Here is a 71812-nt window from a genome sequence, read left to right as displayed (position 1 = left end):
AGGCGAGTTTTGTATGACTTTCCTTCTCCTGGGGAATGTTTATCTTAAATAGACCAGGATCCGCCACACGAATATGCTATCTTGGCCTACAATTTTTAACCAAGAGACACAGAAGAAGAGATCTCTGCACTCCATTTCTCTGCTTAAAAGCAAGGCAGATTTTCCTCTTGAGCAGTTTTCTCTCAAGGGAGGGCACTCATGGACCAGGAGAGGAGAGAGACACATGATCAGAAAGAGTCAGCTCACAATTCAGCCTGCATAAGCCAACCGCATCAAAATAAGCACATTTAAGGTCTGGGGACATCCCTCTAAGTCAGAGTCTTGAGCAAGGACTTGAGCAAGGTCCTTGGTTTAATTCCCAGAAAAAACAAAACAAACAACAGCAGCAGCAGCAGCAGAACCCTCTAAAACCTTCTTCTTTCGCAAGTACCCCATGGTTTCCTAAATCTTCCCATGATTCATCCTTCCTTGAGGTACAAGCCCCCCCCCTTCTTCATTAAAATGGTACACAGGACTGTTCTTACCACCCGAGTTTCACTTTTTTTTTTTTTTTTTTTTGGTAAATTTCTGCACATGCAGCACATTCAGAAAAAAAGTGTGCCTTTTCATATGGTACTCTATTGTTACTTTAATTGTCAAATCTCCCCAGAATAACTTAAAGAGAATGGAACACACCTTTGTCATTAGCCAGGCCTCCATGTTCTTTGGTATTTGTTTGTTTCCTCCATGTAATTGCTGTGTTATTACAGCAAGGGTGCTTTCAGGCCGCTCCTTATCCAAATTTTCTTTCTATCAATGCAAAACAAATGAACAAAAGTCACTGACAAAAAACAACTTGGGGAGGCTATGATTTATTTCACTGACTGCTTATAGTCTATCACGAAGGGCAGTTCCGGGCAGGAGCTAAAGGCAGGAATCTCCAGGCAGGAACTAGAGGAGACTCACAGAGGAGTGCGCTTGCTGGCTTATTCTCCGTGACTCACTCTGCTTGCTTTTTTATGCAATCCAAATCCACCTACTCAAGAGTGGTTTTCATGCTGATCATTAACTAATAAAATGCCCTCACAAAGTTGCCTATTAGTGTACCTGATGGAAACATTTGTCAATTGAGGTCCCTTTTCCCAGCTGTCTCTAGTTTGTGTCAAGGTGACAAATAACTATGCAGCAAAATTGATCCCTTATCGACTTGACATAGAACTACATCTCTATTAAACTATAATCTTTCTTTTCTTGTTTAGCCCCGTGATCTCATGTTAATATCACAGTATAAAATAAAGTATTACTTTTAAAGTCCACAGTCTTTCAAAATTTTAAAGCTGATTTAAAGCAATGGTTCAGTAGCCAAGAGCACTGCTGCTTTCTCAGAAAATCCAGGTTTGATTCCCAGCACCTACATGGCAACTCCCAACAGTCTATAACTCCAGTTCCAGGAGATCTGATGACCTCTTCTGGTCTCCATAGGTACCAGGCACATAAGTGGTACATAGACATACATGCAGACAAACATGCATATACATAATTTTTTAAAAAAATTAAATTCAAGGGTTGGAGAGATGCCTCAGCAGTTAAGAGCACTGGATGCTCTTCCAGAGGTCTCGAGTTCAATTCCCAGCAACCATATGGTACTCACAACCACCTGTAATGAGATTTGATGCCCTCTTCTGGCCTTCACGCACACATTCAGGCACACCACTGTATTCATAATAAATAAAGAAATCTTTTCTAAAAAATTAAACTCAAATACTTTAAAAGGTCAAAGTCTCATAAATAACTATGGGTTCATGTAAAATTCAAAATAGATCACATATTTTCTAATTTTAGAGCACAATCATAATCAGATCAAAGTAAAACCAAAAACCAACAAAAGGGCGGGAGAACACTACAGTGTCCAGTGTCTGGGCTCACTCCTGCTCTTCTGGACTCTAGAGGACTTCAGTGTCCAGTGTCTGGACTCACTCCTGCTCTTCTGGACTCTAGAGGACTTCAGTGTCCAGTGTCTGGGCTCACTCCTGCTCCTCTGGACTCTGGAGACTTCAGCAGCTCCTCCTCCCCAGCTCTGGCATCTACAGCTCATGCAGCTTGTCTCGCAGGCTCCGACCAGTTCCCCTCCACACCTGCCACTGTCTTTGGTCTTTATCCCACTGTCCTGGTATCTCCGATGTGCTGCCTGGGGTCTCCACTGCACCTGAGTCTGCACCTTCGCCAGTGGCCTCTCCCGGCCCCTCACAGTGCCAAGCCTCTATGACCCTTCAGTTCTGCAGCCTCCCTGCTGCAGAAACCAGTACTGCACAGGAGACTCTTAGACCTTGCCAAACTCAGCTGCCAACTTGGGATACAGCTCTGACCCTGTGGACCACAACTTCTGAGTGCTGTCTCTGAGGAAACAGTCCTCAGAAGATCTCACATCAGTGATGTCCGTCTCTTATTAAATCACAACTGAGTTCTCAGGCCAGGCCAACCAGTTAAACTGTCTCAGTAAAGCCAAGTTTCACTTCAGTGATTCTGGTCTCTTGTTCACCACATTTAACTCTTCAACTCCAAATGACCAGAACCCACAGAGTCTTCATTTAAATAAATCATACCAATGGTCCTGATAAGGTCGTTGCTTCCCTCTGAAGCCTCAAGTCAAGCTCCCGTCATTTGCACTACTCAGATTTTCATTTTCTGTGTTCCCACAGAACAGCCCATTGGGCTTTGCCTCATACATTTGCCAGCCCACAGTTCCAACACTTCCACAATCCTCCAGAACACAGCATGGTCAAGAACGTGAGTTGTTCCCTATGGCTGTAAAACAAGGCAACAGCTTGCAGGGGAAAGGGTTTATTTGGCTTAAGTGTTCCAGTCACATTCTATCATTGAGGGAGATCAGGACAGTAACTGAGTCGGGAACTGAACAGAACCACAGAAGGATGCTTCTTACGTGTCTGCTCGGATTCTTGTTTTAGATAACCCAGGACCACCTCTCCGGGGGTGACATCACCCACAGTGGGCAGGGTCTTTACATATCAAACACTAATCAAGAAAATGCCTCACAGACTTTTACCTACAGGCCAGTGACAGAAGAATTTTGTCTTTTGAGGTTCCCTCTTTTCAGATGTCCCTATCTTTTGACAAGATGACACACACCCCCCAATAAAAACAGACTGAACAGCACACGTCAGGTTCTATGGGATACTGGGAAAAAGGAGGCTGACTGACTATAGTACCAACTAAGTATTTTCTTTCTGTGGTTTCAAGGGTCTAATCTGGGCCCTCGTGCATGTAAAACACGAACTTTACCACTGTACTGCACCCCAGCCCCTAATTTCAGAAAGTCTGGTCAGGGTATATTTCTACCTTGCCACCGAGAGGTCTGCAAGCGTGTCCTGGTGGGCATCATGGCAGCTGTGTAGAAATAAGCACCACTGAGCTGAGCATGTAACCCGGACCCGCAGCACTGCAAGGGTGGACAGCTCTTCATTTTCTTAAAGCTTTTTTTCCCAGCAGTCACAGCGTGATTAATCAGCCCAGGATCATTGAAGACTTCATTAACAGCTCCTTGTTAGAACTCAGCTTCTTTTTAAAGACAAGCTAGAAAGAAGAGGAAGTGGGTCAATGGCATGGCTCAGTGGGTAAGGCGCTTGCTGCACAAGTGTGATGACCTGAGTTCAATCTCTGGAGCACCCTGTGGAGGAGAGAATGGAATCCCAAGACTTGTCCTCTGACCTCCACATGTGGAGTTCACTCACTCACACACATCACACACACACATACACACACTCATCACACACAAGCACACACTCATACACACAAGCACACACACATCACACACAAGCACACACACATAAGCACATACTCATACACATGCTTGTACACTAATACTAACAAAATGCAAAATATGAAGGAAGAGAGAGAAGGATGGAAGGATGTGGGGAATAAAGGATGTGAGGAAAGATACATGGGAGAGAGGGAGAAAGGAGGAGACAAGGGAAAGAGAAGGAAGATGAAAGGGAGGGAAGAAAGGAGGGAGGAAGGAAAGAAAGAGAGGGAGGGAGGGAGAAAAGGAAGGAAGAAGGAAGGGAGGTAGAAAGAAAAGGAGAGAGGGGGAGGAGGGAGGAAGGAAAGAAAGGATGAAAGAAAGACAGAAGGAGCCAGGCGGTGGTGGCGCACCCCTTTAATCGCAGCATTTGGGAGGCAGAGGCAGGCGGATCTCTGAATTCAAGGCCAGCCTGGTCTACAAGAGCTAGTTCCAAGACAGGCTCAAACCTGCAGAGAAACCCTGTCTCGAAAAACCAAAAAAAAAAAAAAAGGAAGGAAGAGAAGGAAGAAAGGAAAGATGGATGAAAAGGAGAGAAGGAGGGAGGGAGGAAGGGGAAGGAAGGAAGGAAGGAAGGAAGGAAGGAAGGAAGGAAGGAAGGAAGGAAGGAAGGAAGGAAAGAGAAAGATACTCAGAAATATCCATGGCTTAATTTAGTGATCCTAATTCCATGCAATTAAATACCACCACAGTATCCATTTTCCTTGTGTTTATTATTAGTACAAGCAGCATGCTAATAGATGATTCCTGCACCTGTCTCTTTACACAGTCATGCTAGGAATTCTCAGGTATACATACCAAAAAGTGTAATTCCTGCATTAGGGTGTGTGTGTGGGGGGTCTGCTTTATTACCACTTTGCTTTCCAATATGGTAAAAAAAAAAATTTATGGTTTTGGTTTTTTGTGTTTTGAGATAAGATCTCATTATTCATCCCAGACTAGCCTTGAACTCAATATCTTGTGTCAGCCTCCTGAGGGTTAAAATCACAAGAGTAGACCATGAAACCAGCTTCACAAAATCAACAGAAAGCCCCACCAGCAGGGAGGATTTTTAGTATTTGTCCTACTCTATCTACCCTCACAAGTACTGGGACGGACAGAATTGTGAGTCCTTTCCAGTCTAACAGAGTGCAGTGATGTGCTCGCACATGTATGTGCATGTGTGTGCTGCGTAATCTGAAGGATGCTATTTGGTATTGTTCTCAATCACTCTCCATGTTATTGTTGTTGTTGTTATTATTATTATTAGGTTTTTTGAGACAGGGTTTCTCTGTGTAACAGCCCTAGCTGTCCTGGAACTAGCCCTTGTAGACCAGGCTGACCTTGAACTCACAGAGATCTGCCTGCCTCTGCCTCTAAAGGGCATGTGCCACCATTGCCCGGCCCTCTCCATCTTATTTTTTGAGTCAGGGTGTCTCATTGAACCTGGAACTCACCAGCTTAGCTAGACTGGCTGGCCAATGTCTGCCCCAGCTTTATGTGGATGCTGTGAGACCCAGTTCAGGTCCTCATGTAGGACTTCATCCACTGAGCCGTCTCCTGAGTGCTAGAGGATGATGTTGACCTATTCTTTGGTAATTCCACACACACACATACTATGTGTTTAAATCTACCTCTTCCCAGACTGTCCCTTCCATTTCCCTCCTAATTTTATATTCTTTGTTTATAGCCCACTGAAACCAATTAATGTTGTTGTCCTTATGCGTGGAATCTATATCCACATGAGCTTAAATTTACTATGAGCCCAGCCCTTGATGAAAATGGACTTCGTCTCCCCCAATGCCCATTTATACCTGCATCTCCTTAGCTGGAGGTAGGGTCGCACAGGTCTCTCCTTTATTGAAGAATAGGTTTTATGATCCTAAAATGTAGGCATAATTTTATTTCCCACCAGTCAGCTACCAAATAACCACACAGAGATGTATTATTAATCATAAATGATTGGCTGATAGCTTAGGCTTCTTATTAATTAGCTCTTACAATTTAAATTTACCCATATTTCTTGTCTAAATCATACCACATGGCTCAGTACCTTTCTTCAACATGGCATGTTCATCTTGCTTCTCCTCTAGTCTCCTGGCGACTCCACCCTCCTTCATTCCAGAGTTCTCTCCCTGTTTGCAAGTCCCTCCTAACATCTTCCTGCCTCCTATTGGTCATTTAGCTCTTTATTAAACCAATGAGAGCAACCATCTTCACAGTATACAGAAAGACTATTCCATAACACAAAGTATCACTTTTGTTTGTTTGGTTTTTGTTTGTTTGGTTGGTTTTTTGTTTTGTTTTGTTTTTTAATGAGGAAGATCCAAGAAGATCCCAGGAGAGGAGAGGCACTTAGGAGAGCTGCTGTAGCTTGAATCTGAGATTTCCCTGAGGGCTCTCCCCTTCTTCTTCTCTCCCCTTCTTCTTCTCTCCCCTTCTCCCAGACTGGCCTCGAACTCACAAAGATCCACTTACCTCTGCCTCCCCAGTCCTGGGATTAAAGGCCTGCGCCACCACTGCCCGGCTCTCTGTAGCTTTCAGAGCCTCTCCTGGAACTAGCTCTTGTAGACCAGGCTGGCCTCGAACTCACAGAGATCTGCCTGCTTCTGCCTCCCGAGTGCTGGGATTAAAGGCGTGCATCACTACCACCTGGCTTCTAATAGTTCTTAAACAATAAGCTGAAGTCAGTTATCAGGAGTGAAAGCTGAAGAATCAGAAAAGCAGACTGGCCAACCACTAGAGAGACCTTTTACCTCTACCAATGCTCAGACCAAAAGGGCAATTTAGTCCTCAGACTGCTTCCTCAGACTGCATTTGTGCTCCTGTCTCATCACACCTTATAGTCCTCCCTCCACCCAGTCATACCCCCTTCTTTCTCCACCTCCCTAGTGCTGGGATTAAAGGTGTGAGTCACCACAACCTGGACTCTAGTGGTTTAGCTCTGCCAGCTGATCTTCAGGCAAGCTTTATTGGTTAAAACACAAACAAAATATCACTACACTGAAACTCCCTGTCCTGGTGAGGTGGAGGGAAGTTCCTCTATTCCCGTGGAACTGAGGCATTGGGTCCTTTGACATGGTGGTGCCTATGACTACAATACACATCCACTCAAGGCTTTATCTGTTCTTTACACAGGCAGGGCTCCCTTGGTTCCCCCTTTCCAAAACCAAAAACAAGAACAGAACACTATTAGAACTGGTAAATTATTTCAGTAAGGTTACAGAATACAAAATAAATATATAAAAACAGTAGTTTATATCACAATTTCTTGAACATTTTCCACTTGCGACTTCTTTTGGACCATGACATTTTTATGCAACTCTGGGCCATAGAGATAGAAAACACAAGAGCGGGCAAGATGGCTCAGCAGGTGCGAGCATTTCCTCTTCCAGGGGACCCATGCCAGAAGACTCACAACCGCCTGGGACAAGGGATCCAACGCCCTCTTCTGGCCTCTGAGGACACTGGCCCATGCGTAGTGCACACCCAGATACACATGTTCACTGTGTGACAATGATCCCCAGAGGCTCAGTCATCAGTTGATGTACTGGGAAAGATTAGGGGGTGTGGCCTCCTTGGAGAAGGTGTGTCACTCTGGTCTTGGAGGTTTTTGAAAGCCCACACTATGTCTGGTCTGTCCCTGTCTACTGCTTGTAGAGTAGGAAGGAGATCTCAGCTACTGCTCCAACACCCTCACTGCCTACACGCTGTCATGCTCACCACCATGTTAAAGACTTTCTTTTCTTCTTCCTCAGCACTACCTGTGAAATGGCTGCCATCTCTTTTGCATCATTATGGCTGCCCTCCATCCTCTGGTGAAGTCCAAGGTCCTCAAAAATAGGACCAAGAAGTTCACCTAGCACCATCCAAGCCACGGCTTTAATCATACCCATATTGCTTGGTAAATTAAAGACTCAAGTGGTCAGAAAAAGAGAAAGAGATACAGTAAAGAGAGATTCAAAAACAAAGAAAACCTCTAAATGATTTACAGTGTTAAGAATATATGCAGCTAAAAGATAAAGTTCTTAAAGTAAAAAAACAAAAAAAAAAGAAAGAAAGAAAGAAAGAAAGAAAGAAAGAAAGAAAGAAAGAAAGAAAGAGAGTAGTTGGGTGTGGTAGTACACACCTTTAATTCCAACACTTGGGAGGCAGAGGTAGATTGACCTCTGTGACTTCAAGAAGCAGAGATAGATTGACCTCTGTTACTTCAAGGTGTGGTAGCACACACTTTTAATCCCAATGCCTGGGAGGCAGAGACAGACAGATCTCTGTGAGTTCAAGGTGTTGTAGCACACACCTTTAATCCCAGCACTTGGGAGGCAGAGGCAAGTGAATCTCTGTGAGTTTAAGGACAGCCTGGTCTACAGAGTTATTCCAGGACAAAGATATACAAATAACCTGTCTCAAAAAATAAAAGTAAAAATAAATGAAATAGAGTTAAAATAAAGCCACACAAAGATGGAAAATACACAGAGAATCTTGATACTGTATGCTATTATGCTCTCTTTGAATTGTTTGAATGCTGAGGAAGGAGCAACAGCTGCTAGAAGATATTTATAAATGCTGCTGAACTAATACAAGATAGATATTTTGAAAATACCTTTACTTCAAAATTTGGGTGTAAGGTTATGATGCTTTGGAAAGGAGTTTCTTCTTTTGTTTTCACAGAGGATGAGAGTCTGTGGATTGCTTCTATCCCAATATGGTATGATAGACCATGCCCTCCTGAAAGGTTGCTGTGAACACCCTCAAAAAACTACTTCACTCAACTGCTGACTGAGATAAACCTGGCACACAGGGCTTTTCATGACAATGAGACACGTCTGCTCCTGACAGCACCAATCTACTTAAAAAAGAAGATGGGCATCAAAGAGGCTCTTTATGGAGTTGGTTAGCCATTTGGGCAAGAAACTGCTCTTGCCTGGACTGTTACATAAACTGAACACAAAGAACCTGCAGAGAGAGGACTGTTGAACTTGCCTAAAGGTGAGATGATCTTTCGGGGTTCCTGATTCATGAAAGAGTCTGTGAGACATTCTGCAGGACACAGCAGATAGTGACTGAACTGCCTTTGAAATTTCCTGCTTCATGGAAATGTCTGATGGATACTATGGGCCTGTAGGCTGAAAATGGATGCCCCAATGGTACAGAGGAACTTTGGGTGACTGTCCAGGCAGCAAAATTTCTCTATCATTTCTAGAGTTTGGAAGTTGCTTATTTCTTGTTTGCTTAGGTAATATTATATTTTTCGGGAGTCTTTGATGGAGTTGAAGAATAGATAGATAGTTATTGTTTTCCTTAGTTATGATAAAAGATAAAGTAGATATAAATATTGTAATTGTAATTCTTGCTTGATAACTGTTTTGTTATATGTAATTTTGCTATGTTAAAGTGAAAGCTTTTCCTTTTTGTTTAAACAGAAAAAGGGGAAATGATGTGAGAAGGTCATCAAGGCTGTCCTCAGTCTGTGGGCCATCTTCTTGCTTGACCTTCTACACACTGGAATTATAGCCTGAGATTAACTGTGGAAGGTTAGAGATGCACTAACTTGCTTATCTATAGTGATTACCTCACTGTGCACATAAATATCAAACATATTATATGTACAACCTGTACAGTGACTCACGCTTATAATCCTAGTACAGGGGAGACTAAAACAAGAGGACCTAAAGTTTGAGACCGGCTTGGAGTGCCGCGCACCGTGCCCCCGTGTCTGCCCTCTGGGCGCTGGCACCCAGTTTGCAAGCTTCGGGCAAGGGAGCTGGAGGTTAAAATACACAAACACACACAGACAGAGAGACAGTGACACGGGTCATCCTTGATTTCCCCAAGAATGCCCCCCTTTATTGTGTTCAGGGGCAGATTATATAGAGATAACCATGCTCCAGCCAAATCCACCAGAAACCACTCTCCTGCCACCAGGAACTCCTGAAGGTCTCCTGCTCAGAGCAGCTGTAGGCACTCAGATCAGGGGATTACAGGAAATTCAGGATCTGGGGTCTCATTGCTCCCAACACACCTGTACTCATAAAATAAATAAATCATTAAAAAAAAATTGAAGAAACTTACCTCAATAGATTTTTTTTGTTTGTTTTTGCTAAATAAGGAGAGGGTCAAAGGTGTTCTTCAACAAATAAATATCCCATCAGGGGTAGAGTCAGACTTGCTTTCTATTTTGTTTTGTTTTATTGGATTTTGAGCCCAGTGTTTAGATCCACGTATGTTAAAGGGGACACAATCCTTTGTGGCAGGGAAGGAAGCAGGGGCGGCAGCTCATGAATCTGCAGTCAGAGGCTGAGAGACTTGAGAGCTGTCCCATTTGGTGATGCCTGGGACCCCAGTTCAGGGAAGTGCTGTCTCTCACGATTGACGTGACTCTTCCAGCCTCAATTAACTTAACCCAGACGACCCCTCACAGGCAGGTCAGAGTTCTGTCTGCAGGTGATTTTAGATCCTGTGGAGTGGCCATAGAGGACCCCACACGTAGGATTTAGTATCCTTATCCTCAAAAACTTCTCCATTCCTATTACAATTATAAAAAATAGCAGCTATTTGTGAAACAAAACCAAACCAGACTAAGTAAACTGGGAAGTGACCATCTAAACAGAATGGAAGGAGTTGGCTGCCAAACACATCTCAGGTGTGTTTGACCTTCTATTTGCCTGACAGCTGCACAGCCTCTATCTCACATCTGGAGAAACAGAGGTTCTCAGAGGCTAAAATAACTTGCTCACAGAATTCAATTTGGAGCCCACACTTTTCTCTTCCTCCTAACTACTGAGGCCCACTCATGAGATACTTTCTTTCTGGGGCAAACTAGTTGGCGTCTAGCTGGGATGAGAGGTGAAGGAAAAAGGAGGAACCACAGGACAAAGGGAAAGTCCCCGGGTTAAATGCCTGCTGGCTGCTGTTCCTAACACTGCTGACTTTATCACTGGTTCCATCCGCATCCTTTATTTCTTTCATGATACATTAATCCCAAGTAGCAAAGTGGGACCAGCCTGATGTGGTGTCTCCTTGCTACATTACCTTGCTGATTTGAAAGGAGTTCCAAGACATTGGACAGGACAGATGCACGGCAAGTCTGAGACCTTTTCCTGTCCTCTAGCTCCATCTCGCTCCCATCCTGTGCCCCTCCCATAACTCACACTGAAAATGCAGTAGCGTCTAGTATGTTCGCTCCTGCAGCAACCTCCCCTTCATCTCATTCCAAATTAGACCTCCTTTCCCATCATTCCACTCATACAGGATGCAAGGGGTTCGAGCCGGAGTGTCCACCTGTCCCAACTCTGGAAATGACATCTCTGTCCAATAGCACCCCAGAACCCCAAGGATCCTACTACCACCTATAGCTGATCAACCCATCAAAGAAATAAATGACTCCCACCAAGTTACACACCTTTGAGTGACTTTAGACAGAGTCAACCAAGGGCTGAACTGAGGGACATCTCCCTTAGCAAAGACTGCGCTGGAGAGGAAAGTATAGGGCCCTGTGTTTGTTTTCACACTGGAATATGTCTGCCTATTAGCCAGCCTGGTGCGGTTGGGACTGGATGCAGGTCTCTGCCGCTTGACAGTCCTAGTGTGTGAGCACTCAGGACAACGATGCTCACCTTTTGCTGAGTCAGCGGAAACTTTCATGGTCCCAGGACTCTCTTGCCCTGTCCTTGGAGTAGCAAGGACAACTAAGAGAAACACACTTGTTTGTCTGGTTGTCGCTCATAACAGAAGCCTAATTCTCTGTTCAAGGACCTCTCCAACTAGAGGCAGCTGGAGCAGGGCTTAATCAAAGTTCTCGGCCAGAGTCCATCCTCACCTCCACAGTTAGGCTGCTAGTGAGTAAAGATTTTGCACCATGGCATGTGCCCTGCTGAGTGTCCCTGAGCTGAGATTAGGGTGAGGCGGAGAGGATCAAGTGCTCAGAACCAAAGGAAGTGATTGCGAGGTCCTGGGATGGACTTCTGTCTTCCAGTTTGCTCCTCGCTGCCTCTCTCCAGTTCCACCCTTTCCTCCGTCCTGTGGGCTCAGGAGTCCGCAGCTGTCCATGACACGTGCTGTAGGTCGGACTGGCTCCCACCCACTCCCCACTCCCAGGAGGTGGCCAACGAACGGTAGGAGACCAGTTTATTCGTCTGTGGAGAACCGGGAATGTGTTTAGTCGTCAAATCCCCCGAAGCACTGCTTAGAGCTTAGCATGTTCTCTCCCACACAAAGCATCTGGGAGCCAGGCCGTTACTAGAGCAGCTGAGCGTGGAGTCACTCAGTCACGGGATCCAGATAGTTCATCTCCACAGTAGGTTTCAGAATGGGCCCTTGGGTCAAGTCTTCTCTCTCCTGGCCTCACTGGAAGCATGCTGATGATCAGCCTCTGTGGCAAACCATATGCACATGCTCTGGCAACATAAGCCACAAGGTCATCTTCTTTTTTTAAGCTTTATGTATTTATTATGAATACAACATTCTGCCTCCTTGTATGCCTGAAGGGGGCACCAGATCTCATTATAGATAGCTGAGAGCCACCATGTGGTTGCTGGGAATTGAACTCAGGACCTCTAGAAGAACAGACAGTGCTCCTAACCTCTGAGCCATCTCTCCAGCTCCACAAGGTCACTGGTGATGCAGTAATTTTTGTTGGTTTTATAAATGCCTTCTGAGTGCCTGTTTCGATTTAATCTTGTTTTGCTCTGGAAGCTTCCTCAAATGGAAGTCATATTCCATTACTTTCAAGGAGATGTCACATTAACAGCCCTAGACTCAACATGGGGTGGATGGGATAGCAGACAAGATCTCAGAGGTCACATTCCAGAGGTTGGCTTCTAGCCAGTTATGATGACATACACGTTTAATTCCAGCACTTTGGAGGCCGAAGTAGGTGGATCTCTGTGAATTAAAGGCCAACCTGGTCTCTTCTATGAAACAACAACAAGAAAAAGAAGTTTGGTTTCTATCTCACCAGCAGTGAAACATTATTAAAGAATTGTAGTGGACTGAGATGGCTCGATGGATAAATTCTTGCTGTGCAAACATGAGGACCAGAGTTTAAATCCTCAGAACCCATGGGAAAAAGCCAGACAATGTGGTAGCTGCCTGTAATCTCAACACAACAGACAGAGAATAGGGAACCCTGAATTGTTTATCTAGACAAGCTGAATTGGGCACCTATTATTCAGATAGACTCTACCTCAACAAATAAAAAGCAACTGAGGAAGACACCTCATGTCAACACTGACTTTTTTACATGCATGCATAGATATACATATACACACATGAGCACAGATATACACGTGCATGTATATAACACATTTACACAAAGAATTGTAACCGAGAAAACGTCATGGCCAAACTTTTACAAAAAAGTTTTGCTTCCAACATGAAGGATTATGGAACAAAAGGAATAAATTTAAAATAGGTCTGTGAATTCATTGCTAAGTCTGCCCTTGAGAAGAGTCTGATTTTCTTCTCTCTGACAGCCGTGTTCTGAGATCCTCGCCAATGTGGAGAGAGCTCAAGAAGCATTCTAGCCAAACCGGGTGGTGGTGGTGTATGTCTTTAATCCCAGTATTCAGGAGGCAGAGGCAGGTGGATCTCTGTGAATTGGAGTCCAGCCTGGTCTACAGAATGAGTTTCAGGACAGCCAGAGCTACACAGAGAAGCCCTGTCTTGAAAGAAGACAAAGAAGAAGAGGAGGAGGAGAATGAAGGAAAAGGAAGAATTACTTTTTTCTTTTCTTATTGTTTTTATTGAGCTATACATTTTTATCCAGTCCCCTCTCTTTCTCCCTTCTCCCCTTCTACTCTCTCCTGTGACCCCTAAGCTCCCAGTTTACTCAGAAGATCTTGTCTTTTCCACCTTCCTATGTAGATCCATGTATGCCTCTCTTAGGGTCCTCTTTGCTGTCTAGTTTCTCTGGGGTTGTATCCTGTAGGCTAGTTTTTCTTTGCTTTATATCTAAAAGCCACTTATAAGTGAATACATATTATATTTGTCTTTCTGGGTCTGGGTTACCTCACTCAATATGATTTTTTTATAAATCCATCCATTTGCCTGCAAATTGCAAGATGTCGTTATTTTTTACCGCTGTGAGGTACTCCACTGTGTAAATGTACCACATTTTCCTTATTCAGTCTTCGGTGGAGGGGCATCTACCTTGTTTCCAGGTTATGGTTATTACAGATAATGCTGCTATGAATAGAGCTGAGCACAAGTCTTTGTGGTATGATTGAGCTTCCTTTGGATATATACCCAACAGCAGTATTGCTGGGTCTTGAAGTAGATTGCTGAGAAATATCCACACTGATTTCCAATAAAGGAGGAATTGTTCTAGCTGATAGCAACACCACATGGAAAGAAAGAAGGAAGGGATGTCACCTCTCAAGCCAGCGTTTGGCAACTGTTGCTTGAGAGATTTGGTGAGAAGCATCTCACTGAACCCAGCTGTCATGAATCAAACTGTGTTTTCCACAAAAAGTTCTGTTAAGGTCTGTGCTAGCTGCTTCTCTACTGCTGGGATGATCGCCACAACCAAGGCAACTTATAGAAAAAAGAATTTGCTTGGGGCTTATGGTTCTGAAGGGCTAGAGTCCATGGTGGCGAGTGGAAGCAGCAGGTATCAGGGAGCTGGGGCAGAGCTGAGAGATGAAAGCTTACATCTCAAACCAGCAGGAGGAAGCAGAAAGAGCTAACTGAATATGACATGCATTTTCTGAAACCTCAAAGCATACCTCCGGAGATGTAGTTCCTCCAGCCAGGTCACATCTTCTGTTTTGTTTTGTTTTTTTTCTTTTTAAATTTATTTTTAAGTGCATGGATGTTTTGCCTGCATGTGTGCCAGTGCGCGAGAGTTTGATCCCCTGGAACTGGAGTTGCAGATAGTTGTGAGTTGCCATGTGGGCGCTGGGAATTGAACCCTCATTCTCTGAGAGAGCAGCCAGTGCTCTTAACCAATGAGCCATCTCTCCAGTCCAAGTTCACACCTCCCAATCCTCCCCAAAAGACCACCAACTGGGTCTCAAGTATTTAAGTGCCTAGTATTCTTAGGAGGCAGAGGCGGGTATATCTTTGTGAGTTCAAGGCCAGCCTGGTCTATATGGTGAGCTTCAAGACAGCTAGGGCTGATGTTTTAGGCAGCTGTCATGAGGGTGAAGAGGTACTGGCAGGCGTGAAGATATGAAAAACAGATACCATGGAATCTCATGAATATCAGACAATTAAGACAAGACATCCCTGGGCCAGAGAGAAGGCTCAGAGGTTAAGAGCATTGGTTGCCCTTCCAGAGGACCTGAGTTCCTTCCCTGGCACCCACAGGAGAATCTGATGCCCTCTTCTGGCCTGCGCAGGTAACAAGGGAAGGAGCTGCAAACAGCTTCTGGATAGGGTTTGTACCACCAAGCAGGTCCAGCTTATCTGAGACAATGCAAACAGAACAGGGCACTCATTTTTACAGGAATGAACAGTCTGACCCACCTGGAAACCCATGTTAAACAACAGGGAAATACAGAAGGAGGAATGGGAAAGCACGGGCCCTGGGACAGACAGCAGGAATCCCACAAGAGAGCGTGGACTCTGGTACAGACAGCGGGAATCTCACCAGAGAGCGTGGACACTGGTACAGACAGCGGGAATCCCACCAGAGAGCGTGGACACTGGTACAGACAGCGGGAATCCCACCAGAGAGCGTGGACACTGGTACAGACAGCGGGAATCCCACCAGAGAGCGTGGACACTGGTACAGACAGCGGGAATCCCACCAGAGAGCGTGGACTCTGGTACAGACAGCGGGAATCCCACCAGAGAGCGTGGACACTGGTACAGACAGCGGGAATCCCACCAGAGAGCGTGGACACTGGTACAGACAGCGGGAATCCCACCAGAGAGCGTGGACACTGGTACAGACAGCGGGAATCCCGCCAGAGAGCGTGGGCACTGGTACAGACAGCGGGAATCCCACCAGAGAGCGTGGACACTGGTACAGACAGCGGGAATCCCACCAGAGAGCGTGGACACTGGTACAGACAGCGGGAATCCCACCAGAGAGCGTGGACACTGGTATAGACAGCGGGAATCCCACCAGAGAGCGTGGACTCTGGTACAGACAGCGGGAATCCCACCAGAGAGCGTGGACACTGGTACAGACAGCGGGAATCCCACCAGAGAGCGTGGACACTGGTATAGACAGCGGGAATCCCACCAGAGAGCGTGGGCACTGGTACAGACAGCGGGAATCCCACCAGAGAGCGTGGATACTGGTACAGACAGCGGGAATCCCACCAGAGAGCGTGGGCACTGGTAGACAGCGGGAATCCCACCAGAGAGCGTGGATACTGGTACAGACAGCGGGAATCCCACCAGAGAGCGTGGGCACTGGTAGACAGCGGGAATCCCACCAGAGAGCGTGGACACTGGTGCAGACAGCGGGAATCCCACTTGTCAGGAGCCACTCACAGTAACTACCCCAGAGTGTCGCTAGCCGCACAGTGATCATGTGATTCCCTGTCTAAAGCTCTTGCTTTCCCCCCATGGACATCAGGCCAGAGTCCATCTCTTCCACAAGAACAGGCATGCTCTTCTTTATCTTCCTCTGGCTTCCCTCACTCACTTCCCTCCCGGCACCTCCTCGGCAGGCAGGTAGTTCTCTGAGTGTCCTAAGGTCCTCCTACCTTGGCCTACTGACCTTCGGCCATCTCTCTGTCTTCCAGGAAAGTGCCACCTTTGTCCCCTTTAACTTGCCTGACAGCTCAGGCCCGAGCGCTGTCCTTTGCTGTCTCCTCCCTCCTGTTGTCCCTTCTGTGGCATCTGGGCTCCTCTCACCTGTCTGTGCTTGCTTTCCTAACAAAGAGAAGTGTGTGTGTGCCTTACAAGGCACCCAGCCTCTAGTAGGTGCTTCCAGTACTCCTCAAGCATGTACTGATGCCCTCCGGGGACCATGAGACGTCATACATGATACCTGATTGAACTTTCAAACTTCTAATAACTTGCCATGCATAGTTGCACGTCTCTAATCCCACCACTCGAGAGGCTGAAACAGAAAAATTAAGTCGGTCCAAGCCCGACTTCACAAATATTTCTGTTTAGAGTGATGGTGATGTAGAGGTTACAATAGCATTAATTAAGAGATAGAATTCGCAGTTTGTTCATTTGTTTTTATGGTACTAGGAATTGAGCCTGGGACCCTGTGCATGCTAGGACCCAGGTGAAAGTTGTCCTCTGACCTCCCAAACATATTCTGTGACAACACACACTGCACATTTATATATAAAATGTAATGAAATATATCTTTGGGGGCCGGGCGGTGGTGGCGCACGCCTTTAATCCCAGCACTCGGGAGGCAGAGGCAGGCGGATCTCTGTGAGTTCGAGACCAGCCTGGTCTACAGAGCTAGTTCCAGGACAGGCTCCAAAACCACAGAGAAACCCTGTCTCAAAAAACAAAAACAAAACAAAACAAAACAAAAAAAAAAAGAAATATATCTTTGGGGTTATACGAAAAAAATCTGTGGGGATAAGACATTGTCCTTGAACAAGAATTTGAAAGGCAAGACACTAATATAAGAGGTTTGATGGAAATTTCTAATTTCTCCAGCTATCCTGTGTAATGAACACTTCATTCATTTTCATTTCTAAGGACCCAGAGGTGAGAGAGTTCGTCTGAGTTGGCAGGACCAGGAAGTGGACTGGGCCAGTTATCGGTTATCTCTGCGTTGCTGTGATGAAATTCTGGAGACAATGATTAGGCTTACAAAGAGGAAAGATTAACGGATCTCAGAGTTTAGGAGGTTTGAGTCCGAAGTCTGGCGGCTGCTCGTGACAGTGACACACTTGACAAGAGTGCACCTAGGAGGAAAATGGTGACATTCCACACTTGTGCAGAGTGCCTGAGGGGTCTAGAACCCCTGGAAAAGTCAAACCAAGCAGGCTCCATCCATACAGAGGTCGGCGAGCCCTGAAGCCCATTGGCCAGCCAGGCTAACAGAACATTTGAGCTCCAGATTCAGTGAGAAACCTGTCTCAATACTAACACTAATATTAATACTACTAATAATAATATAAAGAGCAATCAGGGAAGAGACTGAACATTAACCTCTGTCCTCTACACACACACAGAGCACACTAAAAGAAAATGTAGTCGGGCGGTGGTGGCGCACGCCTTTAATCCCAGCACTTGGGAGGCAGAGGCAGGCGGATCTCTGTGAGTTCGAGGCCAGCCTGGTCTACAAGAGCTAGTTCCAGGACAGGAACCAAAAAGCTACAGAGAAACCCTGTCTTGAAAATCAAAAAAAAAAAAAAAAAAAAAAGAAAGAAAGAAAGAAAATGTAATGAAATATTTATTTTGAGTTATAGGAGAAACAATATCCCTGAGCAAGAAGAGCTTCTGGGGCAGAGCCCAGCTTCCCTATTGTCATTCTTCCTGGGGTCATTTGAGGCTTTCTGTTTGTTTTATTTTCTTACTAATGAAAAATAACATTCACTCATTATGGAAAATCATGTAAAATGAGAGCACAAAAATATAAATGGGGAAATGAAAAATGACTTGTAATTTCACCACTGAGCAATGACTAGAAATCTTTTTATGTCATTATAGCAAAAAGGAATCGTCTGTGGAGGAAAAGCAGTGGAAAGAGGAGGGGAGGAGGAGGAGGAGAAGGGAAGAGAAAGGGGGAGGGAGGAGAGAAGGGGACAGGAGAACAGTGGGGAGCAATGTTTGTAAGGAGAGAAAAATCACCCCGGTGCTCATGTCCAGGTCCAGCAGGGCAACTTTGAATTGAATTTTCTTGGTGTGTGTGTATAGGGGTGCAATGTGTTCTTGTGAGTGTGGGTGTGTGGGTGCCGTGGTGTGCTTGCGAAGGTCAGAGGGCTTTGGGGGAGTTGGTTCTCTCTACTATGGGCTCCTGAGAAGCAAACTCAGGTCATCAGGGCCTGTGCAGCCTGACCCAGTATCTTCTGGGCCATTTCCCCAGCCCACACCTGCAATTTTGAAGGAAGTCCAACCAGTCTGTGTAGTAAAGGGTGTGCACACCTCACTTGGCCCGTATGCTAACTGATGTCCTTTATGGAAATCTGTGCTGCAGGGACTGTGAAGGCTGGAGGTTGAGGACAGCAGGCACAGCACTACATTGGGAAGTTGAGGAGAAAGGCAGGCTAGGAGGGACTCGGGCAATCACAGGACCAACAGACAAGCATGAGGTTTAAGTTTTCTTTACTATCATGTTGCCAACCCTAAGGCACTGTGAGTGTTGGGGAAGCCCATGGCTTTAAATAGCTCTGAGGGTTGACAGAAAGGACAACGTGGGACCAAGCTGGAATTTGATGACCAAGGACGGCTGACAGGAAAACTGCAGTCTGAACTAGAAGTGACCAGTCAGGACTAGCACTTAGAAATTCTCAGACGCTGAGGAGAGGGAACTATTGTTCCAGATAGAGGGTGGGTCCTAAAGGAACTATCTAGAGGATGGTGGTTGTAGGCCTGTCGTCCCCGCAGCCTTGGAAATGTCAGGCCCTACCTCAAAAAGAAAATGCAATTGTGGAAATAAAAAGAGGTGGCCAGACAATTTTTTTTTTCTTTTTGCTTATGCTAAAAATACAGGTGTGTTACAACATCTGGCTAAGGGTCTGTTCTTGTCTGGAAGGTCTGCGGCCCCAGAAGCTCAAGTGTGTGCTAGCTAGAACTGAGGACTTTAGCCAGTCGGAAAAACTTGATCACGCAGCAGCATGCCTGCCCTCTGGTGACTTTTACAGCCGGGCAGTTATCATCAAGTTTCCGCTGGACTCAGTGGAGGAATTTGAACTTCGGAGTACTGACGGGAGGAGGAGGGGCAGCTCTGGATGGCTGAAAATGTAAACTAAGGCAGATCGAGACCGTACCCGGATCGGGCAGCTGGGAGCCGGAAGTGGTACGGAAGGGGTCTTTGCAGGAAGACAGAAATAAAGCGAAAGAAACGTTGATCAGTGTCACGGTTGTTCAATTCAGTCTGTCACCGGAAGAAAGCCTTGGTCAGTTGGCTACCTCCGGTTGGTGAAAAGGAGGTCTGCATTTCAATTTAATGAATTATTTGTGCGCATGTGTATTTGCAGTGTGTAGGAAAGCAGAGTGGATATGGAGGCCACTCACAGTGTGCAGGGGGGAGGGGAGAATATGCCATGGTGACATCACCATGACATCAGACCTCTTCTCTCCTTCCGCCTTTCCCACACGCTGTTTTCAGGTCCCCGCACAGGGCTTCAGCCTGTGCCTCTACCAGCTGAGCCATCTCCCTAGGCCCGGTACAGGCATTTATAAGAAGCAGCTCAAGGGCTAAGGTTGAGGAGAACATGCTTAGATGTGTGCAGCCCCAAACTTGAACCTCAACGCAGAGTAAACAAACACACTGAAGTTAATTTTTACTCAACTTTGTGCCGATCAGCCCAGGTTTAGGTGACTTCCCAAATCCAACCAGCGTCATCTGCACGGGGATCCGCCAGACCTCGTTTCTATGTCATGGACTCTAACAACTCCGGCTTTGATCATCCTCTCAGTACACTGATAATATAATTAAATAATGCAGCGTTTCTCGCAGCCACCACGTCTGGCGCACTCCCAGGAATGAAGTCATAGATTTTATCGTCCCTAGTGTTTGAGTTATATCCACAGGTGCGTTGGAACGTAAGGTCACAGAGCCATCATTATCTACAATGTCACAGCCATTGTGGGCCCGACAGAGTAGCCTTGAGTTCTCCCACGTGTCTAATTCATGCAGCAATCACCTGATGTGTAACACTGGCACGCATTTAAAGTGGTAAATGCAGTGACCATAAGGACAATAATGACACCAAACTGACAGAGTGCCCAGAATCCTAAGGGACACATCATGTCTTTAAAAGCTCCTTTAAGCTAAAAACTCCAAGTCAGAGACTTGTCCAATTATGTCTTGCTATGAGGCTATGAGGGTTTTGTTGTGATGTACAGGATTAAGTATACTCTCTATTTTGGTATTTCTCTTGATATCCTGAGATTCAAGGTAACCTCATCATTAATAAACATTTGGGGGGGAAGAGAGTATATTTTCATAAGGTTGGGTAGTTTTATTGATCCTAGCTGCACTTAATACAGAGGAAACTTTCATTGTTGAATGATGTACAGTTAATTCTAGAATGCTCTAGGAAAACTAGAAAAGCCTTATTTCATATTTAAAGAAAACAAGGCTCCAACACATTGATAGGTTAATGTTATTGGTTCTATCATTTAGAATCATTCTGATACTCTCTGTATCAGAAATGTACCGTGGAGTCATGTGTGCATTAAAATGTCCTGGCAGCCATATTTTAAAAGGAAAAAGAGTTGGATGTGGTGACATACTACTATAATCCCAGAATTCAGAGGCAGGAGGACCACAAGTTTCAGACCAGCAAGTAAGAGGCATCAGAGACAGATCAGCAGTTAAAAACAATTGTTGCTTTTCCAAAGGACACGGTTTTGTTCCCAGCACCCATGTTCAGCTTCAGGGGATCCAAAATCCCCTGAATAAGTTGGTGAATTAATCTTAATTAATATACTGTACTTAACCCAGAATGCCCATGCTATAATTTCCATATGTGCACAACATAACATCCATAATAAGACTTCCATATCCCTGTTTTCAAACATAGTCAAAATCGAGGATGTGGTTTACATTCACATCAGGAACATCTTGGTTTCCTAAGTGGACGTTTTCATCTCATTGCGCTCTCTTCAGTCTCCTTTTAAAAATTAATTCTAATACTGTAAGGGATGTTTATTACTTATTCGCCTTGGACACCAACGAGTGTGCTCCAGAACTCCAACCTCAACATAAGCAGGCAAGCCCTAGAATCCCTTGGTTCCTATGTAATTAACCCCGGGGCCAAATGAAGAGGCGTGGCTATACCTCACAGCAGCTCTAAAGAAGCTGCGCTCCTAGACTCCGCTGCCTTAGCCAGTGCCAGAGGAGGACAGTTTATTCTGTTAATAAACACTGAAGCTAACGAGCAAATAATAGTCTGTCAATCTACTCTCCCAGACAGGAGGCTCATTCTGGGGGAATTAAACCAAAGGAGCCCTGGAGAAAACAGGTGGGCAAGGAAGCTCAGGAATCTTAACAATGTCTATACTTAAGTCGGTCATGTGCTGTGTAACAAACAACCCCAAGCTTGGTGCTGGAAAATGTGTCACCGTTTCGTTGGCTTGTTCTAGCTAGTGATTTGGGATGAACGTGGTTGGCAGGAAGGGATGAATAGCCGGCCTAGGTTACAATTGCTAACAGATGAGACACGTCGACTGTTCTTGCCTGTTTCCTTGGAGCATTTATATTGGACTGGACCTTATAAGCAATATATAGATGAGACGATTCAAAGTGTGTAGCACAATTCAAATACTGCCATAATTTATAGGCAAGATGGAAGCCGCTCAGACTTTGCTGTGATAGGTTGGAAGTAGTCCCAGGATTAATCTCCCCTGAGGAGCAGTTGGTCCTAGGGTCCTTTCGAAGAATCCCAGCAGGTCAAGTGTGTCCAGGACCTAGACACTGACATTAGCAGGCAAATGACAGCTAGGTTCAGAGCCGAGGCCTCCAATTGACCCAAACTTGGCACCACTCTACTGTGCTTCAGCTGGCCTGGAGATGCTGGCAGTGTAAAAGTCTGCGTTATGCATTTTGGCTGGCAAAGGGCACTATAAACAAAACTAAAACCGAAGGCGTTCTGGGAAATACAAGTGACCAGGGAACCCGCCGTCTCCCTTCTCCCTCCTCTAGTTACAAAGGCTGACAGGGAAGCCACACACAAGTGGTCCCTCCCATTTCCTCTCCTCTCAGCTCCTCATGTGGAGCATTGGTAGAAAGCTCAGACTGCACAGGCTACAGTCAGGTCCATTCCTGAAACGACAAAATGAACACCCAAGCTTCAAAACGGCAGCTGTGTGATTTCAAGGACTCCCCTTGAGTTAACACTCTTTGCATCCAAAGAGTGGTTCATAACCACAAAATGCATGATTTATTCAGTACAGCTCACTAGCTAATCCCCGTGACCTACAAAAGAGACAAGCAAAGATGGGACTAAGTCCTCTTGGTGTCCGTAAGAGTCACTGGGGACTCCACAAACTGTTTCCCTTGGTGCATAGTGAGGTTTGAGTAAGGGAAGATGCCCCATGCTTTTAGCATCCCGTGACTCGAAGCAACACACTTTTTGGGGGGGGGGGGTGATTCTTTTATTTCTCCCTTCCCTCAACCAGTAAAAAAAATACAGTTAACAAAAGTACAGGGATCCCATTTTTTTTTTTTAAAAAAAGCAATCAGCAGAGTGCAAAGCCACCTCCTGCGGTGTAACTTACATATTTACAGAGGGAAGGGGGTGGCATGGCCTCAGAGGCGTGACTAAAGGCAGTATTACAAAATATACAAAGGTGCTCTTTCTGTTCTTCACAGTACATAAAACCCGGCCTCATTCCCAAATGAGACACTATAAAATAAATCGCTATTTACTATATAACTTATGAAGTATTCTGTACAGGTGCATGGCTATAAATATGCCATAAATGGCTATTTAAGAAGGTCTACAGAAGAGCTCAAATTTGGCATCCCAGCCTGCTCAGGCGGTGAAGAGTGTGCTGAGAATGTGGAGGACAGTCCTGTGGTACAGCCACACCGACTTCCTGAGTCAAGCTGAGCAGGGGTGATGGCGGAAAAGCTGTGGTAGAAATAACAGGGAGGGGGCGGGGCTCTAAAAGGCACAGCAAAGGTTATCTGGTGTGAACAGGAGCCCGCCCTTCGCTCAGAGTCACCCTCAGACTCTGAGCTTCATCATGATTGAAGGCATCTAGCTACTCCCAATCTCCTGAGGATTCCCTCGGCGCTCTGTAGGCATGGAGGGAGGCAGGACAAAGCTCACCTACAGAGGACATGAATCCCTGAGTGGGAGGGAGCACGGCTGGATGAAATGACCACTAAAAGCTGGCCCACAAAGTCCTCTTGCAAAAAAGAAATGGGATGAACAGCCCCTTCACAGGCAGATGACCCCAGATGGCAGCAAGAGGGAGGGCTTGGGTCCCATCAGGAATATTGCTGTCTGACCGAGAGTGTCATTAGTCGACAGCCACAACGCCTCACAGTTTGTTTCTGGGTAAGTCCAGTGGAGAACCGCAGGCGTGCAAACCAGAGGGTAAACCCCACATGTCATGGACCCCTAGCCAGGTCTGACCTCCATCCTAGAAAGCTCAAGATGAGGGTACTGTGGGCAACTGCTTGGCCTGGACAGCCCTGAAGAATGGATTGTCCTGGGAAGTAAACTAGAAAAGCTCAATATGAGCTCCAAACAATGGCTTCATTTTGTCTGAACTGGCTGGCTGGTCTGAGGCAGGGACACCTAGGGGGAGCTACTGGGGAGAGGGAGCAGACTTTGGTAAAGAGAAAAAAATGTGGATGAAGCTTTATACCAAGAAAGGTCAGCTTTGTACAGCTATTTACATATACTCGTACATAGGCCCTTTCCAGAACCTTCCCTAATGCCTCCTTTAACGCTCGCCCTTTGGGCGAGGACAGTCTTACTCTACCAGCATATTCTAGGCAAGGCATGGACGTCTGTCATCTGTGGGGCCACGCTCACAGTCTCACTCTCTGTGACTGTCTTCCGCGAGGGGAGATGCCCTTGGGGAGCAGGGGACAAGACAAGTCCGATTCACCTATAGGCTGAAACTCTGGTAGGAGAGCTAGAGTTGATGTCAACTCTGCTCCTCCTCAGGAATCCTGGTGAGGTGGCAAGACATGCAGGAGTAGCGGATCTCATGGGGTTTAAGCTGGCCGCCCCTGACTCCTAGGTCCCTCTAGAACACTGTAGTATTGGACATGGTCTTCATGCCCACGGCCTCCGCTTGGCCCTTGCCCTCATCTTGGAACTCTTTGCTCATAGCTTCATTCTCAAAGGCCCCGGAGGCCTTGACTGGGACATCCTGCTCCTCTTCCTCCTCCTCCAGGTTCCTGCAGCACTTGCTGCAGCGGCAGCACTTGCAGCCACACACCATGCAGCACACACGACAGCAGACGCGGCAGCAGCAGCAGCAACGTCTCTGGAAGCAGGTGGTGGCCAGGGAGATGACGTTGTCCCAGGGTTTCAGAGAATGCATGCACAAGGGCAGGAAATTCCAGTCCCGGAGCTTCAGAGGCAGGATGCGAGGACAGCGGGACTGCAGCATCCGGATGCACACAATCAGGAGCACCAGCAGGATGATGGGCACGCCCACACCCACCAGCACTGGCCAGCCCGCCAGAGACAGGCCGAACACCGTCAGCGGGGTCAGGAAGAAGAAGAAGATGAGGTAGAAGACCGCGAACCAGCGATACTTGGCAGAGATGTTGCCCAGGCCTTTAGCCAGACGGATGGGCAGTCGGGTGAATGGGATTGGGTACCACAGCAAGATTCCAGAGATGTTGAAGAAAAAATGGCACAGGGCAATCTGAAATTGAGGATGTTGGAGAGGTGAGGAGGTGGAGGGAAACAGAAGTCGCCCAATGTCTTTCTAGTGCGTGGATAGCTGGGCCCATGCAGATTTTATACACATTCTGTGAAAACACTTTGCTTAACTGTCTGGAGATAATGGAAGGACAGGAAGCAAGTGACTCCTCTGAATAGCTGAGCTTTCAGGTCAGAAGGTGCCACCTAGCATGGCCTTGCCTGCTGCTTCACCATGCCTTGAGCTTAGTGTCTCAGAAGAGTAGCTGTTTTAAACGCCTGCCTCTTATGAACCCACAGATTTGACTGCCCTCACACTTGGCTCCCTGTGGCTTCTCCCAGTATCTTTGTTCTGCCTTTTGGATGTAACATAGAAGGCGTGGCTCTCATGAGAAAATAGTCTGCATCCTGGGTATTTGTGTGCCATTGAATCCCGGGACACAGGAGGTGACAGGAGTTCTCATGGCCACTTTTTATGAAGGTGGGGCCAACATGGGCTCCATGAGATCGACCCAAAACTCCAAAACCAAAATAAAACAAAACCACTGCTTTGCAAAACCGCAGATGGATTGTATCCCACCCAGATTCCAGGAGCAGGTGCTGACCTGGAGAGAACTCCTCAAGGTGCTTCCTGGGCTGGCTAGGGCTGCCAGGATGGCGGTGGTGGTGGTGCCAATGTTGGAGCCCAGTGTGAGTGGATATGCCCTCTCAATGGTGATTACTCCAATACCTAGTGCGCAAGGACGGAACACAGGGCATGAGCCTGGGTAACAGCGAGAGGAGGCAAAGGTGACCGGAAGGAGGACCCAGGGCAAAAACTCACCAATGAGTGGTGTCATGGCAGAAGTGAACACGGAACTGCTTTGCACAATGAAGGTCATGCCTGCCCCCACAAGGATGGCTAAGTAGCCAGTCAACCAGGCAAAGGGAAAGGGGAAATCTGGAAGACAGAGAAAGAAGAAATGTCACAGGTCCTGGGGATGGCCACAATGACATGGTGGGGGGAGGCCTGACTGGCACTTCCTCAGGACCCAGGAGCAGAGGCTAGGGCAAAGGGTTGAACTCCACACATGATCTGTTCCTTCCTTAATCTAGGTCATCCTGCAAATTCACATAGATGCCAAGGCTGTGGCTGAGTGTCAGACAAACACAGAATGACAGAGGTGGAGTTAGAAACTACCGCCCCCTTCCCTAGCCTGGTCTGGCATCATTTTGCACTCAGAGATAAGCTATGAACTCTGTATGCATAGAATTGGGCCCCTGGTTCTGGAAAATACGTAAGAGCAGGGCTCTCTCGTGACAGCCACACTGAGATCTGAGGGGTGACATGGTAGTCTGGGGCATATGGAAGTCCTACCCAGGAGAAGGTCCAACCCGCTGCTTCTTTCTCAGGTCCTGGCCCACCCTGCAAGGGGAGCCTGTACCTGTTCCCCTCCCTGACCTACACAGGACATTCCAGAGAATTTCCGGGGAAAATAGCAGCTTAATCGTTGTAGCTCAGTGGATCTAAGAATGAGTTCCACATAGAGAAAATTGCAAGATGAAAAGGCCAGAACAGGGTTGAAGTGTTGAGCCTACCAGTATTAAGGGTCTTCTTGATGACAACGGCCACCTGTCCTTTGAGCACAGAGCCCAAGAGCTTGACTATAATAATCAGACAGCCACAGAGGACCAGCAGGGAGACAGCAAGCAGGATGATGCCCACAGCAAGATCAGGGAGACTGAAATTCACAAAGATGTGCTGGCCTGGAAAAACACAAAAAGTCTTGTCAGGAGGGCAGGGGCCACCCTATCTGGGAAGACTGGCAACTGTTCTTTTTCATGGAACAATCTTGAGTGGCAACTAGACACATTGGAGCTCAAGCTAACAATGTCCTTCTCTGAAGTTTGCCTTGAGACAATGCTGCTTGTTGTTTTTACAGAAACGTTTTTAAAGTGTGTGTGTGTGTGTGTGTGTGTGTGTGTACACGCGCATGCACGTGCTTGTGCCCATATCAGGATAGTTCCAGGTGGTTGTAAGCCACCTGATACAAGAACTGCAGTTCTTTGCATGAGTGGGATGTGAGTTTAATGGTTGAGCTATATCTCCAGCCCCTGGTTTTTGTTGTTTGAGATAGGATCTGGTGGTATAGTCCTGGCTGGTCTCCAAAATAAAGACTAGCTTGATCTTCCTCCTACCTCTACCTCCTCTGATAACAAGCAGGTACCACCAGACCTGAACTTGAATCGTGTAAAAGCTGCACTTCCTGGGAATGGAAGGTGAAGTGAGGTCCTTAAGTCATTGCTTGGGATGGGCAGGTGCAGGTGTCCAGCCCGATTCTTCTACCACTGGTCTCCAAGTGATTTTTACTACAAAGCATTTGGAGACGTTCTTTGTGACACATCCTGGGAACCACAGTTCTACTGACAGGTAGCAACTAGAGCGTTAGGGGCAAAACAAGTTTGCCTATTCTATGGAAAGAATCACACTGTTTCAAGATACTCAGTGCTCAGCATTCATGGTGGTAGGACAGAGAAGAATTGGGGTTCCGGCTAATTTAAATGGATGAAAGTCTTCCTAAAAGAGGGAAGCATCAGGCAGGCTCAGTGCCTTGTTCAGATGGGACTCTGAGTGAATAGTCCCCACACTGTCAAAGCAGCCACCAATTATCCTGACTTCCTGACAAAGGGATACTAAAGAGCACAGCAGAATCCCCTCACAAGACTTTCAGGTGGTGTAGAGTCGCCAGAAGGCCTAGGCTAGTCTTCCCCCTCTCTCCTGTAGTCACTGGGCTCTCCGAGAGAAGCTTTGCTGGTCAGGTTCCTAGGCTACCCCCCAGGTGGCCAGTCAGCTACCTCCCACTCACATTTAGCAATGTTCTCCTTATGGGTGATGTTCAAGATGGTCCAGGTCTGTACGCCATCAGTCCAGCAGTGTGAAGGGGAGGTGCAGTTATCAGGTGAGGGAATGGTGACGTTCATCTGAGTCTACATGACAAACATGGGAAGTATCCATGGTAGGAAACAACAGTAGGAACGGAGTGGGGCCATGCAAGGGCTCTATTATAGGGGTGCCTCTACCCCTTGAAGGGTACTTGGAACCACTGGGATAAAATTCAGCTTCATTATTTTATCACCAGCCTTTCTTTAGTGTGTGCACGTCCACGTGCACGTGCACACACACACACACACACACACACACACACACACACACGCTCCACCCAAGAATTAACGGAGAGCCACACCCAGACCGCACAGCAGGTTGGGCAAGTTTCTCTACGTGAGAGCCACAGTATGCATTCGTCCTCAGGAAGAATACCTGGAAAGTCGAGATGCCCCTGCTGCCTGCTTTTGTGCTGTGGGACAGAGACTTCACAGTCTCTAGAACAAAAGCCAAGAGGCAGCAGAAACCCATCAGCCTTCTGTGAGAGAGAAGGCATTGTCCCAGACCAAGGAGTGTGTCCCTAATAGTGAAGCAAAGGCAGCTGTCTCCCTGAAAGGAGGTGGTCAGATTCAACTCCCAAGAGCCTCATTTCTTTCCTCTACTGGCTTCTGATTGCTGCTTTTGAACCCTTCGGGTGGCACACCTACTCACCCATCACCCGCCGCTTGCCCAGCAACATTGCTGACACTTACCACATTGGTTACAGTCTTGCACCAGATCTTGATCAGGCTCTTGTTCTGGGCTTCCAGGTCACTCATGGCAATTTGTTGGATGACCTTTTTATCCAGCTGAGGGGAACAGGGAAGAAGGGTCAGCACACCCTTGACAGTGATGCCTGGCGGATGTGGTGGGTGTCGGAGGACCTTGGATGTACTGAGGGCTGTGACTGTGAGCCAATGTACCCACACTGTATGCGAAGATCTCTAGTCCCACTACCCAATCCTAACCTCCCGCAGAGAATATCATTATCCCCTAGAGATTGGCAGATACTCAAAGGGAGACTGTACAGCAAGGGCATTGATAGTCAGGAGGTTGTGGATACCTGCTGCCAAAGTTCAAGTCCCAGCTGGCCCTTTATTGGTATCTAGGACAGACAGACACCAAGGACCAGAGGGCATGACTGGCCTCAGGTGGGAAGAACAGTAACTATCAATAAGTTGTGCTGACAATAATGAGAAGAACGTGGCCCCAAATGCTCATGCAGAAGCGCCCATCACCGATCAGTCCCTAACCCAACAGCGGGCAAACCAGGCTGATGTCAAGGAAATAAAGCTGACACTCACAAAACTACCTAAGCTTGTGTTCCGGCCCCTGGCCTCTTGCGATGAGGGCTGTACTAACCATACCTGGATGATGAGCTTTGTGAAGGGATCCGTGATGACTTTCAGAAGGTCTGGGGCGTCTTCTCCGTTCTTGAACTTGAAGGTGTCCACAACAAGGTTGGTCAAGATCTCTAGGTAGTGGGTGGCGGCCTCCAGAGGCAAGAGCACCAACACAGAGAGCCAGTTGAAGAAGTCGTGGACAGTGGCCCCCGCAAATGCCCTGAGGGATAGAAGCCACCACCAACATTATATTCTGAGTGAGGGGATGCCAGACGATTGGGCATTGTATTTGTTGTCTTCCACCCGAGTACACACAGGTGGTTGGTTTAGTAGGGCATTGTCAACCAGTACAGTATGTGAGGGCTAGAATCCTAACGACCATTGGTTAGCAGAATTGCATCAAGCCACCCCAAACCCTCCTTTCCCAAGTGTTTAAGGCTGGAGAATGGCTCAACACTGGCTGTTCTTCCAGGTCTTGGGTTCAATTTCAAGAACCCACAACTCCTGAATCAGCAGGCATGCATATGGTACATACATATATAGACAAACACACTAATCATAAATTATTATGAAGGCTATCTCTGCATGCTTGTATGTACGCCACATCCATGCCTGTTAGATTCCCTGTCCTGGAGTTATATATAGTTGAGAGGCACCATAGTGACTAGAATCAAAACGAGTTCCTCTGCAAGAACAGTTGTTTTTAACCACTGAGCCACCTCTTCCACTTTAAACTGCTTGGAAGGCAACCTGACCCTTGAAAAATGGAGAGCAGTGGGGCAGACAATCAGAATCTTACAACCTGTGTGTGTGCCTCAGCGCATGTGTACCACAACGGAGGCCATCAGAACCTGGAAACTTCACCTACAGGCAGTTGTGGGCCACCACATGCAGTGGGAACTAAAGCCCGGCCATCTGGAGAACACTAAGTACTTGAACCATCTTACCAGTCCCTGAATTCTACACCTTCAGATTCTCAAAATTGTGAGACACACAACTTACAAATTAAGAAACTATCTTTAAAACAAAGCCAGGCAAAATCCAAACACTGACATAGGTTTTTCCTCAATGAAAATGGAAAATGTTCCTTCTAGAAAAATCTCCATGTCAGAAAATACATCCCACTAGGCATACTCAGTATATGACACTCTTTTTATATGCACTTGGTATATGACATTCTCCTTCAAGAGAGGAACACTTGATAAGCAAATGAGAAAAATTTCATTTCACTGGTCAAAGAAGCACCTTGCAAGTTCCAATGTTTGCTCTGTGGAATTAGCTACTCTCATTCATCCTGGAGAAGGCAATTTAAGAGACTGTCATATACTGCTGATGAAAGAGAAAATGATTCAGACATTTCGTGGTGCTCGGTAAAATGTACAAGAGACCTATAAACACTTGATACAGTAATTATTATATATATCCGAGGCAATAATCCAAACCTCTGAGAAGGATGTCAGACACACAACCAATATTGGTCATGGAAAACATAACAATATGTATGGGAAAGTAGTCTAAGTCAGTAATGTGTGTGTGTGTGTGCCTATATATACATATAGGCATTAGGTATAGGTCTTAGGCCTCTAATTCCATAGGCTATGAGGCAGCAATCAATGTAAATAATACAAGATGAGCCCCAAATGTCCAGAATTGAAACCTCACTGGAATCCTGGCTGTGTCAGCCAAAGACAGCACTTTGTCGCCTTTGGCATCAAGATGAATATGATGGGGAACAGAGAAGGCTGTCTGGCTTGATGAGGAGATCAAATTAGAGAGTGCCTGCCTTAATGTGCATTATCACGTCCATCAAGACATGTCATCAGGAACCAAATGAGGTGGCGCAGGTAGATGGACCACTGTGATAGCCGATTCCCCGGCAGACACGACAAATATGAGCTGTCTCCCAACAGCCTACTGCAATGTCAGCTGTTTGGCCACACCACGATGGCATCACAGACATGCTGGAAACTGCTTTTGTATTTTAATAAGCTCTGGTAAGAGTCTATGGCTGGTTGGAAATGCTGGGAAACACGCTTAATACGCACGTTAACGTTTTAAGAGGGTTTCCCTTTGCCTGGCTCCGGCTGCCCTATTTTTGTATCTTCCACGTCATATTTGCCTATGCCAACAACTTACAGGTAAAGAGGTAGTTAGTTGAGACAGCAAAAAATGGAAGTTTTAGGGAGTTATAATTATCTATGACTAAGTGAGACAGTAAAGCCCGCCCCAACTGGCCCTGTTTAATGCTACCACCCAGCAGCGCATGTCTAGCTAGTGCTTACCTTTCATGTACCCTGATGCAGTGCCAGGTGCTGGATATTATTGTTCTGGCTCTACAGATCAAGAAGTAGATTTTCATCACCTAGGATTCCCAGCCCTCGCTGGACTCTTGAGGCTCAGAGTAAACTACCAAGAACACCTTCATGACTAGATAAAAGCGTTGACGCCAACAACAGACCCGGTGGGCAGAAAGCCTGCCCTAAGACGCCTACCTTCTGAACTCATTCCGGTCTCCTGCCTGCATAAGTGCCACGATAGTATTGGTGATGGAGGTTCCAATGTTGGCCCCCATGATGATGGGGATAGCAGCCCGCACGGTCAGCACTGAAGAGCAGGAAAGAACCGTGAGACAGCCTGAGCCATGTTCCACCCAACCCCTAAAGTGGGATGAATGTATTGACTGCAGCTAATTATTCTAGAAAGGAGTTCTTAGCTTCTATTGCGAGGGGAAGCGGGCATACATAACAGTACACAGCTGTTAAAATCCATGGGGGGGAAGTAAATGAATCTGCATGGTCCCTAATCTTGAATGCAATTTTAGGGCACTAGCTGACCCCCTGAAGCCCTATGGGCCTAGCTTTGAAATCCCCTGTCCCCTAAGACAGAGCTCGAGCCAGTTCACAGGACTGCAGGAATCAGTGATTAAGGGAGTGAGTGAGTCTAGGAGTTGACAAGAACACTGTATGGTGTGTGGCCCAAAGGTTCACGAGACATTGTGCCGTGCAGCTTAGGTTACCCTCCTGCTCTCAATGTAGAAAAATTCTAATTTATTTTGGCTAAAAGACTGGCGTAAGAACAAAAAAAAAAAAGACAGGAAGGTAATTGTGACCCGGCCTAGAGAGAATTAGAGCAGGTCCAACTCACACGACGAAGCCACCATGCTGACGATGATGGACGAAGACGTGCTGGAGCTTTGCACCATGACGGTCACCAGCACCCCGATCACGAGCCCGGCCACAGGGTTAGACATGATGGAGTTGTTGCTGAAGAACTGTCCAGCCATCTTCCCTGGAGGAAAAGTGATGATCGTGTGAGGATGGATAGGTGGGGGTGGCGGCACCCAGTCCTAATGTCCACACGGGGCCTGTTGTCTTAGAAAGTGGGAACCCACTCCACAGTGGGAGCTCCACTGGGCTGTGGGTCGTGTTTCATGTTCTTTCCCCTTGCGTGGTCCTGAGAGGGAAGCTCTGTAACCGTGAGCCTCCCGTTCCATGTCTTTGACCTGGTTCAGCCATGATTCTTATCCCTGGACAGCTTCCCACCTTGCACGCCCCTAGTCAGCCTTTTTCCAGGCTTCTCTGATCAAGAACTGGGCTTAGCATAAACCCTAATTTCTAGACCTCCAGCTGAGCCTGGCTCATTGAATTCTAGGTTTCTTTGGGAGTGTCTATGTGACCCTCAATCCTTCCCCAGCCCATTTTAAAGCGGATGCCTCAAGAGGGACTGGATGTAAATTAGCCCGATAATCCTGCTCACAAGCCATTCCCCTTATGAATGTTCCCGAGGTTCAGGGAAACTTACCACATCCAAAGGTCAATTTAAACCTCTTAAGCCCCTAACAACTGACCTACCATTCACCCTACATCTCTCAGGTCAAAAGGGTCAGCTCAGCTGGGCATGGTGACTCACGCCTTTAATCTCAGAACTTGTGAGTTCCAAGCCAGCTAGAAATAGTGAGACCCTGACCTAAAACCGGCTTAGAATGGGTGTGGTGGAGCACACCTTTATTCCTAGTAGAGGCGGTGTGATTTAAATAGGGAGTTCCAGAGCAGCCAGAGCTACCGAAAAACCCATCTCAAAAAATAAACAAACAAATAAGTTAGAAAAACAAAATTTAAAAAAAAAATAGATTTTTTAAAAAATTTCTGTTTTTAGTTTAAGGCAGCAAAAGAAGCAGAACTTGACTCCAGAGGCTTGTCACCCCGGTCTGAGCTCTGGAATCCTCACTGTGTTCATTACAGGTTGGCTAAGTCTGGTTAGTTAGTGACCTCTGAACCTTGGTCCCCTCTGACAAATGGGAGGGACTTTAGGAAGGACTCTCCAGACTGGGTGCTATCTCTCTTTCGTCACCCACGAAGAGTCCAAAGTTAACTAAGCACACATGGCCATTACACTTCTGGGGTTCTGACACACTGGCCACCAGTCCTGGGCTCAGTCCAGGGAAGGTATCCACTGTGTGTGTGTGGGGGGGAGGGCTCTCCTCAGCAAGAGCAGGCTTTGATCTCGCCTACTTGCTGTGGCCCATACTCTAGACAGCAGGGAGCCCCAGATAAAAGGAGTCAAGCAATTTCCTGAGAGGATTTGGGTACAATAGAAGGGACTGATAGCTGAAATCAGCTCCAGCCCTGGCTCCTGGCTTAAGCCACCTGAGCCACTAAGTTCCAGTCCTCTTCTCCGTGATGGGGAAGTGTGAGCTGCTCCCTCACGTTTGCCCTCACCCACTCCCAACCATGTTGAGGCATGAGAGCCTGTGAGCTGCGCCCACCTGACATGAAATTCAGGAGTCGAGAATAACCCACCTCCATCCCAAGTCCTCCAGGGTCCTTACCTCCAACCAGTTGGAAGGCGCTGCTAAGTACATCCAAGGAGCAGACGAACAAGTAGAGGAAGCCCAGGAGAAGAATGAATTTCCCAACCCCCTGGAAAACGCAGAGAATCTTCCCTTTGGTGTCTCTCTCTGGGGGGATATGGGGGAGAGAAGGCACAGTTAGAATCTTCCCAGCTGGAACAAAAATGTTTGGCAAGGGAGCTCATGACTCCACCTTCTACCACCACTGGCTTCTGTACCAAGGCCTTGAAGCAGGGTGGCCTGGTTTCCTGCCAGTTCTCTATGGGATGCATTTCATTGCACCTTCCTGAGTGTTTCTAGAATCAGAGGAGGGGGAGCTTGCTGTGCTGTGCTGTGCTGGGAGAAGCAGCAGACCAGAATGGATGTTTAAGTGAACCACAATGTCACGGGGGGCGGGGGGGGGTGTTGGGGGAGTGAGTAGTTAAGAGCATGTGCCACATGGTGCAGGGTCATAGGCAGTGGTTCCATAAAGCACTGCCAAGCACAGATAAGCCCTGGAATCAAAGCTGCAAAGTTGGTTGATTCCCCAGCCTCAGACACCCCGCGCTAAGCTACAATAGCTTACCTCTTACCTCTCTGACTCGGTTCCCTTTCCCTCTGACCACCCTCTGAGCCCCTTGCTGATCATAATCCCACACCTGGAGCAGAAGCAAACTCTTGCTCCTCTCAGCTTTGCTGGCTGTATTCTCCGCAGCTCTTATAGAGCCCATGACCCATCAGCATATGCTGAATCTGTTATGGCCTCTGTCCCTGGTTCTTTGAAGGAACAAAGGGCTCCCTAATTATCACCTCTACATGTGACACAAAGGTAAACACTGGGCTGGCTGGGTACTTTTTGCTGGTCCCTGCTGGATGCTGGGCATCCTCTTACCTGACCATTTGATCCCAGTGTCCCGGAGTTCAGGCAGGTCCCAGGGGTCATTCCCCTCAATGGGCTCCTCTATTAGGACCACGGTGGAATAGGAGGGTAGCAGCTCAATCTTGGTTACAGGAGCCCCACTTTCATCTGCTCAAACAAGTAGTAAAGGCCGTGAGGAATGAGAGCCGAGTCTCGGTGGGTCCTCGCATGGGGCCTGTCCCCACTTGGTAAGGAGCACTTACTTTGGCTGGGCTCCTTGTCCTTGACTGCTATGTTAGACTGTGGACCTGAGGCCCCGTCGATGAATTTATTGGGGTTGGGCTGGGCATTTTCCAACTCGGGCCAAGGAGCCATGATCTGCAAAAGAAAAGAGAGAGCTTGAGGATGCATCCACTCGTGTGACAGCTGCCTGAGAGAAAGCCATGCTGTACAAATCTGCTGAGGAACGGGAGACAGGAAAGATGCATACACCAACGGACCCCATCTGCTAGTTGCACCGAGGCAAGTTCAACCGTAAATAAGCACCAAGCCTCAGCCAGTGGTCTTTATTTTTTGTTTGTCTGTTTGTTTGTTTTGTTTTGTTTTTTTCGAGACAGGGTTTCCCTGTGGTTTTGGAGCCTGTCCTGGAACTAGCTCTTGTAGACCAGGCTGGTCTCGAACTCACAGAGATCCATCTGCCTCTGCCTCCCAAGTGCTGGGATTAAAGGTGTGCGCCACCACGGCCCGGCCCCAAATATTTATTTATTTATTTATTTATTTATTTATTTATTACGTATACAATATTCTGTCTGTGTGTATGTCTGCAGGCCAGAAGAGGGCACCAGATCTCATTACAGCTGGTTGTGAGCCACCATGTGGTTGCTGGGAATTGAACTCAGGACCTTTGGCGGAGCAGGCAATGCTCTTAATCACTGAGCCATCTCTCCAGCCCCCTAGCCAGTGGTCTCGACATCCACTTATGCTAAGTGTGTGAGAGACGTACATACTCCTTGACAGCCTGTTTTCCCTACCATCTGGGTCTTCTGCAAAAGCGTGACCGTGCCACTCACGAGTGGATGCGCCTCAGGACCCTTCCGTGTCCTGAGGATTCAGTATCAGTTTCCACTGTGGAATGGGGACAATGCTTCACCCTTCTTGAGCTATGAGATGGGGGGCCGATAAATCACAACTATCTCTGGGTCACCCTGCCATGATCAGTGGCCCTTTATCAGAGCCGCATTGTTTCCAGCCCCTGCGGAGACTTCCTCATAACCCATTTTCTCCACAATGCCCCTCTCAGTTACAGTGCCAGCTCACCTGGCTGGCCACCGTTTGCCGCCTATGCTGACACCACGAAGAAGCAAAACAATCCAAAGAACAGAAGATTCACAGAAAAGGAAGTACAAACAGCTAAGAGTTCAGCCTCATCAGCAATTCAAGATGTGCGAAGTAAGTGGTGTGGGCGGAAGGTAATCTACTGTACGGCGATAGCGAGGTTCGCTGCCTCACACTGTAATCCCAGCACTCAGCAGCCTGTGGCACGGCAGATGGCCATGAGTTCGAGGCCAGCCTGGGACAATGTTACCCATTGGTAGCGCCTGTATGGTTCTTTGAAATTTATAGATGGTACACTAAAAGCAAATTTATCAGAGTCTTTTGGATGCAAGGGAATGGTGAAAAAACAATCCTTCAGGTCAATAACTAAAAGATGGTAAACTGCAGGAATACCCACAGGCTGAGGCAACCCAGGTTGAGTTGTCCCCATAATTTCCATACAATCATTTACTGCTCTAAGATCTTGCAGCAGCCTCCATTTACCAGACTTTTTCTTAATAACAAAAATAGAAGTATTCCAGGGAAGTGGATGGCACTATGTGTCCTGACTCTAGCTGCTCCTGGACCAGAGTATGAGCAGCCTGTAATTTTTCTCCTGTATGAGTTGAAGCAAAAATAAGATGAGAATATGTATCCACGGTTACGTGAACATATTGCAAACGCCCAAAAGAAGGAACATGGGTGACATCCATTTGCCATAAATGATTAGAAGCAAGACCATGAGGATTAACTCCCAAATGGGGAACAGTTAAAAGTTCTGTACACAGAGAGCATTTTTTAACAATATCGGTGGCTTGCTCTCAAGATATCTTAAAATGAAATCTTAAAGATCCAGCATTGAGATGAAAATGATTATGAGTTTTTTCTGCAGCTTCATAAGATTCTTGACTAACTGCATACATTTGGCGAGTAAGCTGATCAGCCAATGCATTCCCTTCGCTCAAGGGACCAGGGAGGTCAGTATGAGCCAGCAAATGCCCTACGTAAATGGGAACAGATCGGGCCCAAAGCAAAGTTTGAATAGCCACCAACTGCATCTGGACTCGCAATACAGAGGCAATATAAGCTGCAGTTTCCAAAGGTGCAAGAATTTTGCTTATATACTGACTGTCAGTAAAAAGGTTAAATGGAATATCAGCATATTTCCTCTAAGGCCATTTGGTCACCTAGTGGACCTCTAGTGGAGCTCTAGGGAAGCCTGGACTAGAGAAGGAGCGTATCTCCAGACGAAGATGTACCATACTGGAGAGGATGCTGTGGGCAGGCAGGAGGCACCACGGCTCGGGTACTCATCCCGCATCTTCGCCCAACTCCTTTATTTCCCTTATGCGAATTAGAAGGGGAGGGACACGAGCGCTCAGAAACACCTGTCTTATCCTGATCAGTTTTCTGAGAGGGTTCCCAGAACCAGGGTCCAACTGACCTCTACTTCCTGCCGACTGAAGGACAGGCACTACCAAGAAAGGGGCACCCTTAGGGCCCGAAGCTCTGCCTGGCCCACAGAAAGGCCCGATACATGTTCACTGAAGTGACGGCAACACAGACCGGAAGGTATCTCCTGCTCAGTCATTTACAGATTTGTAAAATAAAAAAACCAGGGAAGTGTGTTCTAATGAAGGCAGATCAAGGTATAACAGAAAGCAGATCATTGACGGTGGTAAAGAAAACCAAACACAGGCAAGTGCTCTTTATTATGAATAGGAGCATACTTGTCCTGATTCAGGCAACATTGTAATTGAAATCCAGAATCATTCCATGGGGTTCAGAATCAGGTGGGACGTCCGCATCTATCCCACTACAGGTTAAAAGAGCTGGCTCTAGCCAGGTATGTGATTTGTGGTGATTTTGAGGCCAGCCTGGCTACACAGGGGGTTCCAGATCAGACTGGGCTAAGAGAAGGACACACGCATGCACTCATGCATGATTGCTCACACACAGTGGGCTGGGGAGTTAGCTCACTGGTACAACACTTGTCTAACACGGCTAAGACCAAGACACGAAAAACAGCAACAAACGACAATAAATTTCTAATAGGTTTGTCATACCCCACTGCTCCATTGTGTGACCTCATGGTAATTAGCCAGGAGAAAAGGAGCTCTCAGATGGGAGGCTTTGTACAACACTCCCTGAATTAATGCCAAGTAGGGAACACACAAGGACCCTAGTATCCATGAGCCAACGGTGGGAAGGTTGAGCATTCCAGACCAACTTGGGACAATATAGTGAGAAGATACCTCATCCCTCGTCCCTGCCAAATCATGGACTCCTGGTCTCAGCACGTCTCCTGACACACCTGGGTGAAGAGGTGAGTTACAGGGATTCGTCTGAGTCCGCATCAGGAGCGAAACGGCTCAGACTGAAGGTCCAGCACAAAGTAAGTGAATGTCTTGCTTCACCTCACACAGAAAAGAGTAGATGGTACACTTCCTGGGCACATGAGGCAGGGAGGAAGAGCCTGACTCACAGCTCCAGCCTGACTCATGGCTCCAACCCGAGCTTCCTGCACTAGGAGCTTGTAAGGGAGGAGTCTTTGACTTGCTCCGTGGGGCTATCAACCTCACTGCTGGTGCCAATGGACATCTTCACTTCAAGTTCACCCCAATCTAAGCTAACTCTTCGTCCTTCAGTAAAGACACATGGTTCCCTTCAGCAGGACTTTTCTATTTGACTCTTGCTGTCATTGTTCCAGACTTTCAAAGCCATCTCCGACTCTTCCCAAACCTCCCAGACCTATTGGCTTCACCTGGAAGCATTTCCTGGTTCCCTTTGGAAAGCATCCCTCCCCACCCACCCCCAGCCTCCCCACCTCCGCAGCCAGGGCCTCTGCAACCGAATGGAAGTCACTGCTTCCCTCATGTGGCTCCCACATCTCATGGGTGAGTCTTCCTTACACAGTTGGGCTACATGGTTTCCCCCACATTCTAACTTCAGCTGGTCCCTTTTCTCTGGGTGCACTTCCCCCCAAAGTGCAGTCCCGCCACTTTGAAGTCCTACTTCTATCCTCACACAAGACAGTGCTCCAGCACGGAACCCAGGTCCTCCCTCCTCTCTGCACTGGCCTTGCCCTTCTCAGTCCTGGCACGTGCTAACTGTGTGACTCATCTGGCGCTCCATCACATATCACTGTGACATCTCTTAATCTCTAATAACTAGGAACATTTAATGGGCATCAAAGAGCTGCCCGGTGCCAAGCTGGTGCCTGATAGACATTCTTATTCGGGCTTTGTGCACGGAAGGGAAGGCAGAACTACCGCAGAAGCAGCCTGGCAGCCGAGAGCCAGCACTTCTGCCAGGCTGGGGCCTCACCCACCGTAAGCAGCAGCAGAAGCAACATGACTTGTCTTCCTGCAGCACAGTTTTACCTATGGAATTGGGAATGGGTGGTAGGCTACAACTGGTATATGATTTACATTTCAGATAAGGTGTTGTTGTGGACTGAGTGTTTATTAACCTAAACACTGACAACTGGGGCGAGCAGGTCTCTGGTAGGGGAGGGTGTCCTGTGTGCTGAGGGATATTTAGCGTCAGCCCTGTCTCTACTAAATGCCAAGATCCTCACTCTGATTTTTACGTCTTGAAACATTGTGAAATATCCGAAGGGACTGAAGACTCCCAGAGGAAACTTGGATTTTTAGATGGTCACTTCCTGGGTTCAAGACCCAGTTCTGCCTTTGTGACTTTGGGTAAGTTCTTTTGTCTTTTTGTTTCCCTGTATGGAAATGACAGCTGTGCTGATGGGGCTTCTCAGAACACTGTAGCCCTTGTGACTATGGAGTATCTTGCTAAAATGATAGAAGATTATTATATCACTAGGAGCTATAGCATGAAAACTGCAATCTGTGTAATCCCTGCACTTGAAGAAAGGGAAAGACAGTCAAGACATCAGTGAGACTGTCTCAAAAACTGAATTTCATACCAATCTCAGCACTCAGGTGGCTGAGGCAAGCTAATCTCTAAGTTTAAGGCCAACCTAGGCTAGCCAGGGCGACATGGAGAGACCTGGTCTCCAGATCACCCTGCCACATAGACACAAAATCCAGCTTTCAAGCTGGGCAAGGCAATGGACTCCTGCAATCCTGAAATTTGAAGACTGATGCAGGAGACTGGCAAGATGTATGTCAGACCAGTATAGTGAAACAGACGTTAACTAAAAAAAGCAGGATGGACATTCATACACAAACCTTTAGAACTGCAACGAGCTATTTGTGGCTACCCAAGGAACTATGTGGGGGCTCACAAAAAGGGTTCTCTATTCTTGTAGGCATACTGAGAAATTTGCAGAGCCATCCCCCACATCTATTCCACCAACCCCCCCCCCCATTCTAATAATCTTAAACACAGGGATTATTTTCCCCTCACCTCATCCTCGCAAAGCAAACCTAAGTTCTCAGAGGGCAGTAACCTGCTGACTTCTCTTCCAGTGCCCAGGGAAATGAACATAGCATCCAAATGAAAAGCCAGTATTCAGGGCCTGCCGCGGGAATAAACCCATCTGTGTCGACTGTGACTAAAGTAGCAATGTGAGCCTGAGTCTTCCTGATAGGTGGCTGTCCCTTGCCGCCATATGCAAGTGGGACTGGCCAAGATGTGTTGAGTAGAGCAGTTATCCCTAGAACCCGTGGCCCGATGTCACTACAGCCCCACCAAGGAACTTCTCCACAGCAGCCAAGTGTGACTGGGGTTGTTATTTTCCTGTTACCTACAGGGTGTATTCTTTGACCAGAATCAGATTTCTATGGTTGGCCAGGACCCAAACAGGAAGACTGTCCCCTAGCCTCTGTGGCAGATCTGCACTGCCTTCACCCACCTCCAGTGCCATTTACTATTAGTTTGTCTCTATGGATTGCCTGCGCTCTTCTTGGGAGGACCACCTTATTCAGTGCTCAATAACTCAAGTACACTTCATAAACACTTTCCCTATGAAGCAATTCCAGTACTCAGTTTCTTCTATCACCACTTAGGCCATTTCCTGGCAGATCAGGAAAGGAGGCATAGATCCATCCACTTTGCACAACCAGCTTTGGCAAGCATCTGGGAGCACGGTCCACCCAGCCCTAGCTCCCTAAAATGTCTGGCTAAAATGCCATTCCTGGCTCTCTCTACTCCCGGAACTGTATGTATCCTAAAAGTAGGAGATGCAGGACATCTGGCAACCGTCCAGCCATGCCACTCTGCCGCTCTGGTGCACACACAAGCCCCATTCTCCCAGCCTCCTGTGCCCGGTGACCCAGAGCCTGCAGCGGGAACTCTGGAGCTAAGGCTAGGCCTGGAGCAAGCAAATTCTCTACAATTGGCCAATGGAGCAGGTCATCTTCCCAGGGATCCTCCAGGTCCCTGCAAATAAAACTTCCATGGAGACGAGAGTGTCTGGCAAGCAGCTGTAAGACAGTGTTGTGGTGGAGGATGGCCAGCCCTGAGGAGCGGTCTAGGCTTCAATGTCATCATTCAAAAATAGTGTCTGTCATATTCCTCCTGGAGAGTGTAGGTGAGGCCTGAGCACTGCCCAAGAGAGTCACCCAGACTGGAGAAATGAGTGGTATCATGAACTAGTTGAAGCCCCACTTGGTCTAAATGAAGATTTCATTGCCAGCCTTGAGCACAATAAGGATCCCAAGGGATGAGCAACGCCCCGTGACATGACCTCTCAAAAGACAAACGAGGCAAAGAGAACCAAGGAAGCAGTCTATAGTCGCACCACTGCCTGGGGATGACATTATTGGAACAAAGAAGGAATTTTTCTTTCCATGATACAATGAAAACCAAGGCAAAGAGGTGAAAAAATTTGCCTAAAAGTCACACAGCTCAGTGTGTCTCTGTGTGCATGCGTGTGTGTAAACCCAAGGATGCATTTTCAGAGCCAGAGCCTTCATACACCATAAACCTCACAGCCGGGGCCGGGGATAGGGAAGGCTCCATCCAGGCCCCATCCAAGCACCAGGAGCCTCTTTCTGGCTCATCAAGGACTCAGGAGCAAGACTGCGGGAATCACTCCTGTGGCCTCTGCAGGAATCACTCCTGTGGCCGAATGAATACCCAATATAGTGATCAGGAATTCTGCAATGACTGTTTTGCCCAACATAGCAGTCCTCCAGGTATGCCTCCTGAAGAGGGGAGGAGTTCCTAAGCAGGGCAGACAGAGCATGGGATGTCAATCTGAGGTCACTGACCCAGAGACATGACAGGCACCAAACCTGCTTCCTGCAGGAAGGGCCTTAGCTGTTGGGCGCTCCAAAGGTTTCTCCTACCTCCAGATGCCATGGTTTCTCTACTTGCCCACGTAACACCATATTCCTGCATTCTCTCGTTCCTGCCAGAAGCAGCCAACAAGGAGGGAAGCCTTCCATCTAACAGGGTGCCAACTGTCCAGCGAGAGCAAGAGCTATCCCAAGTGCCCCACATCCTGAGCCCACACCAGGCCTGCCTCTACAGAGCTGGATGGGAACCTCACTCTTGGCTCCACTTCAGGCATTCACACACATTGCCAAGAGGAACTCATTCCTCCTGGGCAGTCCCAGAAGGGGAAATTTCTGGGCTCTTCTAGGACTCACCAAACAGGGAAGTGTGGGGCACCTGGCAGGCACCCACACTCTTTACTTTGCATTGTTTGGGCCTCTCCATCCAGGACCTGACGGGGAGATGGGGACGGGGGGAGCTGTGTTTAGAGCTTGCCTAGCCAAGGCCCAAGAATGAAAACGTGAAATGGCCCAGGTCAGTGGTCCTGTTTCCTCACACCAGGTGTGACCACAGCACAAGAATGACCACGGAACTGAAAGAACAGTGGCTGGTGCTGGCAGGCAGGCGTGTATTGAGCACCTTACGGGCTGTGTTCTAAGTCATGCAACTCATCTAATTTACGGCATTTGGGGGAATCAGGATGTACTATATAACCCATATAGCTTATGGCAATCCTCCTCCCTCAGCCTCTCCAGAAGTGGGACTGCAGGTGTCACCTCTGAGACCACCTTCAACACCATTCTCCAGAGGGAGAGATCGGTTTTATATTTATCTTTTGGTGTCAACTTTATGACCGTACCTAAAGGAAACCTGAGATACAGAAAAACTACTCAGAGAATCACTATACCTTCAGAGACAATTCAACTCCATGCATCTGATGTTCTCTGGAGACCTAAGAAGTTCTTTTTTTTTGGATTTTTCGAGACAGGGTTTTTCCGTGGCTTTTGGTGCCCGTCCCAGAACTAGCTCTTGTAGACCAGGCTGGCCTCGAACTCACAGAGATCTGCCTGCCTCTGCCTCCCGAGTGCTGAGATTAAAGGCGTGTGCCACCACTGCCCGGCTGACCTAAGAAGTTCTTAAGCTTTAAATGAAGGAGCTAGAATCACTGAGGGTAAGAGCTGCCTTCCCTTCGCTTCCTTTAATCAGGAAAATCCCTCCCTCACAGGAGAGGTAGCAACACAATCGGAAGACACTGCGTGGTGCTTGTGGTACATGCCTGACATCCCAACACTGCAAAGGCCGAGGCAGGAGGATTGTCATGTATAATATGTCCTGAGCTACAGCAAGACCTTGTTCATAAAAGGGGCGGGAGACACAACTAACAGCTCTAGATCTTGAGAATGGCTTTGTTTGTTTTTGTTTTTTCGAGACACGGTTTCTCTAGCTTTGGAGCCTGCCTGGAACTCTGTATACAGGCTGGCCTTGAACTCACAGAGATTTGCCTGTTTCTGCGTCCAGAGTGCTGAGATTAAAGGTGTGTACCACCACCGCCCATCAGTTATTATTATTATTATTATTATTTTGGCTTTTTGAGACCAGGTTTCTCTGGTGTTTTGGAGCTCTTATAGACCCACTGGCCTCGAACTCACAGTGATCCACCTGCCTCTGTCTCCCGAGTGCTAGGATTAAAGGCGTGCCCTACCACCACCCAGCTAGTAATTAATTTTTTAATAGGCATTGGCCCATCTCTATAAATTTGGGCCCTCAAACTGTCACAATGACATTTTAGTTTGTATTTATGATATTTTAAAGTAACTTTTAGTCAGGTGTGGTAGAACAAGTCTATCATCCCAGCACTTGGGAAGCTGAGGCCTGAGGAAGACTGGTTCAAGACTATTTTGACCCACATGAGATTGTCTCAAAAGGCCAAAAGCTGGTGATACATCTCCATCTCAGTGGCATAGTGACTACCTAGCATGACAAGGTTCTGAGTTCAATCCTTAGGTTGCAAATGAGTTTTGTAGTTGACCTGTAACCATATTCTGCCTTGTTTGGGGGAGTGAAAAAAACCCGAATTTGTAAACCTAAGCATAATGTAATCATTATCGAAAACTAGTTTACTATAATCAGATTCCCCAAATGCTGTTTTCTTCCTGAATTTATCCTGTGCCTGGCTTATATCTAGCAGCTACAATTGTGGTAGCCTGGAATAGAGGCGAGAGAGGGGCAACTTGAGGAACACCCCAAACTACTACAACGCCTACCCTCTTGCCATCCATTTACAAGCTCACAAAACAGAAAGGGCCATTATCAGCTGGCAGAGGATAAGAAAGACAAGTCTCCAATCCCAAACAATGGCCACTGAGGAGAGGCTCGGGTTTTCCAGAAACGCCTAACAGAGGGCAGGTTACAGTCTGTAAGTCAGAAAAGGGACACAAGGTGACAGAGCCATCCCGGCTAGCGCAAAACTCTCCTGAAGACCCTCGCCCCCAAATAGGAACGCAGGGATTTAAGAAAATTACCACAGCACCTATGGCAGGCATCTCCCCTCCATGGAGCTTGAATTCCCATACAGGCACTCCCCTCTTTCATGCTGGGTCTCCCTGACCCTGAGTGTAGATTCTTCCTGCAGAGTTACTAACACCTAGCTGCCTAGTACCCTCTGCCTGAACAGAAATCAAACCCTAGGTTCTGCTCCACACATCTGAGGGGCAGAAGTCTTTGGCTGAGTTCCCCTGGAGGTGACTTATCCTCCAGCGACCAGAAAACTACAATTTGCAGAAAATACCCAGGTGTCACCAGGAGGGCAGCTGCATGGCAAGGACCTGAAGTGAGTCACACACAGGTAGTGACCCAAAGAGAGAGCCCAGCCTGGTAGCTCCCACCCCACGCCACTCAGGCACAGCTACCATAGAAGCTCCAGGTGGGGCATGTCCACCTCCCTAATGACCCAAGAGTCGGCCTGACAGTAAAGATCGGAAAGATATGCTCTATTTTTCTCCTCTGCAGCCCAGAGCCAGTGAAGCAGTGAAGGAAGTATCTTGGGCTCAGCATGGAGGGATGTCTATAAGAATGAAGTCACTTTAAAAAAAAAATAATAACTCAGTGAAGGTCCTTGAGGGCAAAAGCAGCCGGCAGCGCGGTAGCAGCGGCGGTGTACTCACCAGCGCTCCCTTCGCAGGTAAGGGACTGCAGGAGGCACCCAGGTGGAGCGCAGCTGAGAGCCCGGTATATATACAGTGAAGGTGTTGCGCAAAGAGGCCGGAGGCAGTCGCTGTCATCACGCCCCTCGCACATTCCAGGACCGCCTGCCGCCGCCAGGGCACTGCCTACCTGCCGGCTTAATGAGCCCATCGCGACCTCGTGGGCTGCGGGAAGAAACCTCAGACCAGGCAGGCAGTACGAACGGCCGAACGGCCTGCGCCCCGGTGGCGCCCCGCGCGCCTCGAACCCCCTGCTGCCCTCCCACGCGGGTTCCCGCGAACGCCAGCCAGCCAGCTGCGTCCCTGCCCTCTGACTCCTCCACGGGAGCCTGCGCCTTCCGGTCTCTCGGGCTGGAGAGAGGTTAGACACTGAGCATAGACGGGGAAATTCAGGGACAGATTCTTCGCAACAAAGCCAGGATTGTTCGAGGTGCTTCTGCCCTGAGACCTGTCTGGACTGGGCAGTTAGAACAAGGCCAGCAAGGATTTCGAGACTGTCTGGGGAAAGTCTTGAGTGGCACGCCTGGAAAAGGGCTGCTGTCTCTACTGTGAGAGCCTAAGGTTTGTCAAGGCTCTTTTCGGTCAGTTTCCGCCACCTCCACCCTCTCTAACGCGACCCGGAGATCTGCCCTGGGAACAAGCCCCCGGGCTAGTACTGAACATTGCGGACAGACACCACCTCTGATCAGCGCATAAAAGCTTTGCCTGGGGCCAAGGAGCCAAGATTAAGACGTGGGTGTTGGCACAGGCTCACTTTAGCTCTGCTAAAAGAGAGAGCTAGCCTACTCCTTTCGGCCCCAACTCCAGGTGTCTAAGTGCCCATAACTAATATTTGAAGTGCTGCACGATGGGACAAGATCTCAGGTGCTCAGCTGCCTGTCTTGAATTCCCTGCTCTGCCCCCCTTGCTTTCCACTGCCCCATTTGCTCCAACGTAAAATGGGACTACAGCCCGGTGGCACACAGCACTCAGTGTGCTAACCACCCTTGCTTTCAAAGAGGCTTTTTGGTATCAGGAAGAATAGGAAGGTATTAGACTGATCACAGTGCCAATGCTGCCTACAGCAGCAAAGGACAGGACTTGCTGAACACGGGGAAGACAGCTAATCCTCCTAGAGGTCCTGCTGAGGGCTGATGCTTGCTCTAGAAGGTGGACTTAAGACATTCCTAGGGAGTGGCTCGGCTCAGCAAGCACCTCTCCAACCCGTGGCTGGTGGAGTGGAGTCCAGAGTAAAAGGCTTCTGCTCTCACGTGATCAAGGAGCTCAGCCTTGCCTGCGGCCAATGGTGGGCAAGGCAGGCAGCACACACCACCTATGCTAAGTTTCCAGATTCTCCTGGCCTTCACTCACCGGTCATCCAATGAGCTGACTCCCAGTGGCTAAAAGCTTTCATGAGGCGGGGACCTAATTGCCTTCCCCCCTTGCTTTAAAATTGCTCCCCAAACGGAGCTAAAGCTTGAAGACCAGCTCTGCAGAAACCTTGGGAAGGCTCCCTTCCATTCCAAGAGACGAGGGAAGTCAACCCAAGAGGCTTTTTACTAAGTATAGAAGGCTCTCAGGGTGGCTCTTGCTCGACTCTGCTTGCCTGCAGCTCTCTGCATTCCTTCCCTGCAGTGTCTGTCTACTCTCAGCCCCCTTTTATCAGGCTTCTTCTGAACCCTTCCCTGTGTTCATTGCTTTTAGATACCAATCATCCTTGTTAGTGATAAAGCCTGTGTTTACAGACCAACTTCTAAAATACCATCTATCACCGACGTGGATTACACCAGCTCACCGCGGCTTAGCGCTGCACTGTGAGGTGAAATTTGGTAAATCATATCATTAGTCTGAAATTGAGGCTCACATCCACCATCTTCCCCATGCTACATAAAGATACAGTTTTGTGTAACTGGTACGAGTCTGAAACCTGAGCCTCTGGGGCTGGTGTGTAGGAAAATAAGACAGTTCAGAGGAATGGAAACCCTTGAAGTCATTGCTCTTTGGATTTGTGGTGTTTTTTTACTGTGAAGATGTATTTATTGATACTGAGTGCAATGTGACTGATTTCTCATGTAAACTCATATAAAAGACTGAGGATGGGAAATCCATGTGTACCTCTTTGCATTGTCTTGGCACTGAGCTAAGAGTTTGTATCAGCAAGTTCCCCTATTCTTTAATATGCTTTTCCTTCACAGAACCCAAAAGTCCCTGTATATGAATAAAGGAAAACCCAGAGCCAAGTGGGATGGCTCAGAACTTAAAGGCAGAAGGGTCAGAATTTCAAGGCCAGCCTATACCACGTGAGACCACGCCTCAAACCCCATAAAGTGCACAAATGAAAACACTTGATTCACAGTGATATCACTTCAGTGCAGTCTTCAGGAAATAAACAGCCATCAAATGAGAACAAATGAAATGGACCCCTGTCCCTTACCTCAAACACAGAATGGATCTAGAGGGGCAAGGCAAGTCTGGAATCATTACAGGCAAACATTCCAGACATTAAAAGAAACACACCTTTCAAATGAAGAAGTAGCCAGAAGTAGTGGGCCCACCTGTAATTCCAGTACTGGGAGGTAGAGGCAGGAGACTCAGGAGCTCAAGTTGATATATAGAAAGACAAGTCTGGACTACATGAGACACTGTGTCAAAAAAAAAAAAAATTACAGGCCGGGCGGTGGTGGCGCACGCCTTTAATCCCAGCACTCGGGAGGCAGAGGCAGGCGGATCTCTGTGAGTTCAAGACCAGCCTGGTCTACAAGAGCTAGTTCCAGGACAGGCTCCAAAGCCACAGAGAAACCCTGTCTCAAAAAACCAAAAAAAAAAAAAAAAAAAAAAAAAAAAAAAAAAAACACAAGGTTGGGGGTGTGGCTTTAATCTCAGCACTGGGAAGCAGGTTAGTGATGTGAGTTCAAGTCCAGCCTGGGCTACGCGAGTTCCAGGACTATATAATAAAGAGAATTGCTATCTCAGATAGATAGATAGATAGATAGATAGATAGATAGATAGATAGAAGATAGATAGATAGATAGATAGAGACAGACAGACAGACAGACAGACAGACAGACAGACAGCAGACAACCACAATGAGGACTGGAGATGTCTTAGCACTTACTGCTTTTACAGGGCCTGGGTTCAGTTCTCTGCTCTCATGGTGATTCACAACTGCCTGTAACTCTAGTTCCAGGGGATTTGATGCCCTCTTCTGACCTCTGCACTTCTGAACACATATGCACATACATATGTATAAAATTATGTTCATAGCAGCTTTGTTTGTCATAGCCAGACCTGGAAACAATCTAAATGTCCCTCGATTGAAGAATGGATAAAGAAAATGTGGTACATTTACACAATGGAGTACTACACAACAGAAAAAAATAACGACAGCTTGAATTTTGCAGGAAAATGGATGGAGCTAGAAAACATTATTTTGAGTGAGGTAACCCAGACCCAGAAAGACAATTATCACATGTACTCACTCATAGGTGGTTTTTAAACATAAAGCAAAGAAAGCCAGCCTACAAACCACAATCCCAGAGAACTTAGACAACAATGTGGACACTAAGAGAGACTTACATAGATCTAATCTAGATGGGAAGTAGAAAAAGACAAGCTCTCCTGAGTAAATTGGAAGCATGGGGGCCTTGGGGGGAGGATTGAAGAGGGGAGAGGAGAGGCAGAGAGGGGATCAGAGAAAAATGTAGAGCTCAATAAAAATCAATAAAATAAAAATACAAAAGAAATTATAATAAAAAGATAAATTCTGAAATTAAAAAAATTAAACAGAAAGAGCACATGGGCAAGCCAGAGTGAAGAGTAACAGTCACTGGTAGGCATGGTCATAAAAGAAAACACATGTACAGATGATCAACAAAGCAAACAAAGCAAGACCAGAAGAGCACAGCTCTGAACATCTCTGATAGGCATTCCCAGGAATAGAAGCTAACTGAGAAAACACTCAAATGATTAACTTTTTTCGTTGTCAAAGTAGCCAGATGATACACAGCAATGAAAATGAACAACTTATTCTAAAGGAAGTGCATCTTACGGACACAGTATTAGGCCAAACAAAGTCAGAAGACATCCTAGCTGCTCCCGTTAATTTAAAATCCCCAAACCAGCTCCAACTGAATTTGAACATCAGGAATGCATACTTAAGGGTGTAACTTAAGTTCAGGGGCAAGGGCACGCCACAGAAGTCATTCTGCCTGGGAGGAAGTTTTGACTGCCCGGGCTAATTAGACCCTAACTAATCTTAGGAGTAGTCATTTCCTTTGTGGTCAATTTGCAACTTTTACTAGCCATTTTTAAAAAAATTTTCTTGTACTATCTGTATACTTGGGATTTGGTTGAGAAAGAGTTGTTACAGGTGTGGACAACCACACCTTGATTAAGCATGCAATTTACAATACAGAACCATAATAACTGAATGGCGTGGTGGGGTCTGGCCGAAGACCAGTGGATCGCTCTACTGAGCTCCAATGCTGTAGAGACTTGAACTGATTTGCCGGCTGCTATAGAAACTGTACTGTGGTCAGCGTAGCTATGACACCTGTTTACTCTGTGAAGGACACAAGTTTTCCACACACTGACTCACTTCTTGCTACAAGATATGTTTATCATCTTCATTTTATTGATGAGTAAATTAAGATAGCGAGCTCATCTTGCCCAAAGTCCCGACAAGTGCTAGAATCTACACCCAGCCGTCTGGCTCCAGCATTTGCACCGCCATTTAAAATCTGTGCTTCCTCCTGCTACCACTGTTGCAATTTAATTTTGACAAAGTTTCTTATGAGCTAAACCTTAGAGCCATACAAATGTTTACCCCACCATGCAGTGAAACATAAAATAGAGAGAAGGGAGACAGCGATGAAACGCCTGTACCCAGGAAGACTGAGATAGACGATTGCAGGAGGCCCTGCAGTAGGAGGTTACTCTGAGCAGCACAGTGACATATCATCTCGTGACAAACTAGACATTTTCCTGCTGGCAACAAGCAAACTGAACAGACTCCCGAAACTCCATCATCACCCTAGGATTCCTTAAGTATCAGAGGTTATCCTGCACAGCCAATGTTTGTCCTTTGTCTTTGTGTGGTTTCTAGGGGCGAATCTCTTCCTCTGGACTTCGTTGCATGATGTATTTGTGTTAAAGTATTGACAAATGTTGGAGAGAGCTTAAATAGATGTATAACTCCACTTCCCGCACTCGAGGTTGAGGTAAGAGCACACGTTCCAGGCCAGCCTGGGTTACATAGTGAAGCACTGTCCAGAAATCATTGTGGTATTCACACTGATATATAGAAATAAAGAGAGCCCGGAACTCCACGTCTTTCAACCTCAGCCTCCTAAACGAGGGGCTATAGACATGAGCCACCCTACCCTGCATATTAAGACAGACCAAATTTACAGTCTGCCTTATGAGATACTCAAGGCTGTGCCCCGCTGAATGAATGAATTATCTAGCCGTCCAATTGGTAGACTAACGGCTAACGGGTTCTCTGGAGAGTGGATCTGCCCTAAAAGCCAGTTTGGCTGGGTCTCTAGAACCTTCTAGCACTACTTCTGGGCTTTGCCAAGAAGGTCATCAGATGAACAATGAAACCAGAATAAACATTGTCTTTGTGACTAACCCAGTGTGGGAAATTACATTGTGAGCAGAAGAAAAACAGACCAAGGAGACATTTTATTTGTTTCATAATCTCATAATGAAATCATTTATCAAGCCAACCGTGGACAAGGAGCAGCTCTGAAGAAGCAGAAAGACAGTTCCAGCCTTTGCATGTCTAGAGTACATGATTGGTGCTGGCTGAGCACGGATAACAGGAGATTCATAGTCTTCATCATGAAAATCTTCAGCTAAACATGCCAATTTTGGAGTCAGAAAGAACTTTAAAATTATGATATGCTTATCCATCCATTTAGTTGTAACTTGGCACAGACATGCTAGCTCAACCAAGTCTCAGTTTCCTCATCTATTAAATGGGTATATTTATATAGTGCATAGACCAGATCCCCTTACTTAACTCACAGGTGTGACCTGTTCTAGTATCTCAGGGTTCAGAACTGTAAAAGAATTGTACAAATACATGATGTCCATCCTATACCATAGTATAGATACCCCCACATGCTGTCATGCCAAATACATGGTGTGGTTCTGGTAACCAGTACACCTGTGAGAGACTTCAAAGGACTGGTAGTGGGGCTGGAGAGATGGTTCAGGGGTTAAGAGCACTGGCTGCTCTTTCAGAGGATCCAGGTTCAATTCCTAGCGCCTACAAGGCAGCTCATACCTGTGTGTAACTCCAGTTCTAGGGGACCTGACACTCTCACACAGACAGACATGCAGGTAAAACACCAATGCACAAAAATAGATTTTAAAAGGGGGTTGGTAGGGCCCTTCCTCCTGTGGGCTCACCTCACGATGCAGACCTCCTCCCCAGAAACAGCTTTCAATCCGCTTCCCTTCAGATGAACCAATTCTTTCCTAGAAACCCAGCACTCTAAGACAGCTTGCCTCCCCAAATGTCCTGCCTTCCAGTCTGCCCCTGTCTACAGAACCCACCTTTAGAGCTGGTAGCAGTGGTGAAGAGTGGGGGTGAAAGCAGGGAGACACAGCAGGGAATGGAAGAGGAAAACGTCTTATTCTTAACCGCTGGCTGTTGGCGCCTCAACTGAATCCAGCCAAGCACGTGGGGGAGCCGCCCAACTGAGCCAAGCAGCCAGCAATGGACCACACCAAGTCGGGTGTATCATGTTCAGTCACAGGGGAAAAGTTCTGGGAGGAGCTGGGCACTGGTCAGGGGCAGGTACAGCAAGGCATGATCTGATTTGGTAGATCTTTGGACTCCACTGGGGAAGCCAGACACCCAGGCTTTGTGAGTTCAAACAAATAAGTAAATAAATAAGTAAAAACTGCTGGGTGTGGTGGCTCTTGCACTTGGGGAGGAGGTGGGAAGTGGAGGACTGGAGTTTGTGATTATCTCGGCCAGCCAGTCTCAATTGTCCCAATGAAGTAAAATAAGAAAAGAACCATGTGCAGGGAGCGTGGTCCAGCACTTAAGTACTGAGAAATAAATGAAAAACCGAATTGTTGGAAAAGTCAAATAAAGCAGGTGTGAACTGCCAATGCTCACCCTGACCCCGATGTCATCTCAGATGCGGATGGACCCTGGCCTCTCACTTCTGGTCAGCATCTGTGGGCTCTTTCTCTCTCTTCCTATTGTCTGTTAGGCCACTGGCTGGAACAAAGCTCTCTAAGAACTAGAAATGATGGAAAGATTCTACAGGGGCACCCAGAGAAGACTGCCACGGGAGACGGAGAAGGCCACCCACAGCCAAACTCTTCCTCGGTGCCATGCCCCGCCCTGAGTCACCAGGCCTGGGAAAATCCCAGCCTGAAATGAAATGGGAGCGTCCAGACTAGCTCTGCTCATCGTAAACCCGCCAGGTTCTGAAGGCAGAAGATGGCCAATACTGCCTGCAAGGTTCCAAGCTGCCCTGCTGGAGGCAGCTGCTTTCTGTGCCTGCCTGTTTGGGTCTCCTCTGAGGCCACTGAACAAACGGCTGGCTCTTTTCTTCCCTGACCATGAGCAGCGGGCAAGGGGCCTAGAGTAGACTTTGTCACGAATGGCAGAGACAGTGGCTCCCAGTAAATCACCTGAACAAACCCACTTCGAGCTTCTGCACTCGTCAGGAGCGTCTCCCAGGCCCTGTGGCAATTTTGATAATCTTAGAATGGCTGGGTCAGGCTCATGGCCAGAGAATCTATCCTCTTAGGCCAGAATTCAAGAATGGCAATGCATTACGTAGTCCCGAGAAAGCCCCAGACTTCAAAGAAGCAGGCTTAAATGAGGCAGAGTGAGAGGCGAGAGCACAGGGCAGACGGAATGGCGGTCCATTTTCAGCCTCACTTGGGTATGTTCATAAATATGCAGACAAGGTGCTAAAAAGGGGTACTCAAAAGCACTCTCAGTAACTCTCTCCCGTGGCGGGGGGCTGTAGTTTTCCATCTGTTGCTCCAATGTAGATTTAGGGCAACTTACAAGCAGATAAAGTACAATTGATTCCAGCTCACGAGAAGAAAGAGGAGGCGGAGAACAGTGTCTGAAGTGAGTGGGAAATGCAGGCCTCGTAAAGCTCTCATCGAGTGTATTCCAAGCCAAGGCTGATCCCAGCACTAAAAACAAAAACTCTAGAACATCTGTAGACGAGCTAACTTTTTTTGATTGTTTGTTTTTCAAGACAGGGTTTCTCTGTAGCTTTGGAGCCTGTCCTAGAACTCGTTCTTGTAGACCAGGCTGGCCTCGAACTCACAGAGATCCGCCTGCCTCTGACTCCCGAATGCTGGGATTAGAGGCGTGCACCACAGCTGCCTGGCTGAGCTAAAACTTTAGAAACAAAAATTGAAAAGAAGGGACTGGAGAATTGCCTCAGTGGTTAAGAGCACTGACTGCTCTTTCAGAGGAACCAGATTCAACACCTAGCACCCACATGGCAGCTCACGCTCGTCTGTAACTCCAGTTCCAGGGTTTCTGACACCCTCCCCCCCACACACACACACCCCACTCCTCCACACACACAGACATATAGGCAGAACATCGATGAACATAAAAAGAAAAAAAAATAAAAAGAAAGAAACAGCAGAAGCTGCCGGTGGCTCATGCCTGTAATCCCAGCACTTGGAATGCAGAGGCAGGGGGATCAGGAGCTATACCCAACTAGAGCAGTTTCTAAGCCATCTTGGGCTCAAAGAGCTGAGCTGTCCCAGCACTTGTGATTCAGGCACCCTGATGATGTGTTCTCAGCTGTTAGTTAGAACCCGAATCTCCCCAGCATGGATTTCTAGGCTCTCCCTGAGCTACACCTGCTCCGTTCTTTTCTCCAGTGTGACAGCCAGAGTCCTGGGTTTATATACAAAGATACAAGGAAAGTACTCCGCCGCAAGTGACAGGCCCCAGCCTGTCCAGCCTGCCAACCTTCCATCAGTTACAGCACAGCTGAAAATCGTCCCGGACAAAACAAAGCTGGGCCACCCTCACTACCACCCACTACAGCAGGCTTCCAGCGGTTTCTCAAAGCCCTCATGCTCGCTCCTGCTTCGGGACCATTGACCTTCCTGGTCCCCTTTCCTGGATAGAAACAATTTCCGTGACCATATCTGATCTCTGCCTAGATGCTGCCAGCTTCGAAAAGGCTTCTATAGTGGGCGGTGGTGGCACACACCTTTCTTCACTCTCCAGACCATGAGCTCCCTAAGGCTGTTTCTGACTCACGGTCCTTCTGAGCACCTAATACCAGGGAGTATTCGTGATGTTGTTCACTTCAATGAATCTAGACCTGAGAATTCAAGACTACATATAATCCAAACTACACAGAAGACAAGAGGATCAAAGTTCAAGGTCCACCTGGGCTACATTGAAACTGTCTCTGAGGTAAAGGAGGCCGAGGATATGACTTAACAGTGTAGTTCTTGATCCTCGTACCACAAACAAAGAGAGAAAAAGAGGAGAGAGAAAAGAAGGGAGGGAGAGAGGAAGGAAGAAAAGAAAGGATAGAGATAAAGATAGGAGCCAAGAGGCATGCTTTTTTTTTTGATTTTCGATACAGGGTTTCTCCGTAGCTTTTTGGTTCCTGTCCTGGAACTAGCTCTTGTAGACCAGGCTGGCCTGGAACTCAGAGATCCACCTGCCTCTGCCTCCCGAGTGCTGGGATTAAAGGCGTGCGCCACCACCACCTGGCTCAAGCGGTATGCTTTAATCCCAGCACTCGGGAGGCAGAGGAAGGCAGATCTCTGTAAATTCAAGACCAGACCAGTCTACATTGGTAGTTCCAGGACAGTTAGGACTGTTACAGAGAAACCCTGTCTCGAAAAGAGAGAAAGAGAGAGAAAGTGAGAGAGAGAGAGATGTATAGGAAGAAATGTGGGCCTTGAGGCTAAGTAGAAACAGGCCCTGCCCTGAAACATTTAAACTCAGGTGTTAAAACAAATCTAACCCCAGATACACAGTGCTTATGGAGGGAGGGAGGGAGGGAGGGAGGGAGGGAGGGAGGGAGGGAGGGAGGGAGGGAGGGAGGGAGGGAAGGTGATGGGTAAGGTCAGCAGCCCTCCAATCCAGGCACCATCCAGTCCTTTGACGAACTGTCACTCTATTCCTTTGAAGACCTAGACTAGCTAAGTGTCTTAAGCTCTGAGAGCCCTCTAGACTTGGCTAGTGTACCTTCTCTGTCTGGGCTCCTGGAGAGGGGAAGCTTGGAGGACACTTGTTTCAGCAGTGACATATTTATGGTTCTTGGCTCATCCACCCCGCTTCCAGTCAGATGCTGTAATAACAAGAATGCTTCCTTTTGAACCAAAGTTGTTTGTTTTAAAGCCATATATATATATATATATATATATATATATATATATATATATATATATGAAAGCACTTTAAATCCAAAGCCAGGCGTAGTGGCAGACTCCTGTAATCCCGTGGTTTGAGATGGATCCGGAGCTGAAGTTGTCATCTTGCCTAGGCTACAAAACATCCCCCCCCCCTTTTTATTTTTTGAGACAGGGTTCTCTGCATAGCCCTGGCTGTCCTTGAACTCTCTCCATAGACCAGACTGGCCTCGAACTCAAGAGTTCCACCTGCCTCTGCCTCCTGAGTGCTGAGTGCACGTACCACCACTGCCTGGCTGAAACATCTTTTTCTTCAAAGAAAAAAAAAAGCACAAGTCATCCAAACTCCACATTCTATGGGACTTCGTGTTGCCCCACAGACTCGGAGCTGATAAACCGGGTGTCCAGGTTGGACCTTGTAAATAGGATCTATTTCTGCAGCACCAGCATGCAAATAGGATGTAATTTGCAATAAGATTGTCTCATTCCTTTCATAGCTCCTGTTTCTTGTCCCCTCCTGAATTGTATTCTGTGCATTTTCTTTTTTCAAAATTTTTAATATTTACTTTTTTTTTTTTCCAAGACAGGGTTTCTCTGTGTAGCCCTGGCTGTCCTGGGACTTGTTCTGTAAACCAGGACACTAAGATCCACCTATCTCTGTCTCCTAAATGCTGGAATTAAAGGTGTATGCTACCAAATTTGGCTCTTAAATTTTATTTGAGATAGGGTCTAGTACAGCCCAGACTTGAACTTTTGGTTTTGAGACAGGGTTTCTCTGCAGCTTTGGAACCTGTCCGGAACTAGCTTTTGTAGACCACACTGAACTCAGAGATCTGTCTGCCTCTGCCTCCCGAGCGCTGGGATTAAAGGTGCATGCCACCACCGCCCAGCTCAGACTGAACTTTCTTGAGAGTGAAGGATAATCCTGAAATCCTGATTTCCCGACCTCCTCCATTCTGGGAGCCGAAATTAATTGCTGGGATTATAAAATGCTAGGATTACAGACGTGTGCAGCCTGGTTTATACAGATCAAACGCTGGTGTTCACGCATGCTAAGCATACATTAGCAAATGAGCAATCCCCAATGCCATTATCACCTTGAGGGTCTCATGTACCCCAGGGCTGGCCTGGAAGGCTCTGTGTACCCAAGGATAACCTTGAGCTACTAAAACTCCTGCCTAGCCGGGCGGTGGTGGCGCACGCCTTTAATCCCAGCACTCAGGAGGCAGAGGCAGGCGGATCTCTGTGAGTTGAGACCAGCCTGGTCTACAAGAGCTAGTTCCAGGACAGGCTCCAAAACCACAAAGAAACCCTGTCTCGAAAAACAAAAAATAAATAAATAAATAAATAAATAAATAAATAAATAAATAAATAAAATAAAACTCCTGCCTCCTCTGCCTTCCAAATGTTCTCTTATAGGCAAGGCTGCTGAACCTAGTTGCTCCTAACATTGGTCACTAAATATTCAGAAGAGACTGGACCCCCCCCCACACACACACACATTTGCAAAGGCTTTTCTGTCCTGTGGAGAGTTGTTCCTTCCCTATCTTTTCCTCCTTAGCATCTTTTATGGAGTTGGGGACCCTATACACTGGGAAACCCTCTGCTGCATTAACAAGCTCTGTGGATAACCAAGAAGGAGTTAGCCCAACCACCACCCAGAAAATCACTAGTTCTCCTCCCCCCAACCTAAATTCCCAGAGGTAAGAACAATAAAGTGGTCATTAACTGAGCCAAGAGGCAAAGCCATGCCTGAGCCCTGTCTCAACCCAACAAGCAGTTCTTCTTTGCCTGAAACAGGGAAAAGACCACCTGCCAAGCAGAGGCAACCAACCAGAAACCATGTTTCCCAAAGATGTAGCGACATGACTGGTGGCTAAGCCCCGGGCTTTGGGTTGAGTCTCTTTAATCTCCAGCCACCTGGGAGCCTGGATCCATCACCATTTTGCTGCTGAATCCCTGAACTTCACCACCGAGCAGCAGGCCAGAAGCCTGCACTTTTCACATCTGACCTGCTCAGGCCCCACACACATTGTTAAATTACTCGGTGATTTTCACCTCCATTTTGCAGATAAACTCAAGCTCAGCCCATGTTCATGTTCCTCACTGGCCTGGGCATGAGTGAATCCGTGCAATCCCTTCCCCAGTTCATCCAGCAGGCTGCCTTGAGAGGTGGGTTCTAAGAAGGCACCATTGAAGTGCTGTGCCAAGCGAAGGTACTCACCAACACCAAAGCCATCAGGGTTGGAAAACAGGTCCCAACATTTCACAAACCCTCCATGTTCCCGAAGACAGCTGCTATAGCCCACAGACCCCTCTGTGACTTTCATACCTTGAAGGAGGACAACTTGGAATAATGGAGGAGCTGGGGGTCTGAGCTGGGAACCACTGAAGACCTGGAAGCCATTGGTGAACTAGGAGCCACTAGGAATGACTACTGCCTGAGAACCAAGACGAAGCGAGCTTTTACAGAGTCAGGCGAGGCTGTGTAATTTAGCTCCACCCATAGGGACAAAACGCCCTACCCAGAATCCTCCCTAAAACTAAACTTCATCATCCCAGTTACTTCCTTGTGTTCATTTTCTCTTTTGAGAGGAAGGGGCAGTACTGTGGATGATGCTTTCTACCACCGAGCTACTCTCCCACCTCAAAATGGTTTTGGATTTGGGCAGTGGTGGCGCACGCCTTTCATCCCAGCACTTGGAAGGCAGAGGTAGGCAGATCTCTGTGAGCTCGAGACCAGCCTGGTTTACAAGAGCTAGTTCTAGGACAGGCTCTAAAACTACAGCGAAACCCTCTCTCAAAAAAAAAAAAAAAAAAAAAAAAAAAGTTTTGTTTGTCTTGTTTTTTGCTTGCTTGGTTTTTTGTTTGTTTGTTTGTTTTTAGGTGTCTTTTTTGTGTGCGGTGGGGACATTTCACAGTGTAGCTTTGGCTGGCAATGAAACTACACTCTGAAAATTGTTCCTATAACCCAGAATCATTTATTTATTTGTGTGTTTTTATTCCTGGGCCTTAAACATGTGAGCAAGGTCTCCTCAGAGCTGCAGCACCCAGTCCAAAACCAATTTTAAGGTTAAGAATTATGTCAGGCAAAGTAGCCGCTACCTATAACCCCAACACTCGAAGCCTGAGCTACTGAGTGAGACTCTGTCTCAAAACAACGAGAGCTGGAGAGATTGCCCATTGGTTTAGGGTGTTAAACCTCTTCTGAGGATCCAAGCTCAAGTCCCAACTCCCACATCAGATGGGTCACAGCTGCCTGTCACTCCAGCTTCAGGGAATCCATGCCCTCTCTGTACTGACACAGAGCTGGACACTGGCACTCCATAGTCAGAAGCAGAAGGACCAGGAATTCAAGGCCTGCTTCTGCTCTGTGTTGCAAATTTGAGGCCACCTGGGCTACATAAGACCCTATCTTAAATAAACAGTCATCTAATTGTCTTGGTTTTCTGGATTGAGATAGGGTTTCTCTGTGTAGCCCTGGCTATCCTGAAACTCACTCTGTAGATCAGGTTAGCCTCAAACTCCCAGAGATCTGCCCGCTTCTGCCTCCTGAGAAATAGGATTAAAAGCATATGCCACCACCACTCGACTAAATAAATGGTCATTTAAAAGGTTAAGGATTGTCAGGTGATGGTGGCACAAGCCTTTAATTGGATGAACTAGACTTTCATTAGATGAACTAGACTTTCACTGGATGAACCAGACTTTCATTGGATGAACTAGACTTTCACTGGATAAATTAGACTTTCATTGGATGAACCAGACGTTCACTGGATGAACCAGACTTTCATTAGATGAACTAGACTTTCATTGGATGAACCAGACTTTCATTGGATGAACCGGACTTTCATTAGATGAACTAGACTTTCACTGGATGAACCAGACTTTCATTGGATGAACTAGACTTTCACTGGATGAACTAGACTTTCATTGGATGAACCAGACGTTCACTGGATGAACCAGACTTTCACTGGATAAATTAGACTTTCATTGGATGAAACTAGGCTGAAATGCCACTGAAAACTGGCATTTCATAAAAAAAAAAACACATAGCAACATGATCCAGTATAACAAAAAAATTACTAAATTAGTCTGACTATGATACTTCAGAGCCCTGTACTGAAGCCTAATAATAGCCAAGGTGAAGGTTTAGAGGTGATGAGGCTGTAAGAGCCCTAAATCCGTTTTTGTTTGTTGGTTTGTTTTGTTTTCAGTGTCTCACTATGCAATTCCAGAGTGATCTAGAAGTCACAATACAGATCAGGCTTGCCTTGAACTTGTGTCAATCCTCCTGCTTCAGCTTCTCAGTGCTGGAATAATGGGCGTGTAGCACCACGCCCATACCCATTAATAATTGGCTCCACCCAACGTAAGTGTTGAGGACCAAACTCAAGTCCTCTGGAAGAGCAGGAAGCACTCTTAATCACTGAGCCATCTCCCCTGTATCCTCCTACACCTTTTTGTTTTGTTTTGTTTTTTCCAGACAGAGTTTCTCTGTAACTTTGGAGACTCCTGGAACTCGATCTGTAGACCAGGTAGACTCAAACTCAACAGAGATCCACGTGACTCTGCCTCCCAAGAGCTGGGATTAACGGCGTGTGCCACCACTGCCCGGCTCCCCCACACCTTTTGAGACAGGATCTCAGGTAAACCAAGCTGATCTCAAACTTGTGATACAGCAAAGGATGACTTTGAGCTCCTCAGTCTCCTGCCCCCACCTCCAGAGAGCTGGAATGACAAGCATGTGGTACCTGCTTTGTGCAGTGCTGGGGAGAGAGCCCAGCACTCTGTGCATACTGAGCTCTCCACTTAGCGAGCCATGTCCCTAGCTCCCAGAAAACATTTTATTCACTAAAGCCTTTCTTCCCACCTCCAGCTGTTAAAAGAACTTTTTTTTTTTTTTTTTTTTTTTTTTTGGTTTTTTGAGACAGGGTTTCTCTGTAGCTTTGGTGCCTGTCCAGGAACTAGCTCTTGTAGACCAAGGCTGGCCTCGACCTCCCAGAGATCTGCCTGCCTCTGCCTCCCGAGTGCTGGGATTAAAGGTGTGCGCCACCACCACCCGGCTTTAAAAGAAACTTCTCAAATGTTTTTAAAAGAGAAGTCAGGGCCGGGCGGTGGTGGTGCACGCCTTTAATCCCAGCACTCGGGAGGCAGAGGCAGGCGGATCTCTGGGAGTTCGAGGCCAGCCTGGTCTACAGAGGGAGTTCCAGGATAGGCTCCAAAGCTACAGAGAGACCCTGTCTCGAAAAACCAAAATAAATAAATAAATAAATAAATAAATAAATAAATAAATAAATAAAAGAGATGTCAGCCGGGTGTGGTGATGCATGCCTTTAATCCAGATATTTGAGTGGATTCCTGAGTGGATCCAGGTCAGCCTGGTCTACAGAACAAGCTCCAGCACAGCCAGGAAGGACTACACAGAGAAATGAGGCCTCAAAACAAAACAAAACAAAAAATGGGGAGGGTCATTTGGCATGCTGTAAATTCCCAGCACTAGGGAGGCAAAAATAGGGGGATTGTGGGATTCAAGATCATCCTAACCTATACCACAAGTCTGGGGCTAACCTGAGCTACTCCAGAGTTTGCCTCAAAAGGAAAAGAAAAAAAATTACTACCACAAACTGCGGGAGTGATTTGATGCTATAACAATTGCCAAGCACTTGGGAGGGATGCCTCAAGTTCCCTTTCCACTCCCTGGTCACCCCCGACTGCAAAACAAAAGGCACTAAATGAAATGCCTCTACACCTGCCCTGCAATCTGGCTGTAACTCAGAGGCAGGACAAAGAGGCTGGACCTCAGGCTTTGAGTCTGTTCCTGAGAAGATGGCCTCACTGTTGGAGATCAGCTTCAGTGCCACTGTCGTGGCTGCTCTTGATTCATCTGTCAGATGCCCACAGCGTCCCTCACCATCTTACCTTGCATATAATATGGTTTAGCCTTGAGAATATGTCCAGAGTAGTACAGACGGAGGCCCCGAGGCACAATCAGGCACATCCAAATGCTCCCCCTTTGTGTTTATAGTCTCTTCTCCCAGCAGCCCCACACACTGTTCTATTCCCACCTTCTGGAGACAGACAGTTCAGGGAGGAATGGAGATCCAGGAAACTGACGACTTGCCCAAAATAGTTCAACTTATTGGGGTTACATCGGAAACTTGCAGATAGTGATCCTTCAGAACCGGAGTGGAATTAGGAGATGAAGGAGCCAAGTGCCACATCCTTCAGGGCCAGGAAAGGGTAAAGCTGTCCCAGTGGTAACAGCAGCCTGGGACGTCTCGGTTTCAGTACGTTCCTGAAGTCTGTCCCATGCCCAACCACCAATGGGAATGGTTGAAGTCTTTTAAAAGATTTGTTTACGTGTGTAATATGTTATGTCTACGTGTATGTCACATGTGTGCCTAGCTCCCATGGAGTCAAAAGAGGATCCTGGATCCCCTGCAAGTAGAGTTATAGATGCTGGGAACCAAACCTGGGTCCTCTGCACGAGCTATGAACTGCTAAGCTGTCTCTCCAGGCCCTGGTGGGTTGATACTGTCAAATGGGGGTTGTCCAGATAGCCTAGTCCTTTTGGAAGCCTTCCTGCCCCAGACACCCTAGAAATGTTGGCATTACAAACCTGTCCCCAACCTGACTAAAAGCAGCTTGCGGTCTCACTTTCCTTTGGTTTTTTTGGAGACAGGAATCTAATGTAGCCCAGGTGGCTTCAGGCTGGCTGAGGTCAGGGCATAAATTTAGGGCATTTTGTTTTGTTTTGTTTTGTTTTTTGAGATAGGGTTTCTCTGCGTAGCCGTGGTTATTAAGGAACTCCCTCTGTAGACCAGGCTGGCCTCTAACTCAGATCTACCTGCCTCTGCCTCCCAAGTGTTCCCACCTGGCTAAAGGTGAAGTCTTAATCCTCAGTTCCCCTGGTGAAGTGGCTGCAATTAGAGATCTGTGTGCTGCTATCACCCCAGTATAGGCACTGCAGAGGGTCAAATGCCGGGCCTCTGGCATTCCAGTTAAGTGTTGAGTGTTGGCTTAGCATGTGTTAGGACCTATCTCATATGTCCAGGAAGGAAGGAAGGAGAAGGGAAGGAAATAAATGAAGAAAAGAAGGAAGGCAGAAAGAGAGAGAAGAAAGAAAGAAAGAAAGAAAGAAAGAAAGAAAAGAAGGAAAGAAAGAAAGAAAGAAAGAAAGAAAGAAAGAAAGAAAAGAAGGAAAGAAAGAGAGAAAGAAAGAAAAGGAAATCATTGACAAGAGACTGTCTTGATGCCTGATAAACTCTTCTTGCATCTTATAGGTAGAGCAAGGTGGGCCGGGACAACTGTTCCCAGGGGATTCTTGGAAACATCTGCAGGCCTTATTGGCTGTCACACTGAAGACAAGGGCTGCTACTGTCTTCTAGCAGGCAGAGGCCAGAGGCTCTATGAACACCCTGGAATGCACAGGACTGAAAGCCCCAGCGAAGAACTGCCTCATTGTACTGTAAAACTTTAAGACAATTTTGAGGACAATTCTGAGCCCTCTCAGTCTCAGCAGTAGTGCTCCCCCCTCCCCCTGGGAACCAAGGACCTAACTAACAGCTACATGTGCATGTACTGAGATGTTGGGAACTTTCCATCTCCCTGAATAGGGGCAAGATAACCCTTAGGTGTTGACCCAGTTACTGATGCTTTGACTCAGGCCCTGGGAAAGAGGCAAAGTGACCCTCAGATGTTTCCCTCTTACCTCATCTGATCTGGCAACTGCTCTCCAGTCAATTATTGGTAATAGTCCTTTTGAATAAGCCAATCATAATAGTTAAAGAGCAACCCCCAGACACCCCCCCTTCCTTTTGTGGCTTATTGCTTTAAAAGTAGCCTGTACCAGCTATTCAGGGTCCTTTTGGTCTCTAATGCTGAAAGACCCTGTCATGACAGAATTAATAAAAATCCTCATGCTTTTACATCAGCTGTGGTGTGAGAGATGGTTCTCTTGGGGCGACTCCTCCTCAGTGATTGGACTCTAGGGTCCAACAGTACCAGGGCTGAGAAGAACCACCAGCAATCTCATTGCACCAGGGGTGAGAAGACCAGCCTACAGCCTCATTGCACCAGGGGTGAGACATCCTGACGGGTCGCAACTTCTGCTTTTTCCAAATGGATGGAGGTTGCCCCTGTAATTCCTGCCTGGGGTCTGGCTCCTTGTCTACCCCATTATTCCTTTCCATTTCAGCTCAAAAGCTAATGGGGTAAAAAGTAGTTTATTCTTATCACTGAGCTTGCAAAAGGTACCTTGTGGGAAGTCAAATGATTGTTTTCTTCCTCTAGTCCCAATGGTAACAGATTAAGGGAGGCGGACAGATGTTTGAAATGCCTGGGATGTCTTCCTGGAGCCCAAGCCAGCAGCTCCTGGAGACCAAGAAATTCCCCCAGTAACGATTTGAAGGGATGCCTCTGCTGGCCTTTGTGCTTGCTACCAAAATCTGTCAGCCAGCAGCACGTTCTGAGACTAAGCTCTGGTAATCCAAGTGGCGTCTGGTCTGTTGCGTGTCCTCATGGTGTCAATCTTTCTGTGGCTTTGACAACTGTCTCTCTCAAAACTCTCCCCATCCCTGGCGTCTGTGACCTGCTCCATTCAGGATCCCACCCCTGCTGGAGGCTCAGTTCACACTGCTACCTACTGATGTCCTTTTGACTTCCCTCAACCCTAGGAGCAATTCTCTCTGCTTGCTCAAAACTCGGCTGTTAGCACAACTCTGAGGTCACAGCATGGAACTAGTTAGTCTCTTACCATCTCGCTGCTGTGGCCAGCGTGGCCGGAGATTTGCTTGAACGAGAACTCAGCAGCACCTGGAGTGATGCAATCTGGCAGGAGTGTCTCAGGTGTGAGGCCCAGCAGGCAAGAGAATTGATTTAGAGAATTCCTCCAAGTTCACTGTCTTTCAGGTTACACAGAAAGGACTTTACAAAGTCCTTCCTTCCTTCTTTTTTTTTTTTTTTTCTGAGACAGAATTTCTCTGTGTAGCCTTGACTGTCCTGGAACTCTGTAGACCAGTCGGTTTAGACCACTTCAGCCTTGAACTCACAGAGATCCTCCTACCTCAGCCTCCCGGAGTACTGGGGATTAAAGGTGTGCACCACTACAGGCAGGTTCGTAAATTCCAGTACTATAGAGCTGGCGGCAAGAGCACCAGAAGTTCAAGAGTTCAAGGTCATTCTCAGCTACCTAATTGAGGTCTCCTAAGGACACCTTCTATCTTTCCTCTCTCTCTCTCTCTCTCTCTCTCTCTCTCTCTCTCTTTCTCTCTCTCTCTCCTCTCTCAGGCTGTGGCTGTATAAGATATACCTGACAGTATGAGGTCCAGGGATACCAAGAGGTCCCTAGTACTGCAAGAGAAAGATAATATAATCAAAGTTTATAAGTTGTAAATAAAAGACTTTTAACATTGGTTGTTCAGATTGTTTCAGCAGATTTACAAATTATATAAAGGTATTTATACAATGAATGTATGGGCTTGGGGTGTAGCTCAATTGGTAGAGTGCTTGCCTAGCGTGCACCAAGTCATAGATTCCAGTCCCCAGCACTAATTCAACTGGGTGTGGTGGCGCGTGCCTGGAATCCCAGCACTCAGGAAGTAGTGGCAGAAGGAGCCAAAAGACACAACCTTCTCAGCTAAGGATTTCAAGGTCAGCCTGGGCTGTGGAAACCACCTCTAATAGAAAGAGAAAAAGAAGTGATGGAGAGAGGGTGGTGAAGGAGGAGGAGGAACCGAAGATAGCTCAGTGGATAAGGGCACTTGCTGGCAGTGGATGACCTGAGTCCAACCCCCAGGACCCACATGGTGGAAGGAGAGAGCTCACTCCTACATGTTGTCCCCTGACCTCATTCCTGCATTGTCGTATAGACAAACACACACACACAACAAATAGATATTTTTTAAAACCAAAGAAGTATAAATTAATTTATAGCCCAGCCTATCCTGGAACTCACTGTGTTGGCACAGGAATCCTTCCCACCTCAGCCTCCCACGGTATGAACCTTAGCCTCCATTAGCTTAAGTGTAGGGCTCTAAGATCTGGATGCTCTTGCCTTATGTTAAGCTGTGAGAGATGAGAAATAGCGACCCTTGTAGGAGGAATTCAGACACGGCACAGTGTGCTGAGGAAAAGGAGCAAGTCAGGTAGGCACTGAGGTGGTTGGCATTTTGACAGTGTGCCTGTAAAGTTAGGAAGGAGCAAGCATTGTACAGAGACCTTAAATGTTAAATGGGGCAGTGTCCGGAAAATCTGGACAGCTGGGCACCCCGAAGGAAAGAAACGTACAGGGAGAGGTAGCAATGTAGCCTGTACAATTGCGAGGTGGTTCTCTTAAAGGGAATGCAGGAAGGAAGCAGAAGAGGTTCAGGTCAAGAAGTCAGCTCTCTGAGATCCCAAAATGAGCTGCTCTGTGTATCTCAGGCAAGTGGCAAAGCTATTAAAACAGCACTCAGACCCGTAGCTACCTCAGATCTAGATATAGAAAGTGGATACAAAAATAGACAACCCAAGTAAAAGCAAATTCACTCTGAATCTGTAACCGCAGCTCACAACTCAGCTGCCTACCCAGAGGGAAGCGTCAGGTCCCTGTAGCAATGGGGTTCACAAAATCAAGAGATCTGCTGGCAGTGGCTGCGTGGTCTCTGGCCTCTGAGGTCTCTCTGCAGAGCCCACTCACAGCACCCTGTGATGACTTTGAAAGTGATCCAGAACTGGAAAGAGGGGGGAGGGGTCAAGTGAGTCAAGGGACCTGTCCCTTCCCTTGTGGGATCCTCCCCCTGTGCCAACGGAGCCGCCTCTTTTCTCTGGGATATGGCAGCTTGGCTCTGGCACCAGGGCTTTGGCTTTCTAGTACATGGCTTCTCAGAGCTTGGCAGGTCCTGTCTCCTCTGGATGCTTAGAGAAACACTTTGGCGTCTCATGCACAGGCCTTCCTCCAACAGCCTCTCCCTGGGGAGGCACACTCTACATAGGATGACATCCCACCTCCCTGCATTGCCTACAGCAAGGCTCATTAACTCCTCTCCTGGCAGCAACTGTCCCACTGACCCTGACAACTGAAGGTCATCAGTCTACCATAGCTCAAGAATACCAGAAGGTTCTTTGGAGCCAACTGGGAGACTTCCTTTTCTTCTTCTTTTCCTTCTTCTGGTTTTTCTTTTTTTTTTTTTTATTCCTTTGGTTTTTCAAGACAGGGTTTCTCTGTAGTTTTGGAGCCTGTCCTGGAACTAGCTCTTGTAGACCAGACTGGCCTCGAACTCACAGAGATCTGCCTGCCTCTGCCTCCTGACTGCTAGGATTAAAGGCCAGCACCACCACTGCCCTGCTCTGGTTAGTTTTCTGTCGATTTGACACCACCTAACTTCATTTTGGGGAAGGGTACATCAATGATGGAACCGCCTCCATCAGGTTGGATTGTAGCAAAGTCTGTGAGGCATTTTTTTGGTTAATAATTGATGACATGGTAGGGCCCAGCCCAGTGTGGGCGGTGCCACCCCTCAGCAGGTGGTCCTACATTGTATAAGATAGTTGAGCCGGCCAGGGAAAGCCGGCCAGGGAAAGAACGCCAATAAGTAGTATCTTTTCTCCATGGACTCTGCTTCGGTTTCTGCCTCCAGGCTTCTGCCCTGAGCTCTTACCCTCACTCGCCCTCACGGTGGACTATAAGCTGTTGGAGGAAAGAAATCCCTTCCTTCCCAAATTGCTTTTGGTTATCACAGAAACAGGAAGCAAACCAGGACAGGCTCCCAGAATGGACTTCTCTGGTTGACAAGGTAAGCCTGTCTCTGAGAGTCTAACTTCCGTGTGTCCTCAAAACCACCTAGATGCATGACTTCCTGCTGTTCTCAGATGGACCAGGAGGATCTTGGACTCCAAATGGTTCAGACCCAAAAGCAGCTTCAACCGAGCATCCCTAAGAATGTGCTGAGAGGGTGTAATCTGCCCAACCAATTGGCCCCTAATCCTCTCGTGGTCACTGGAGTGTGGGGGGAGGGCGGGGTGGACTGTGGCAGCCAGAAGCTCACATCTGGGATTAACTGTGGAGTCCAAGGGGCACCAAACCACCCATCATCCCTTAATCCTTCCTGGCCTGGTCCCAAGGTTCAGAATAAAGCACCCTTCTACAAATGAGACGCAGGATAGTGAAGGGGGTGCACAGATCCCAAGTTGAAGCTCTGTCCCCAAAAATGTCATCAAGAAGGCCCAGATTGTTACACCTCTGCATCTGTGGTCTTAAGGGATGGGCTGGTTTCTTGAGCTCTGCCCACTCCATCCCTCATCCTCATCCTCTCCTCCCACCCCCGCCCCCGCAGACCCCAAAAGCGGGGGGGGGGTCACATTTAATTAGCAGTGTGCAGGTCACTTTCCCCTAGTGCCAGGAATTGGCTTCTCATTTCTTCTCTGCACCTTGAGGTCACCAACTCGGCACAGGCTGCCTCCCCACCCGCTTCCAGGGTCACAGAGGTTGCCTGGACCAGTGAAGTCTGCTTCTCACCTGGGATGATGCGTGCCCTAGTGCCATCTACAGACCCAGATAGTTGGCAGGATCCCAGGGTAGATCAGTTCTAGCTCCCTTGACTTTCAGCCTGGAGAGCTCAGTGTATTGATGCATTGAGGACAAATCATTCAGGAAAGCTAAGGACTTATGAGCCACATAGCCTGGAGCTCCAACGCTCCAGGAAGTCCTCAGCCCGCTCTGTAGAGGCAATCTTCTGCCTGTCCGCTCTGGCGGAATGCTTCTATGGTGCTCTCCTCACCCCCACCCCAACTGGTTAGACCGGAGACATCAGACCGGAGCTGTGCTAATTAGCCCCTTGCCTAGAACTTTGAAATAGCACTGAAATGTCAATCCCTTCATGCCTGAACTATGAGGAAATTCTGTGGTCCGTGAACATTCTTCTTCTACCCTAGATAAACCACCTAGATACATATGAAGCCAAAAGTATGGTGGCATGTACCGATACTTTCAGCACTTGAGGGGGGAGCAGAGCCAGAAGGAACACGAGTTCAAGGCAAGCCTTGGCTGCATATTGAGTTATAGGGTAGCCTAGACTATATGCTTGTCGGTAACAAAATTGAGTGTGGTGAGGCATACCTGTAACTCTAGACCAGCCTGCCTCACCACCAGGGGAGAGAGAGAGAGAGAGAGAGAGAGAGAGAGAGAGAGAGAGAGAGAGAGAGAACATGTTGCCAGTGCTTATGATGTTCCACTCAGCTAACCCTTACAACCACCCAGTGAAATAAGTGACTTCTAGCTCACTTAAAGATCAATAGGAAATAGGATGAGAGAAAGTGAGGCTAAGGCAATGTGGTTTGGGGAGAGTTTCCAGAAGACTCTGAGGTAAGACAAGGCTTAGTAGATGTGTTGCCAAACCTACTTCTTGGCCAGATCAGTTTCTCTTAATATGCACACAACTGCCAGACACCAGGACAGCCAGGACTACATCGAATGGCCCTGCCTCAAAAACCAAACAAAGAGATGTGAGCTCTCAGCTGTTCCTGCTACCATGCCTTTGTTCCACCATCATGGTCTCAAACCTCTGAAACAGTAATCCTAATTAAATCCTCTCTTTTATAGACTGCCTTGGTCATGGCTTCTGTCACAGCAACAGAGAAATAGCTAAGACACCAGCTTTATTTGGTGTTAGGCACTGCACTCACTCAGGGCTTCATACACTCTATTCAGGCATACACTAAACCAACTAACCCATATCTCCAGGCTTCATTTTAACAAATGTCTTTGTTATTGTTGTTGTTTTATTTATCCGTTTCTGAAAATATTTATGCAGTGTGTATATATGTATACGGGTGTTTTATCTGCTTGTATGCTTGCACACCAGAAAAGGGCATTGGATCCCATAGGACTATAGTTATAGACTGTTGTGATCTACCATGTGGGTGCTGTAAATTGAAATCACATTCTCTGAAAGGTCAGCCAGTGGTTCCTAGGTGCTGAACCATCTCTCCAATCTTATTTATTTTGACACAGGGTCTCACTATGTAGCTATGATTGTCCCCTAACTCACTATATAGACTAGGCTGGCCTCAAACTCAGAGATCTGCCTGCCTCCGCCTCCAGAGTGCAAGGATTAAAGGTGTGGACCTCCACACCCTGCTTCGTGTTAATAAATTTCTAAGACAACAGTGTAGCTCTTTTAAAGGAAAGTATAGGACTCAAGAGACATACTCAGCTCATTTCTATCTCCATCACCTTCTCATTCAGCAAAGGTGTATTGAATACCCACCATAAACCAGCCATGGATGCTGAGGACAGAAGGTGACAAGAAAAGAAGTTGTTTACATACCGAGTGAGGAAAAGATCACAAGCAAGGAAATATTTAAGCAAGCAAAACAATGGAAAGCACTAATAGATGTTGTTATACGTACAAACCTACATCAGAATGCTAGGCTAGGCAGGGTAGGTTTGAGAATGAATGATGCTGCGTGCTCATGGAAAGCCTGACTAAGGAAGATGCAAGTAAAGCTCTTCTCCCTGCCTCCCGAACTTCGGTCTCACCCTCCTGGACCTCAGAGTCTTCCCAGATGAAGACTCCTTGTCTCAGGGAATCATTGGCAGTGTGCTTAAGGTGGGAAGAAAGAGACTGAAGAACCACATTTACCTAGCAAGGAGCGATCGGAGTGAATTCCTGATTTTTAAAAAGAGTCATTGTGATGCCTGTGAGCTAGTCGGAAAGCTGTCCCTTAGGACCTGAAGACTATGTCAGCCACCCCTTAGGACCTAAAGACTATGTCAGCCACGAAGTTAAGGCTCCCTGTGGATACAATAGCTTCCTTCTCCTTGGCTTGGCAATCAAGGCTTCTTCCCTGAAGACCAGAATCAATAACTGAACTCTGACCATCACTAATTCACAGGAGAGGATCTGGAGCTCTTTGACTCCCAGTGGGGTCTACTCTCTGTCATTCTACCGTGACCTACTTTGGAGACATCCCACAGCCTGGCTCTTTGACATGAAGCTATGCGACCAGAAGCCTCTCGCTGATCGCTCTAGGGATAGCAGCTGTCCTACTTGGCTCTAAAATACAATCCGTGACATTGTCTACACCGCTCTTTGGATGGCTGCTGGTTTGCAGGGTTAATTTCTGTGCCTTTGAGCACCTGGCATCTTCCCCTAAAGGTTGATTACAAAACTTTCACCTGCTCCCAGCAAGAAATCCCAGGACAGAGTCCAGTTGGGCTTCACGCTCCACAGGCATGTGTTTAATCCCATCTAGGACAATGTCTGATTGAGCTTTCAGAACCCACACCATTGGGCTTCATGCTCTACAGGCATATGTCTAATCCCATCCAGGATGATGTCTGATTGAGCCCACATCATCCTGTCATTCTTCAACTCCAAGAACAAGACCCATTGTACAATGGAAATATCTCTGTGTACGTATCAGTGTGTGTACACATGCTCATGTAAAAAAGCCCCAGGTCAACATTAGCGTCTCTCTCAGTCACTCTTCACCATTTGTAGCACGAATTCTAGTTGGTCTTAATAAATAAAACCCAGAATCAGATATAGGAGTTAATGCTGAAGATCAGGGAAGTGGAGCGGCCAGCCACTAGAGAGTTCTTTTACCTCTACCAAT

At 47.3% G+C, this 71812-nt stretch overlaps 1 protein-coding gene across 1 annotated transcript; it reads right to left on the bottom strand.

Moving 5' to 3' along the window:
- Nucleotides 1-22952: 22952 nt before the first annotated feature.
- Slc34a2 (solute carrier family 34 member 2) lies at nt 22953-45869 on the bottom strand. Its single transcript, XM_057773107.1, has 13 exons — nt 45812-45869; nt 35402-35516; nt 35172-35306; nt 34280-34408; nt 32596-32739; nt 31944-32055; nt 29476-29671; nt 28822-28917; nt 28053-28173; nt 26785-26952; nt 26030-26146; nt 25812-25936; nt 22953-25210 (listed from the first exon to the last, which is right to left on the bottom strand). Exons 2-13 carry the CDS (start codon nt 35511-35513, stop codon nt 24581-24583), a joined length of 2085 nt encoding a protein of 694 aa, XP_057629090.1. The 5' UTR covers nt 35514-35516; nt 45812-45869; the 3' UTR covers nt 22953-24580.
- Between the last annotated feature and the right edge of the window lie 25943 nt (nt 45870-71812).

Source organism: Chionomys nivalis, chromosome 6 (genome assembly GCF_950005125.1).
Source record: "Chionomys nivalis chromosome 6, mChiNiv1.1, whole genome shotgun sequence".
In the NCBI taxonomy this organism is placed as follows: Eukaryota; Metazoa; Chordata; class Mammalia; order Rodentia; family Cricetidae; genus Chionomys; species Chionomys nivalis.
Note: the sequence above shows the minus strand (reverse complement) of the source record. Positions and strands in the feature narration are given on the sequence as shown.

Bases quoted from the DNA above. Each gene is read 5' to 3' on its own strand.
- Slc34a2 (XM_057773107.1), bottom strand. From the start codon at position 35,513: ATGGCTCCTTGGCCCGAGTTGGAAAATGCCCAGCCCAACCCCAATAAA. The intron at 29,672-31,943 runs GTAGGCGTCTTA...TCTATCCCTCAG, and splicing joins GACCGGAATGAGTTCAGAAG to GGCATTTGCGGGGGCCACTG. The intron at 28,918-29,475 runs GTATGGTTAGTA...TGTTCCCCTCAG, and splicing joins TCACAAAGCTCATCATCCAG to CTGGATAAAAAGGTCATCCA.